This window comes from Ranitomeya imitator, chromosome 1 (assembly GCF_032444005.1).
Source record: "Ranitomeya imitator isolate aRanImi1 chromosome 1, aRanImi1.pri, whole genome shotgun sequence".
Classification (NCBI taxonomy): domain Eukaryota; kingdom Metazoa; phylum Chordata; class Amphibia; order Anura; family Dendrobatidae; genus Ranitomeya; species Ranitomeya imitator.
This window is the reverse complement of record NC_091282.1, coordinates 541,232,821-541,304,909: the sequence shown is the minus strand read 5'-3', so window position 1 is coordinate 541,304,909 and position 72,089 is coordinate 541,232,821. Positions and strand designations below refer to the sequence as shown.

General features: G+C 43.2%; 1 protein-coding gene and 1 long non-coding RNA gene across 2 annotated transcripts; one reads left to right on the top strand and one right to left on the bottom strand.

The window, feature by feature from the left end:
- Positions 1-37,248: 37,248 nt before the first annotated feature.
- On the bottom strand, positions 37,249-38,294 carry LOC138657923 (uncharacterized). The gene is made up of 3 exons (XR_011317256.1): positions 38,157-38,294; positions 37,841-37,960; positions 37,249-37,659 (listed from the first exon to the last, which is right to left on the bottom strand). It is a non-coding gene; the product is annotated as an uncharacterized lncRNA (long non-coding RNA).
- A 1,883-nt stretch (positions 38,295-40,177) lies between these two features.
- On the top strand, positions 40,178-41,845 carry LOC138657922 (uncharacterized). Its single transcript, XM_069745521.1, has 3 exons — positions 40,178-40,511; positions 40,708-40,827; positions 41,009-41,845. Exons 1-3 carry the CDS (start codon positions 40,361-40,363, stop codon positions 41,689-41,691), a joined length of 954 nt encoding a protein of 317 aa, XP_069601622.1. The 5' UTR covers positions 40,178-40,360; the 3' UTR covers positions 41,692-41,845.
- Positions 41,846-72,089: the final 30,244 nt, after the last annotated feature.

The following is a 72,089-nucleotide window of genomic DNA, read 5'->3' as shown; positions in this document are numbered from 1 at the left end:
GCAATAAAAAGCATCTTTTAGTGTGTGACAACTGCCAATCATAAAAATCCGCTTAAAAAACCTGCTATAAAAGTTAATCAAACTGCCCATCATCACCCCCTTAGTTAGGGAAAAATAATAAAATTTTAAAAAATGTATTTATTTCCATTTTCCCATTAAGGTTAGGGTTGGGGCTAAAGTTACGGTTAGGGCTAAAGTTAGGATTAGGGTTGAGTCTAAAGTTAGGGTTAGGGTTGGGGCTAAAGTCAGGGTTAGGGCTACAGTTAGAATTGGGGTTAGGGTTAGGGTTGGGGTTTGGGTTGGGGTTAGGGATGGGGCTAAAGTTAGGGTTGGGGTTGGGGCTAAAGTTAGGGTTGGGGCTAAAGTTAGGGTTAGGCTTGGGGCTAAAGTTAGGGTTAGGATTGGGGCTAAAGTTAGGGTTTGGATTACATATACGGTTGGGATTAGGGTTGGGATTAGGGTTAGGGGTGTGGTTAGGGTTGAAATTAGGATTATGGGTGTGTTTGGGTTAAGGTTTCAGTTACAATTGGGGGGTTTCCACTGTTTGGGCACATCAGGGGCTCTCCAAACACGAAATGGCGTCCAATTTCAATTCCAGCCAATTCTGCGTTGTAAAAGTATAACAGTGCTCCTTCCTTCTGAGCTCTCCCATGCGCCCAAACAGGGGTTTATCCCAGCATATGGGGTATCAGCGTACTCAGAAAAAATTGGCCAACAACTTTTGTGGTCCAATTTCTCCTGTTACTATTGGGAAAATACAAAACCAGGGGCTTAAAAATAATTTATGTGGAAAAAAAAGGATTTTTTATTTCTACGGCTCTTTGTTATAAACTGTAGTGAAACACTTGGGGGTTCAAAGTTCTTACAACACATCTAGATAAGTTCCTCGGGGGGTCTAGTTTCCAATATGGGGTCACTTGTGGGGGGGTTTCTACTGTTTAGGCACATCAGGGGCTCTGCAAATGCAACGTGACGCCTACAGACCAATCCATCTAAGTCTGCATTTCAAACGGCGCTCCTTCTCTTCCGAGCTCTGCCATGCGCCCAAACAGTGGTTCACCCCACATATGGGGTATCAGCGTACTCTGGACAAATTGGACAACTTTTGGGGTCCAATTTCTTCTGTTACCCTTGGGAAAAAACCAAACTGGGAGCTAAAAAATAAATTGTGTGGAAAAAAATGATTTTTTTATTTTCACGGCTCTGCGTTATAAACTGTAGTGAAACATTTGGGGTTCAAAGTTTTCAGAACACATCTAGATAAGTTCCTTGGGGGGTCTAATTTCCAATATGGGGTCTCTTGTGGGGGGTTTCTACTGTTTAGGTACATCAGGGGCTCTGCAAACTCAATATGACGCCTGCAGACCATTCCATCTAAGACTGCATTCCAAACTGCGCTCCTTCCCTTCCGAGCTCTGCCATGCGCCCAAACAGTAGTTTTCTCCCACATATGGGGTATCAGCGTACTCAGGACAAATTGGACAACAACTTTTGGGGTCCAATTTCTCCTGTTACTCTTGGGAAAACTGGGGGCTAAAAAATAATTTTTGTGGAAATTTTTTTTTATTTTCACGGCTCTGCGTTAAACAGTAGTGAAACACTTGGGGGTTCAAAGTTCTCACCACACATCTAGATTAATTCCTTAGGGGTCTACTTTCCAAAATAGTGTCACTTCTGGGGGTTTTCAATGTTTAGGCACATCAGGGGCTCTCCAAATGTGACATGGCATCTCATCTCAATTCCAGTCAATTTTGCAATGGAAAGTCAAACGAGGCTCCTTCCCTTCCGATCTCTGCCTTGCTCCCAACATTGGTTTACCCCCACATATGGGGTATCAGCGTACTCAAGACAAATTGCACAACAAATTTTGAGGTCCAATTTCTTCTGTTACCTTTGGGAAAATAAAAAATTGGGGTAAAAAATATCATTTTTGTGAAAAAATATGATTTTTTATTTTTACGGCTCTATATTATAAACTTCTGTGAAGGACTTGGTGGGTCAAAGAGCTCACCACACATCTAGATAAGTTCCTTAGGGGGTCTACTTTCCAAAATGGGGTCACTTGTGTGGGTTTCAATGTTTAGGCACATCAGAGGCTCTCCAAACGCGTCCCATCTCAATTCCAGTCAATTTTGCATTGGAAAGTCAAATGGCGCTCCTTCCCTTCCGAGCTCTGCCATGCGCCCAAACAGTGGTTTACCCCCACATATGGGGTATCGGCGTACTCAGGACAAATTGCCCAACTAATTTTGGGGTCCAATTTCTTCTATTACCCTTTGGAAAATAAAGAATTGGGGGCGAAAAGATAATTTTTGTGAAAAAATATGATTTTTTATTTTTACAGCTCTACATTATAAACTTCTGTGAAGCACTTGGTGGGTCAAAGTGCTCACCACACATCTAGATAAGTTTCTTTGGGGTCTACTTTCCAAAATCGTGTCACTTGTGGGGGTTTCAATGTTTAGGCACATCAGGGGCTTTCCAAACTTAAATGACACTATCTAATGACCCAACTGTGTGTATCTAGTCCAATGCCCCAGTCCGGTTGCTATACAAAACCTGCTATCCACCTAACAAATGAAGAGACAGAGAAAGAGTGTGGTTCACCCGCTACTACCTCTTGCTCACATGGCTCTTTGCTGGACTTCCAGGTGTCCCATTTATGGGATCTGAGCACTGGCCTCCTTCTCTGTCTCTTCATTTGTTAGGTGGATAACAGGTTTTGTATAGCAACCGGACTTGGGCATTGGACCAGATACACACAGCTGGGTCATTAGATAGTGTCATTTAAGTTTTCTTTCAAGACCTTGTTTTACATCTTGGATACTATTATCCCCTTTTTGTCCAAGCATGGTCTTTATTGTGTGCTAAAAAAGCCTGCGTATATTTATTTGTGTCCATGTACGCTGATTTTTTTTTTTTGTACAGGACATATATGTATATACTGTATATACCCTTTCCCACCACTTATTAATATTTTTTCCTGTATTTAACATTTATTGTTGAGTCCATGTACACAGCATCGAGCATATTTTTGGTAGTTATGGTTTGTCCATGATCCATATTATTGGCCATGGCCTTTGTGGATTTTCAGAACTGTTTTAAATGTTTTTAAATTGTTGTGTTTGTAGTGTCATGTTTTTCCATAATAAATTGAGTGCTTAATTTGTTTAGGTGTTCCCTATGTATATGGGCATTCTTTTTCTTGTGTTTTGCATGTTATATACTCATACTGCCCATGGGTGAACCCCATTCTTTAAAAATCTTCTTCATTATGATATAAGTGGGGCCCTCCACATCTTCTCTAATTATTGCTTAAACCATCTCAATTCCAGTCAACTTTGCTTTGGAAAGTCAAATGGCGCTCCTTCCCTTCTGAGCTCTGCCATGCGCCTAAACAGTGGTTTACCCCCACATATGGGGTATCAGCGTACTCAGGACAAATTGCACAACATATTTTTGGGTCCAATTTCTTCGTTACCTCTTGAAAAATTAAAGATTGGGGCAAAAAAACAGTTTTGTGAAAAAATATGATTTTTCATTATTACAGCTCTACATTATCAACTTCTGTGAAGCACTTGGTTGGTCAAAGTGCTCACCCACACCTAGATAAGTTCCTTAGGGGGTCTACTTTCCAAAATGGTGTCACTTGTGGGGGGTTTCAATATATAGGCACATCAGGGGCTCTCCAAACGCGACATGGGGTCCTATCTCAATTCCAGTCAATTTTGCATTGAAAAGTCAAACGGCGCTCCTTCACTTCTGAGCTCTGCCATGCGCCCAAACAATGCCTTATCCCCACATATGGGGTATCAGCATACTCAGAACAAATTGTACAACAACCTTTGTGGTCCAATTGCTCCTGTTACTCTTGATAAAATAAAACAAATTAGAGCTAAAGTAAATTTTTTGTGCAAAAAATTTAAACGTTCATTTTTTTTAAACATTCCAAAAATTCCTGTGAAACACCTGAAGGGTTAATGAACTTCTTGAATGTGGTTTTGAGCACCTTGGGGGTGCAGTTTTTAGAATGTCACACTTGGGTATTTTCTATCATATAGACCCCTCAAAGTGACTTCAAATGTGATGTAGTCCATAAAATAAAATGGTGTTGCAAAAATGAGAAATTGCTGGTCAACTTTTAACCCTTATAACTCCCTAACAAAAAAAAGTTGCCTCCAAAATTGTGCTGATGTAAAGTAGACATGTGGGAAATGTTACTTAGTAAGTATTTTGTGTGACATAACTGTGATTTAAGGGCATAAAAATTAAAAGTTGGAAAATTGCAAAATTTTCACCAAATTTCCATTTTTTTCACAAATAAACACAGGTAACATCAAAGAAATGTTACCGCTAATATGAAGTGCAATATGTCATGAGAAAACATTGTCAAAATCACTGGGATCTGTTGAAGCATTCCAGAGATATAACCTCATAAAGGGACAGTGATTGGCCCGGTCATTAACATGCAAACCACACTTTGGGGTAAAGGGGTTAATATTCTTAATTTCACCATACTTACCATACTCGATCGCCTGCAAAAAAATTAAAAATAATTAGCCAACCTTATACTCACTTTCCGCCGTAGTCCAATTAATTACGAGTGTCCCACGATGATCTCCCCTATAAAACAGTGACATCGGTTGATGTCACTGCTCCATAGGCCTCCAGTGACACACTGACAGGAGACAATGGCTCCTGCAGTGCATCACTGAAGAGGTTACCTGAGTTCAGGGTCTCACTTTATGGCAAAGCTGCATGGGAATTTTCCCACACAGCAGTGCCACAAGTGAGAGCAGCGACTATTTCTCACAGGGGCGGAGCAATACATTGCGGAAGGTTACCTGCCATCATTGTATTCCTGGAGACCTTGGAGAGTGGTCGCATCAGCTGATGCTGCAGCTCTCCATGGGAGATCGTCGTGGGACACTCCTTTTAATTGGATATCTGCGGATCAGGGAGTATATTGTTTGTTTATTATGTTAACATTTTTACAGGTGACAATGGCTTTGGGGATCAATGTGATGGTGAGTATGTACTCTATGTTGTATGTTTATATGTACTGTATGTCTATATGTACTGTATGTGTTGTATGTACTTTATGTATGTACCGTATGTTGTATGTACTGTATGTACTGCTGTATATTGTATGTACTGTTGTATGTTGTATGTACTGTTATATATTTTATGTTGTATGTACTGTTGTATGTTGTATGTACTGTTGTATGTACTGTTGTATGTTGTATGTATTGTTGTATGTTGTATGTACTGTTGTATGTTCGTGTTTTTTTTTTACATTCAACACATTAGCCGGATGATGGGACTACTACTGTCCCATCATTGGCTAATGTGACAATCACTGTCACAGTAGCAGGCATAGCCGAATGGGACTTGAAGTCCCATCGGACGATGCCTGCATGCGCACACACCCCAAAGACCCCCCGATAGCCCCGCACAGACCCCCGACAGCCCCGGCAGACCACCAACAGCCCCGGCAGACCCACGCACAGCCCCGTGATCCCTGCACAGCCCCGCGATCCCCGCATACAGCCCCACAGACACACACAAACACCAGCACACAGACACACACATGTTGTATGTACTGTTGTATGTTGTATGTACTGTTGTATGTTCGTATTGTATGTTGTATGTACTGTTATAGGTTGTATGTACTGTTATATGTTGTATGTACTGTTTTATGTTCTGTTATGTTCTGTTATATGTTGTATGTACTGTTGTATGTACTGTTGTATATTCGTGTTTTTTTTTTTACATTCAACACATTAGCCGGATGATGGGACTACTACTGTCCCATCATTGGCTAATGTGTCAATCACTGTCACTGTCGCAAGCATAGCTGGATGGGACTTGCAGTCCCATCAGACAATGCCTGCATGCACACATACCCCCAAAAACCCCCCGGCAGCCCCGCACAGACCCCCAACAACCCCGCACAAACCCCCAATAGCCCCGCACAGACCCCCGGCAGCCCCGAACAGACCCCCACTCAGCCCCGCAATCTCCGCACAGCCTCGCGATCGCCGCACAGCCCATCGATCCCCGCACAGCCCCGCGATCCCCACACAGTCGCGCGATCCCCGCACAGCCCCGCGATCCTCACGCAGCCCTGAGATCCCTGCCCACAGCCCCGTGATCCCCTCACACAGCCCCGCAGACACACACGAACACCAGCACACAGACACGCACATCTCCGCACACACACAGTCTCCGCCCACACACACAGTCTCTTCCCACACACTTTTCCCCCTCCCGATCTGCAGTGTTTCTCGCACCCAACTCCGCAGCAAAACCGCAGATCTTTTTTACATCTGCGGTTTGCTGCGGATGTGCCCGACTCAATGCAAATCAATGGGTGCAGAAACCCTGCAAATTCACACAAATAAATGACATGCTCCTTCTTTTAATCTGTAGCGTTTTCAGTGCGGAGTTTTCCGCACCATTAGCACAGCATTTTTTTTCCCATTGATTTACATTGTACTGTAAATCACTTGCGGATCTGCAGCGTTTCTGCGCGGAAAGAAATGCTACGGATCCGCAGGAAATCTGCAATATGTGCACATGTTTTAAGGAGGTTGGACAAATGTAAAAGTGGAGGTTGGACAAGAAATGACATCACAAATCTTTTTTTTCAATAATAGATCTTTATTTAGCTTTCAAAAACGCATACAAATCCGCATGGAAAAAGCGCATAAAAAATGCATAAAAAAGCAGCAAAAATGCAAAAAAATACACCTGCGTTTTCTGACAAGAGAGGGAAGAATCTGCACAGGAAATTCCACAGGCAAATCTGCAACGTGTGCACATACCCTTAATGTGATTTTTGTTGCACAGGGAAAAATGGCATGAATCTCCGAAAAAAATGTTTACAGCTGGGAACTGGGAGTCAGGAATGCTTCCAGGGGCTATCCCCATGATGTTCCTGTGTCATTTGAGCAGTGTTTCCATCATTTTCAGATGTTTTTAGATCTTAAAAGGACCTCCGGGGTGATCATGGTAAAAATACTTGGGTCTCCCATAGACTTACATTGGGCTCGTTGTTCTGGCCGAGTACCCGAGTATTCCAATCTGCTCAACCCAAGCATTAATTTTTATCTATATCATTATATCTTACTACTTAGGTTTTTTATTATACATTTAAAAGATTCTTGCTTTGTTCTGGATGGATCACATGACTTGCTCCGATCATGCGACCTAGTAGGACCATGTGATCGGTAGCTTAGAATTCTTTTATTCACATGCGCCATGTTTATGATGCAAAGCAAATTTTAGCAATGCTATATTGCTGTGTCTATAGCTGATAGTGGTGGGTGTGTACTGTCTCAATCATGTGACTATCAGTCATGTCATTGGAATGCCACTATGATGTCAGCCTAAGAATCAGGAGGCACCTATGCAAATTGGTCATGGCGTTAAGAACAGGAAGTGTGTGGCATACAGATATCAGACACATGGGGTTTTACCTGTTCTTCTTTGCTATCTGATAGAGCTACTTTAAATAGCTCTCTCCAGTGCTATACCCTCGGGATGAAGCTTTTTTTGGTGAAACGTACGTTGGCTGTGTTGGGCTCCTGGATAGTTAAATATGTGCTCCAGTTACTGCAATGATTTATTTTCTGTTTTTTCATATGCATTTTGAATAGACTGTGCCTGATTTGTACTTTGCCCTATGCATATATTTATTGTTGCTTATAAATACAGGTGATACACTCTCATTATAAATACTTTGGTCCCTAATACTTAACTTACATATTGGGACACATAGTTGATACATTTTGATATGATCATATATTTTTATTTTTTACAAGCGAATGTACAGAAACAATTTTTAGCACATATATGGACTTATAGTACCTGATTATTATTGCTGCTGTGCAACTGAGCTATATGTACTTTATTTGGACATACATGACTCTTCTTATGTACTTGCATATTTAAGTTCTCAGCATGCCTGCAGACTTTTAATACTGTTTTCTGTTGTTTCACAATTGAAATATATGCTATCTATGTAGACACAAAGTTTTATTATGTACTAATTGTGTATTCATCTTGTGCTTCTAAATTTTTTTAGTGGGTCACTGTATTCATTACCCTACATACATCTTTACCTTTTTGTATATACTATTATCCATGTATACCCACCAATTGTTTTTTCTGTGTTTTTTCACTGTTTTTTATGTACATATTGATGTTTTTAGCACTCTAAGCTAAAAAAATATATATTTATATGTAATATATATTGTCTTTGTTCAAAGCTCTTCCTTCCTGGTGTATTTGAATCAGAATTATGCAAAACTGACATCCAATAGGAAATTCAATTGATAAAATAGAAGAAATATAATCTACACTTAGGCGATACAGAAGGAAATCCCTTTAGCCATAATGCATTTATCTTCACAGGCAGACATTGTGCTTTTACTGTTTGTACTGATTACATTTGTAGGTTGCAAATCCAGGCTTGTGAGAAAAATGTCTTTTATGTGGGATTAGTGAGAACTTCTTTATTGGTAACTATGTTATTCAATTGAAAATGGTATCCTGTGAAAAATCCAGGGCCTGGATTAATTATTCTGATTGTTATTTGGACTTTGCATATTTCAGTACTGTAGTTTAATAGCCTTTCAACATAAGATTAATAAAATTGTGTTAAGCATTTGATGGACAAGAAGACTTTCTACTTTAAAGGGAACCTGTCACCTGATTCATGCTGCCCAAACCCCAGGCAGCATAAATCAGATCTTGGCTGCACGATTGCGCACAAGTATATTTTTCTCTGAAACGATAGAGTAACCAATTGTACAGCTAGGATCTGATACATGTTCCCCATGGTTTGGGCAGCATGAATCAGAGGACAGATTCCTTATAAAGATAACATTTCCTAGCAGAACCCCCACTACTAAGATCTGTACACCATATTCTAAAACAACACATCAATTGCTCCTCTATGGGAGTAGTTTATTGCCTTGAGTGCCCCTGTGGCATGTATTAGAGAACACATCAATAGTATAATTATGAGAAAAATGAAAAGCTATGTAAAGAGCATAACAGAACATTTGCCCCTACACCTATAGTTAAGCACTTTTTAAATTCACCATAATTTTCTATGGGAAAAAAATTAAGGGTTGGGGTTTATGTCAAATTAAGTTTGACATTAGAGGAGGAGATAAACTCTGATCTATTGAAGAAAAGAAGTGAATGGATATTCCTTGTGAATTTTGTTTAACTAAAGAGTTTCAATAAAAATTACAATTTTGGCTGCATTCTATAATGGCTGTGACTTTATCCATATCTTAATTCGACATGTTGGTGATGTTGACCTTTAAATTTTTTTTAGTCAAGGCAATATTTTTTATAACATCACAAATGAATTGGTATAAATGTAACGCAGACTTAAAATCTGTGTGAATTTGTTCCATATCTAGCCTTTACCTACATATATTTGAATAAACTGATATTAGTGCGATTTACTTGATGTGACTCTTTGCTTCCATATACTGTTTTTATGAACTGATTGTGCAGTTTGACCTCCCTTAATTGTGGTCAAAATATCAGAACACAGCATAGAGCAAACCACTTCACCGAGCAAGGCTACAACTGTCAATGGTCTGACCATTGCTAACCAGCTAAGTAGCCAGGAAATCACCCTGAATGAGTGACAGCTGGAGGAAACTCCTCAAGTCCAGCCAGATTGGGGCATCTGAGGTGTCACTTACAACACTGACAGTCAAGCATGCTCCTGATCCTATAGGGTCACAATTTGAACTGTTTTGCAGTCAGAGTAGGGTTATCTATAAAATAATGCTGGGAGCGTCACTCTGTCTGAAGCCTTTATAGACTGCGCAAGCGCGACGCGCCTTTGCAGTCTGGACCCCACAGAGTGACGCAGCCCAGGAGATTGCGGTATGCGCAAGCACTGAACGCACAATCTCTTTGGCGCCCGCAGCTCTTCCTGTGTTCAGCGATCACATGGTACCGCTCATTAAAGTAATAAATATGGATGCATATTCATTACTTTAATGAGTGGTACCATGTGACCGTTCAGCACTGGAAGGCGCTGCTTGCCCGGGACGACTGAGAAGCAGGGACGTGCCAGGATTGGGTGAGTGTGACTGGGGAGGGTGAGCCATGCTATATTCACCTGTCTCCATTCCACTGCCGCGTTGTGTCTTCCGCGTCCTCTGGCTGTGAAGTTCAGGTCAGTGTTATGACCTGGTGGTTAGGACAATAATGGACCTGGTGGTTAAGAGCACACGGAAAGACCTGATAGTTACAATAATACAGGACAAGCTCAGGGACGTGGGAACTCTGCTGACCGCAATCCCTAATCCTATCACACACACTAGAAATAGCCGTGGATTGCTCCTAACGCTCCCTATGCAACTCGTCACAGCCTAAGGAACTAGCTAGCCCTAAAGATAGAAAAATAAATCCTACCTTGCCTCAGAGAAATTCCCCAAAGGAAAAGGCAGCCCCCCACATATAATGACTGTGAGTAAAGATGAAAATCACAAACACAGAGATGAAATAGATTTAGCAAAGAGAGGCCCGACTTACTGAACAGACAGAGGATAGGAAAGGTAACTTTGCGGTCAGCACAAAACTACAAAAAACCACACAGAGGCGCAAAAAGACCCTCCGCACCGACTCACGGTGCGGAGGCTCCCCTCTGCATCCCAGAGCTTCCAGCAACAAGACAAAAATCAAAATAGCAAGCTGGACAGAAAAATAGCAAACAAGAGAAAAACAAGCAGGAACTTAGCTTCAGCTGGAGAATACAGGTCACCAGAATGATCCAGGAGCGGACTAGACCAATACTAGAACATTGACAGGTGGCATGGAGCAATGATCTAAGTGGAGTTAAATAGAGCAGCCAGCTAACGAATTAACCTCGTCACCTGTGGAAGGAAACTCAGAAGCCGCAGCCCCACTCACAACCACCAGAGGAAGCCCATGGACAGAACCAGCCGAAGTACCATTCATGGCCACAGGAGGGAGCTCGACAACAGAATTCACAACAGGTCAGAGTGCGCAATGACATGGTTTGTGCGTGCCCTCTGACTGAACAGTCACAACAAGAGGACCTGAAAGACACAGCAGCGCGTGGTGGTGGAACGGGGACAGGTGAATATCGTGCCGGGGGCCTGAGCCAGCGGTGACTCCGGCACCTGACCCCCAAAGCGCCGGTGTCCCCTTGTGCTCAGGCCCCCGGCATCTCTCCCCCAGCGATGAGAGGTATGTCATTTTTCTTAATCACAACAGCATACAGGGCATATTATGCTATGGAGCATCTTAAGGGGCCACCAACCTGTATGGAGCAGCATGTGGGGCATATTATGCTATGGAGCATCTTATGGGGCCATCAACTTTTATGCAGCAGCATATGGGGCATATTATGCTATGCAACATCTTATGGGGCCATCAACCTTTATGGAGCATAATATGGTGCATAATATGCTATGGAGCATCTTATGGGGCCATCAACATTTATGGAGCAGCATGTGGGGCATATTATTCTATGGAGCATCTTATGGGGCCATCAATCTTTATGGAGCAGCATGTGGGGCATAATTTTCTATGGAGCATCTTATGGGGCCATCAACCTTTATAGAGCAGCATGTGGGGTATACTACGCTATGGAGCATCTTATGGGGCCATCATACACCTTTGTGCAGCATTATATGGGGCATATTTTATTATGGAGCATCTTATGGGGCCTATCATGAAGTTTATGGAGCATTATATGGAGCGTATTTTGTATGGAGCATCTAATGGGGCACATCATGAACTATATGGAGCATTATATTTGGCATATTTTGTATGGAGCAACTTATGAGGCCCATCATGAACTATGGAGCATTGTATGGGGATTCTGATTCAATATGGATATTGTGGTGCGGTGACCCATGTTGCAGCCAGGGGGTGCTGTGTGTGTGCTTCAGGATGCGCTTGGAGGCATAGTTATGGTGATGAGACAAAGTCCGGCAGGATTGTAAATGGCCGGTATGTGTCGCAGAGGTGCTGTGCGCTGTAAGCCCAAAATAATATCATTATGCTGGGACTTATAGTTCCACATGAGTTTGTTGTGTTAACTTATAAGGGCGGGCTTTTATGGTTAGCTGGTGAGCTGGGTGGGACTGGCTAACCACACACACTCCCATCTAGGGGAGTGGTTACAGCCATATAATGTGACTGAGGTCTGATCACATGGTCAGAGTGTATGGATCATCTGTTTAGTCCATGTGAAGGTCCTGGACGGTCGGTGTTGGAGTCTCCTGTGAGTGGAGATATCCTGGAAGCACCTAGAGAGACTGTGGATCTGAATGCTCAGGGTGTTGGATTGTCCTGGGATGGACTGGAGTCCTGCAAGCACCTGGTGAGAGTGTGAGTCCCTGAATGGTCAGGGTGTTGGATTGTCCTGGGATGGACTGGAGTCCTGCAAGCACCTGGTGAGACCATGGACTGATGGCCTGTGTGTTGGAAGTGCCTGTGATTGGACTTTATGGAAGCACATGGAGAGGATGCATATACGGAGCCTGAGACGGTTTCTGTGTCGGGGAAGCTACAGTTCCTATTGTGGGTCTGGACTATCCGAGGTGCCCTGGTCACAAGGATGGTGATCCTAGTGAGGCAGCTTTTCCCTGTGAACCAGCACTGGCAGGAGTCAATGTGTGGAGCCAGAGCTCCTGAAAGGTAACTCCAGGTAACAAGGGGTTACGGGCAGACACGGATCTGCCATTGGAACAGACTGTCGATGGTAAATGTGTTCCGTTGATCTATGTAATGAAATAGACTGTTTGTCATATGGTTTATGATGTTTAATAAACCGGATTAGACTGTTTAAGTGGAGAAATTGTGCCTGAGTGCTTCCCTAACCCACTCAGGTAGCATTTCACCACAATATTCAAAAACATTTAACCTATTGATGTCTCAGTGAATTTCACTTTTATTGGTATCTGTTTTTACATTTCAAATTTACCAGTAGCTGCTGCATTTCCCATCCTAGGCTTATAGTCGAGTCAATAAGTTTTCCCAGTTTTTGTGGCAAAATTAGGGGTCTCGGCTAGGGTTGAGCGAAACGGGTCGAACATTTTCAAAAGTCGCCGACTTTTGGCTAAGTCGGGGTTTCATGAAACCCGATCCGACCCCTGTGCGGGGTCGGCCATGCGGTACGCGACTTTCGCGCCAAAGTCGCGTTTCAATGACGCGAAAAGCGCCATTTCTCAGCCAATGAAGGTAAACGCAGAGTGTGGGCAGCGTGATGACATAGGTCCTGGTCCCCACCATCTTAGAGAAGGGCATTGCAGTGATTGGCTTGCTGTCTGCGACGTCACAGGGGCTATAAAGAGGCGTTCCCGCCGACCGCCATCTTACTGCTGCTGATCTGAGCTTAGGGAGAGGTTGCTGCCGCTTTGTCAGAAGCAGGGATAGCGTTAGGCAGGGTCCATTAACCACAAAACCGCTTGTGCTGCAGCGATTTGCACTGTCCAACACCACCCTCGGTGTGCAGGGACAGTGGAAGTTTTTTTTTTTTTTTTTCCCCTCAGCGCTGTAGCTCATTGGGCTGCCCTAGAAGGCTCCCTGATAGCTGCATTGCTGTGTGTACGCCGCTGTGCAAACCAACTGCTTTTTTCAAAGCACAAATCCTCTTGTTCCTTCCTTTCTGCACAGCTATCTTTTTTGTTTGTCCACACTTTTTATTTCATTTGTGCATCAGTCCACTCCTTATTGCTGCCTGCCATACCTGGCTGAGATTACTGCAGGCAGGGAGATAGTAGCTGCCTGCCATACCTGGCTGAGATTACTGCAGGCAGGGAGATAGTAATTGTAGGACATTCCCTGTTTTTTTTTTTTTTTTTTTTTTTTTGGTGGGAGATTAAGATTGGCAATTTGGCATTTCTGCTAGAGTGCCATCCCTGTGTGTGCCATCTCTCTCACATAGTGGGCCATAGAAAGCCTTTTCATTTTTCTGTATTTTTTTTTGTTGGGTGTATAAATTCTCCCTGATAAAAATACAGTGGGAGATTAATATTGGCCTTTGGGCTTGTGTGCCAGTCCTGAGTGTGCCATCTCTCTCACAAATAGTGGGCCATAGAAAGCCTATTTTATTTTTTTTTGGGTTTTATAAATTCTCCCTGAAAAAAAGGGAGATTAATATTGGCCTCTGGGCTTGTGTGCCAGTCCTGAGCGTGCCATCTGTGCCAGCCCTGAGCGTGCCATCTCTCTCACAAATAGTGGGCCATAGAAAGCCTATTTAATTTTTTTTTTGGTTTTATAAATTTTCCCTGAAAAAAGGGAGATTAATATTGGCCTCTGGGCTTGTGTGCCAGTTGTGAGCGTGCCATCTGTGCCAGCCCTGAGCGTGCCATCTCTCTCACAAATAGTGGGCCATAGAAAGCCTATTTAATTTTTTTTTTTGGTTTTATAAATTCTCCCTGAAAAAAAGGGAGATTAATATTGGCCTCTGGGGTTGTGTGCCAGTTGTGAGCGTGCCATCTGTGCCAGTCCTGAGCGTGCCATCTCTCTCACAAATAGTGGGCCATAGAAAGCCTATTTAAATATTTTTTTGGTTTTATAAATTCTCCCAGAAAAAAAGGGAGATTAATATTGGCCTCTGGGCTTCTGTGCCAGTCCTGAGCGTGCCATCTGTGCCAGTCCTGAGCGTCCCATCTCTCTCACAAATAGTGGGCCATAGAAAGCCTATTTTTTTTTTTTTTTTGGGTTTTAGAAATTCTCCCTGAAAAAAAAAGGGAGATTAATATTGCCCTTTGGGCTTGTGTGCCAGTACTAAGCGTGCCATCTCTCTCTCTCTCTCAGTCAGTGGGCCATAGAACGCCTATTTTTGGCTTTATTTGTTTTCTAAATTCTCCCTGAAAAAATCATTTTATTTTATTTGGTTTCTAAATTCTTCCTGATAAAATCATATTTTTTTTATTATTTTTTTTTCTAAAGTCTCCCTGAAAAAAAAAAAAAAAAAACAGTGGGAGATTAATATTGGCCTTTCTGCTTGTGTGCCAGTCTTGACTCCTGGGTGTGCCATCTCTCTCTCTCTCTCTCTCTCTCTCTCTCTCTCTCTCTCTCCAATTGTGGTCCATAGAAAGCCTATATTTTTTTTCCTTGATTTGGGTTCCAAAATCTACCAGAGAAAATAACTACATCAATCATTGGTAGAAAAATATTGGCCTCTGGGCTTGTGTGCCACTCCTGACTCCTGTGTGCGTCATCTCTCAGTCAGTGGGCCATAGAACGCCTATTTTTGTTTTTATTTGTTTTATAAATTCTCCCTGAAAAAATCATTTTATTTTATTTGGTTTCTAAATTCTTCCTGATAAAATCATATTTTTTTTATTATTTTTTTTTCTAAAGTCTCCCTGAAAAAAAAAAAAAAAAACAGTGGGAGATTAATATTGGCCTTTCTGCTTGTGTGCCAGTCTTGACTCCTGGGTGCGTCATCTCTCAGTCAGTGGGCCATAGAACGCCTATTTTTGTTTTTATTTGTTTTATAAATTCTCCCTGAAAAAATCATTTTATTTTATTTGGTTTCTAAATTCTTCCTGATAAAATCATATTTTTTTTATTATTTTTTTTTCTAAAGTCTCCCTGAAAAAAAAAAAAAAAAAACAAACAAAAAAAACAGTGGGAGATTAATATTGGCCTTTCTGCTTGTGTGCCAGTCTTGACTCCTGGGTGTGCCATCTCTCTCTCTCTCTCTCTCTCTCTCTCTCTCCAATTGTGGTCCATAGAAAGCCTATATTTTTTTTCCTTGATTTGGGTTCCAAAATCTACCAGAGAAAATAACTCCATCAATCATTGGTAGAAAAATATTGGCCTCTGGGCTTGTGTGCCACTCCTGATTCCTGTGTGCGTCATCTCTCACTCAGTGGCCCATAGAAAGCATATAGTTTGTTACATTTGTTTTCTAAATTCTCCCTGCAAAAATCTATTTTTTTTTTTTTTTGGGGTTTCTAAAGTGTTCCTGAAAAAAAAAAAAAAAAAAAAAAAAATAATAGTGTGACATTAATATTAACATTTGTGCTTCAGTGACAATCCTGCGTGTGGGGCATCTCTCTAATTTGCAGCCACCAAAAAAAGAGTGTGTAACATTGGGCCTCATTTTCGCTGTGGTCTCACCAACCTGTAAAGGGGTAGCTGAATCATACTGAAGTTATAGCTCACCGTGTAAGTTGTGTGACTGCAACAAATAACGTTAGTTTGGTTACGTTTTTAAAACAATGAGGAAGTCTAGTGGAAGAGGTCGTGGCCGGGGGCGTTCATTGTCAGCTGGTAATGAGGGTAGTGGTAGTGGTGGAGCATCAGGTGGTCGTGGGGAAAAAAATATTGCACCTAAGTCTGGAGCTGTGGAGCCAGGTTCGTCGTCCGGCTACACAAGGCCTCGAACGCTCTCTTTTCTGGGATTAGGAAAACCGCTTTTAAAGCCGGAGCAGCAAGAGCAAGTTTTGGCTTATCTTGCTGACTCAGCCTCTAGCTCTTTTGCCTCCTCTCGTGAAACTGGTAAAAGTAAAAGCAGCGCGTCGTTAGTGGATGTTCACGGTCAGGGACAAGTCACTTCCTTGTCCTCTTCAGCAAAAAAAACAACAGAGAAGAATGCAGCAGGCGACACAACGGGTTACTCCATGGAGCTCTTTACACATACCGTCCCTGGCTTAGAAAGTGAAGCAGTTAACAGTCCATGCCCATTACAAGTTGAATCTGACATGGAGTGCACTGACGCACAGCCACAGCCAGACTACTATGCTGGTCCTTTGACTCAGACCACAACATTGCCCTCGCAGGGTGCTGATCAAGAATCAGACCCTGATGAGACTATGTTGCCCCATCACGAACGCTATACCACCGAACGACACGGTGACACAGACGAAGTTGCGCAGGAGGTACAAGAAGAGTTATTAGATGACCCAGTTCTTGACCCCGATTGGCAGCCATTGGGGGAACAGGGTGCAGGCGGCAGCAGTTCTGAAGCAGAGGAGGAGGAGGGGCCGCAGCAGGCATCAACATCGCCACAGGTTCCATCTGCCAGGCCCGTATCTTGCCCAAAACGCGTGGCAAAGCCAAAACCTGGTGGAGGACAGCGTGGCCATCCGGTTAAAGCTCAGTCTGCAATGCCTGAAAAGGTATCCGATGCTAGAAAGAGTGCAGTCTGGCATTTTTTTAAACAACATCCAATTGATCAGCGCAAAGTCATCTGTCAAAAATGTTCTACTTCCTTAAGCAGAGGTCAGAATCTGAAAAGTCTCAATACTAGTTGCATGCATAGACATTTAACCACCATGCATTTGAAAGCTTGGACTAACTACCAAACGTCCCTTAAGGTTGTTGCACCCTCGGCCAATGAAGCTAGTCATCAACGCAACATCCCTTCCGGCAGTGTAGGACCACCATTTAGCGCACCACCTGCTGTATCTGTGCAGGTATCTTTGCCAGGCCAAAGCAGTCAGGGTCAGGGAATCACCAGTTTCGTAGTAGGAAACACTGCATCTAGGGCACCGGCGGCAACAATACCATCTCCCACCGTCTCTCAGTCTGCCATGTCCACCGGCACCCCCGCTAGTTCCACGATCTCCAGCTCTCCAGTCCAGCTCACCCTACATGAGACTATGGTTAGAAAAAGGAAATACTTAGCCTCGCATCCGCGTACACAGGGTTTGAACGCCCACATAGCTAGACTAATCTCAGTAGAGATGATGCCCTACCGGTTAGTTGAAAGCGAAGCTTTCAAAGACCTGATGGACTACGCTGTACCACGCTACGAGCTACCCAGTCGACACTTTTTTTCCAGAAAAGCCATCCCAGCCCTCCACCAGCATGTTAAAGAGCGCATCGTCCATGCACTCAGGCAATCTGTGAGCACAAAGGTGCACCTGACAACAGATGCATGGACCAGTAGGCATGGCCAGGGACGTTACGTGTCCATCACGGCACACTGGGTAAATGTGGTGGATTCAGGGTCCACAGGGGACAGCAAGTTTGGGACAGTTCTGCCTAGCCCACGGTCTAGTAAACAGTTGTCTGTAGCCGTTCGCACCCCCTCCTCCTCCTCCTCCTCGTCCTCCTGCAGAAGCAAGAGCTCGTCCACAGACCGCAGTCGCACAAACACTCCATCCGCACCTGCCACTGTTGCACACCAGGTCTCCCATTATGGGGCAGCTACTGGCAAACGTCAGCAGGCTGTATTGGCTATGAAGTGTTTGGGCGACAATAGACACACCGCGGAAGTTCTGTCCGAGTTCTTGCAGCAAGAAACGCAGTCGTGGCTGGGCACTGTAGATCTTGAGGCAGGCAAGGTAGTGAGTGATAACGGAAGGAATTTCATGGCTGCCATCTCCCTTTACCAACTGAAACACATTCCTTGCCTGGCTCACACCTTAAACCTGGTGGTGCAGTGCTTCCTGAAAAGTTATCCGGGGTTATCCGACCTGCTCCTCAAAGTGCGTGGACTTTGCGCACATATCCGCCGTTCGCCTGTACACTCCAGCCGTATGCAGACCTATCAGCGTTCTTTGAACCTTCCCCAGCATCGCCTAATCATAGACGTTGCAACAAGGTGGAACTCAACACTGCACATGCTTCAGAGACTGTGCAAACAGAGGCGGGCTGTTATGTTTTTGTGGGAGGATACACATACACGGGCAGGCAGTAGGATGGCAGACATGGAGTTGTCAGGTGTGTAGTGGTCGAAGATTCAAGACATGTGTCAAGTCCTTCAGTGTTTTGAGGAATGCACACGGCTGGTTAGTGCAGACAACGCCATAATAAGCATGAGCATCCCCCTAATGCGTCTGCTGATGCAAAGTTTGACGCACATAAAGGATCAGGCGTCTGCACCAGAGGAAGAGGAAAGCCTTGATGACAGTCAGCGATTGTCTGGTCAGGGCAGTGTACATGACGAGGTACCGGGCGAAGAGGAGGTGGAGGATGAGGAGGATGATGGGGATGAGTATATTTTTAATGAGGAAGCTTTCCCGGGGGCACGGGAAATTGGTGGCGTGGCAAGGCCGGGTTCTGGTTTTTTGAGGGACACAAGTGACGTAGATTTGCCTGCAACTGCCCCTCAACCAAGCACAACCGCAGATTTGACAACGGGAACTTTGGCCCACATGGCGGATTATGCCTTGCGTATCCTCAAAAGGGACACACGCATTACAAAAATGATGAACGATGACGATTACTGGTTGGCCTGCCTCCTTGATCCTCGCTATAAAGGCAAATTGCAAAATATTATGCCACATGAGAACTTGGAACTAATATTAGCAACAAAACAATCAACTCTTGTTGACCGTTTGCTTCTGGCATTCCCTGCACACAGCGCCCGTGATCGTTCTCACACGAGCTCCAGGGGCCAGCAGACCAGAGGTGTTAGAGGGGCAGAAATCAGAAGTGGCGTTGGCCAGAGGGGTTTTCTGACCAGGTTGTGGAGTGATTTTTCTATGACCGCAGATAGGACAGGTACTGCAGCATCAATTCAAAGTGACAGGAGACAACATTTGTCCAGTATGGTTACAAACTATTTTTCATCCCTTATCGACGTTCTCCCTCAACCGTCATTCCCATTTGATTACTGGGCATCCAAATTAGACACCTGGCCAGAATTGGCAGAATATGCATTGCAGGAGCTTGCTTGCCCGGCAGCTAGTGTCCTATCAGAAAGAGTATTCAGTGCTGCAGGTTCAATACTAACAGAAAAAAGGACTCGTCTGGCTACCCAAAATGTAGATGATCTAACCTTCATTAAAATGAACCACAACTGGATTTCAAAATCTTTTGCCCCACCCTGCCCGGCTGACACCTAGCTTTCCTATGAAAAGGTCTTGCTTGTGGACTATTCTGAATGACTTTTCCAATCTCGTAATTTTCTTCACCTGATTGTCCAGCATACGACATATTTCCACCTCACGAAATGGCCAAACTCCCCACACGGGGCCGTGCTATCGCCACTTTGCGCTTGGACCCTTGAGAGTGCTGTTTGTCTGAAGAGGTGGGTGTGGCCGCTTTTGGTCGACGGCACTGCCACTGGGTCCCTCATAGTACAATAAAGTGTCTCTGGCGGTGGTGGTGCGCACCCAACGTCAGACACACCGTTGTAATATGAGGGGCCCTGTGCCTGTACCGCCGGCCACAAGACAGTTCCCCCCCCCAGCTCAAACAGTGCTCTACCACTAGCAAAATTATCTCTCACAGCTTCACCAATGTGTAGTCTAGGCGCTGACATCCTTCAATGCCTGGCACTGACAATACCATTGTTTTGACATTTTTGTTATGTTAGGCCTTCGAAGCCTGTCTGCGGTCCCTTCTTTCTACAACTACTACACTGACCAGGCCACTGCTGGCCGTGTTACCCTGGAACCAATTTAAAAGTGCCTACAGCCAGCCCAAGTTTGTAATGTTAGGCCTTGGAAGCCTGTCTGCGGTCACTCCTTCCACTAGACTTCCACTGACCAGACCACTGCTGCCCGTGTACCCCTGGAACCAATTTAAAAGTGCCTACAGCCAGCCCAAGTTTGTAATGTTAGGCCTTGGAAGCCTGTCTGCGGTCACTCCTTCCACTAGACTTCCACTGACCAGACCACTGCTGCCCGTGTACCCCTGGAACCAATTTAAAAGTGCCTACAGCCAGCCCAAGTTTGTTATGTTAGGCCTTCGAAGCCTGTCTGCGGTCACTCCTTCCACTAGACTTCCACAGACCAGACCACTGCTGCCCGTGTACCCCTGGAACCAATTTAAAAGTGCCTACAGCCAGCCCAATTTTGTTATGTTAGGCCTTCGAAGCCTGTCTGCGGTCACTCCTTCCACTAGACTTCCACAGACCAGACCACTGCTGCCCGTGTACCCCTGGAACCAATTTAAAAGTGCCTACAGCCAGCCCAAGTTTATTATGTTAGGCCTTCGAAGCCTGTCTGCGGTCACTCCTTCCACTAGACTTCCACAGACCAGACCACTGCTGCCCGTGTACCCCTGGAACCAATTTAAAAGTGCCTACAGCCAGCCCAAGTTAGTTATGTTAGGCCTTGGAAGCCTGTCTGCGGTCACTCCTTCCACTAGACTTCCACTGACCAGACCACTGCTGCCCGTGTACCCCTGGAACCAATTTAAAAGTGCCTACAGCCAGCCCAAGTTTGTTATGTTAGGCCTTGGAAGCCTGTCTGCGGTCACTCCTTCCACTAGACTTCCACTGACCAGACCACTGCTGCCCGTGTACCCCTGGAACCAATTTAAAAGTGCCTACAGCCAGCCCAAGTTTGTTATGTTAGGCCTTGGAAGCCTGTCTGCGGTCACTCCTTCCACTAGACTTCCACTGACCATACACTGCTGCCCATGTACCCCTGGAACAAATTTAAAAGTGCCTACAGCCAGCCCAAGTTTGTTATGTTAGGCCTTCGAAGCCTGTCTGCGTCCCGTTCTTTCAACTACAACTACACTGACCAGGCCACTGATGGCCGTGTTCCCCTGGAACCAATTTTAACTTGCCTACAGCCAGCCCAATGTTAGGCCTTTGATGCCTGTCTGCCGTCACTCCTTCCACTAGGCCTCCACTGACCTGTCTATTGCTGCCCGTGTACCCCTTGAACCAACATCATTAAATATAAAAAAAATTAATTTGATTATAAAAAATAATATCGTGTTGAGATCTCAAATGCAGACATTTTAACAATCAAAACAAACACACAACAAATATCTGGAACTGTACTACAAAGGTCCAACAGCTACAATTTCTTTCTCCTGCAAGAAGTTAACTGAAAGTTTTTTGGAGTTGTTAACACAGATATGGCATCCACCGAGTGTTGTCCTGTCGCGTCTCCTTTAAATTATTTCCAATAAGATGTTAAACTATTAATTTAATAAAATCAATAATTAAAAAAATAATTGAGTAAGTCAAAAGCACATTGCAAATAAACATTAATTACAAATCAAGAAGCATGGCGCGTCCGAGGGTGAGTAGATACCGAATAAGAATATAATCACCCTCGGACGCGCAATGCTTATTTAAAACAGCCTTCCTTCCTAAGAATCAGCCCTTCCGTGGTGTAGAGAGAGGTTGTGTTACACTCCAAGGTGTTCCCCAGGTTGCCTTTCCTGAGCTTCGATCTTCCGGCTCTCGTTTAGTAGCTGTTGGAAACTACGCTGCATTAGGCCTACTAATTGTGTATGGGTGAAACAGTGGCGCATCTGCGGTCCCTCCTTCCACTAGGCCTCCACTGACCTGTCTACTGCGGCCCGTGTACCCCTTGAACCAACCTAATAAAATATTTAAAAAATTAATTTGATTATAAAAAATAAGATCGTGTTGAGATCTCAAATGCAGACATTTTAACAATCAAAACAAACACACAACAAATATCTGGAACTGTACTACAAAGGTCCAACAGCTACAATTTCTTTCTCCTGCAAGAAGTTAACTGAAAGTTTTTTGGAGTTGTTAACACAGATATGGCATCCACCGAGTGTTGTCCTGTCGCGTCTCCTTTAAATTATTTCCAATAAGATGTTAAACTATTAATTTAATAAAATCAATAATTAAAAAAATAATTGAGTAAGTCAAAAGCACATTGCAAATAAACATTAATTACAAATCAAGAAGCATGGCGCGTCCGAGGGTGAGTAGATACCGAATAAGAATATAATCACCCTCGGACGCGCAATGCTTATTTACAACAGCCTTCCTTCCTAAGAATCAGCCCTTTCGTGGTGTAGAGAGAGGTTGTGTTACACTCCAAGGTGTTCCCCGGGTTGCCTTTCATGAGCTTCGATCTTCCGGCTCTCGTTTAGTAGTTGGTGGAAACTACGCTGCATTAGGCCTACAAATTTGGTATGGGGTGTAGAGACAGGTTGTGTTACACTCCAAGGTTTTCACCAGGTTGCCTTTCCTGAGCTTCGATCTTCATGCTCTCGTTTAGTAGTTGTAGAAAAGTACGCTGCATTAGGCCTACAAAATGGGTATGGGGTGGAGAGAGATGGTGTGTTACACTCCAAGGTGTTCCCCAGGTTGCCTTTCCTGAGCTTCGATCTTCATGCTCTCGTTTAGTAGGTGTCGGAAAGTAGGCTGCATTAGGCCTAAAAAATGGGGAATGGGGTGGAGAGAGATGGTGTGTTACACTCCAAGGTGTTCCCCAGGTTGCCTTTCCTGAGCTTCTATCTTCAGGCTCTCATTAAATTGTGGTTAAATGGAACAACTGCATTTGGCGTACTAGTTGGTTTGGGGCCTACTATCGGTGTCTGCCACTCCTTGCTGTTCTCCTGGTTTCCTGTCCTGAAATTCCATTTTCAGCCTCTCGTTAAGTAGTTGTTAATGTTAGACTGCATTTGGCCTACTAGTTGGGTTGGGGCCTACTATCGGTGTCTGCCACTTCTTGCTGTTCTCCTCCACTGAACAAAGCTGTGCCGCCTGTTTACTACGGTTGCCAATTTTGAACTGCATTTCGACTACTTACTGATTTGGCCCTACTCTCTGTGTCAGCCTCTCATTCCAGTTGTCCTCCACTGCAATGCCCCCTGGTTATTCCTGTGTTACCAATTTTGAACTGCATTTAGCCCACTTTCTTCTTTGGGCCTATATCTGTGTTTCCACTTCATCGTGCCCATTGCCCAGCCAGTGATAGATGAGTCTGCTGGTACATTGACCCATAACGCAACATTCCCCGTGCACGCTACACAACAACATTGTGACCCTGCTGAAAGTCAGGTTGCTCTTCCCGCATACCATACCACCTTACACGGGGACAAAGAGGAAGGTGCAGATGAAAGTGCAGGTTCCTTCATCAGGTGGGGGGAGGAATACTAGTTGGCGACGTCACTGGCACAGGGCCTCTCATAGTACGCAAAAGTGTTGCTGCCGGTGGGAGGCGCCCCCGCCGTGCAAACACACCGCTGTACTTTGAGGGGCCCTGTGCCAGTGCCAATGCCAACGAGTGGGCCCCCCCTGCTTGCTCAGGTTCACAGCACTTGCAAAGTTGAAATACTTACCTCTCCCTGCTCCACTGCCGTGACGTGGTCCAGATTTCCTGGGCCCACTAATTACTTGAACCAGCCCTACCCCCCACAACTTTAGCCAAATGACCCCCAATTTCAAATGCCTTCCAATTATTATAAGGTAAATTACGCTTGACAAGCTTCATTAAGAAGAATGGATGGTTTTGACATTAAAATGGGTACTCTAGGTGTTTTCCTGGCCCCCACTCACTGCCGACTATGCTGCCCCATTGACTTGCATTGGGTTTCGTGTTTCGGTCGATCCCGACTTTACGTCATAATCGGCCGATTTCACTCGACCCGACTTTGGACATAGTCGGGTTTCGCAAAACCCGGCTCGACTCTAAAAAGGTCAAGGTCGCTCAACTCTAGTCTCGGCTTATACTCGGGTCATCTTATACTCGAGTATATACGGAACCTATCCGGTATTGCCGTGGGGTCTCTTCAGGCCAGAGGTAGGGACTTTAAACCTCCATCGGAAATGGCGCATGCGTATAGCACACTTCAGGCGCCATTTTGTAAGTTACGCATCCGGGGATGAGGTTTGTGGCCAAGGAGGGTTGTGGCGCCAGAATTGGCATGAGCGCAGTCTGCGCTTTCCGGCGCCATTTTAATATACTTAATCTATACACAAAATACGTCAGCGGAGCAATCCAGCCACTTTCTACTCAATAAATTAAGAAAATACGTCAGCGCAGCAAGCTATTGACTTTTTACAGCACATGACAGAATGGGGGCTCAGGATGGGAGCAGCACATGACAGAATGGGGGCGCAGGATGATAGCACCACATGACAGGATAAGGGCACAGGATGGGAGCAGCACATGACAGAAAGGGGGTGCAAGATGGGAGCAGCACATGACAGAATGGGGGCGCAGGATGGGAGTAGAACATGACAGAATGGGGGTGCAGGATGGGAGTAGAACATGACAGAATGGGGGCCCAGGATTGGAGCATCACATGACAGAATGGAGGCACAGGATGGGAGCAGCACATTACAGAATGATTGTGCGGGATGGGAGCAGCATGACAGGATGCGGACGCAGGATGAGAGCACCAAATGACAGGATGGGGTGCAGAGGGAAGCAGCACATTACAGAATGGAGGTGCTGGATGGGAGAAGCATGACATGATGGGGATGTAGGATGAGAGCACCACATGACAGGATGAGGGTGCAGGATGGAAGCACCGCATGACAGGATGGGGGTGCAGGATGGGAGCAGCACATTACAGAATGGGGGCTCCGGATAGGAGCAGCACATTGCAGAATGGGGGTGCAGGATGGGAGCAGCACATGACAGAATGGGGGTGCAGAATGGGAGCAGCACGTGATGGGATGGGGGCGTAGGATGGGAGCAACACATGACAGGATGTGAGCACCACATGACAGGATGGGGACGCAGGATGAGAGCACCACATAACAGGATGGGGGTGCAGAATTGGAGTAGCACATAGCAGGATGGGGGCAGCACATACCAGAATGGAGGCTGTTATGATCGGGTGGCCTAGGAGCAGCATGAGACAGACTCTGGAGAAGGTGGTCCCTGTACTGACCGCAAACCCTGAACCTAACAGCTCAACTAGAAGTAGCCGTGGGGGGTACCTAACACTCCCTAGACCTCTCGGCACAGCCTAAGATCTAACTACCCCTATAGACAGAAACAGGAAACCTATCTTGCATCAGAGAAAATCCCCAAAGGATAGATAGCCCCCCACAAACATTGACCGTGAGAGGAGAGGGAAATAACATACGCAGATATGAAATCAGATTTTAGCATAGGAGGCCATACTAGCTAAAAAGAAAGAAAAGAACAGAGTACTATGCGGTCAGTATAAAAACACTAGAAAATATCCACCGCAGAAAATACGGATCACCACATCTGACTAAAGACATGGGGGGTATATCTGCATCTCCAGAGAAATAGCTAGGCTGCAAAAAATCCTTCACAGACTAAGCTGGACAAGACAAAAACATGAAAAAGCACAGAACTATAAGGTCCACTGCAGGTGGACAGCAAAAACAAAGGCAGGACTTATCTTTGTAGAAAAGCACAGCAAACTGGAGAGACCAGCAGGGAAGTGAATCCTTCCAGAACAATGGACAACTGGCACTGACTAAAGGATCCTGCAAAGCTATATACCCCAGTCAGTTTTGCAATTAGTAGATACACCTGTCCACTCCTGCAGTCCAGGCACAACTGCATTACCCTCTACAATCACCGGAGGGAGCCCAAAAGCTGAATTCACAACAGGAGGCGCAGAAAGGGAGGAGCACATGACAGCATGGGGATGAAGGATGGGAGCAGCACATGACAAGATGAGGGTGCAGGATGGGAGCAGCACATGACAGTATGTCAGCAACACATGACAGGATGGGGACGTAGGTTGAGAGCACCACATGACAGGATTAGGGCGCAGAATTGGAGTAGCAAATACCAAGATTGGGCATCACATACCAGAATGGGGGCACAGGATGAGAGCAGCACATGACAGGACTGGGGCGCAGGATGGGAGCAGCATATGACAGGATGTAAGCACCGCATGACAGGATGGGGACTCAGGATGGGGACTCAGGATGAGAGCACCACATGACAGGATGGGGGCGCAGAATTGGAGTAGCACATGCCAAAATTGGGGCAGCACATATCAGAATGGGGGCACAGGATTGGAGAAGCACAAGACAGCATGGGAGCACATGACAAGATTGGGGTGCAGGGTGGGAGCACATAACAGGATGAGGGCACAGGAAGAGAGTAGCACATGACAAGATGGTGGCGCATAAAACAGGATGAGGGTGCAGAATGGGGGCTGCACATGACAGGAAGGGGGCGCAGGATGGGAGCAGCATATGACAGGATGGAGGCGCAAGATGGTAACAGCACATGACAAGTATATATGGTACATATCAGGTATTGCTGCGGGCTCTCTTCGGGCCGGAGGCTGTGACATGAATTCTCCGTTGGAAATGGCGCATGTGTATAGCGCACTTCAGGTGCCATTTTGTAAGTTACGCATCTGGGGATGAGGATTGTGGCCCAGAAGGGTTTTGGCTCCGGAATCGGCACCTGCGCAGTCCACGTTTTCTGGCACCATTTTTATATACTGAATCTATATATAAAATACGTCATGGAAGCAATCCAGCCACTTTCTAATGTATATATATATAGAAAATACATCAGTGCAGCAAGTCAGTGACTTTTTACTGCACATGATTGGAGCAGCACATGACAGAATGGTGGAGCAGCATGGGAGCAGCACATGACAGAATGGGGGTGCAGCAAGTGAGCTGCACATGACAGGATGTGAGCACCACATGTCAGGATGGGGACGTAGGATCAGAGCACCACATGACAGGATGGGGATGCAGTATGAGAGCACCACCTGATAGGATGGGGCACAGAATTGGAGTAGCACATAAGAGGATGGGAGAAGCACATGACAGAATGGGGGTGCAGGATGGGAGCACCACATGACAGGATGGGGGCGCAGGATGGGAGCACATGACAGGATGAGGGTACAATTGAAGATCTAAGGGGTGCTCACTGCAAAAAGAATTTGGTGCTCAGAAGAAAAAAACAAAATATACAAAAATGAGAAAATCTTCGGCACTCAAAAAGTAACAGTTTATTATTATCCAACGTCTGTATGAGAACAAAAAAGGCAAATCATCCACCACTTATGCAAAATATAAAACACTGGTATGTACAGATATCCTTCCGCTGTGACGTTTCGGCAATCACATGCTTTTCTCAAGCCAAATCTATTTTGAAGTGAATCTTTGGTTTATGAAATGTGCATGACGTCTCTGCCTGAGAACAAGCGCCTGTGCATGAGGGCAAGCGGCCAGTGTCAGTGTGAGGATGAGGGCACTGGAAGAGAGTAGCACATGACAAGATGGAGGTGCACAAAACAGGATGATGAGGGTGCAGGATGTGGGCTGCACATGACAGGAAGGGGGCGCAGGATGGGAGCAGCATATGACAGGATAGGGGCGAAAGATGGTAGCACCACATGACAGGATTAGGGCGCTGCAGTTTTTTACTTGGAACCAGAGGTGACTCAAGGTCACCAATAAGCTTCAACCTTAGAAGAACTCCTCTGATGACATCCAGGAGAAGTAAGAATCTTCAGGACATATTTGTCCATAGTCACTATGTTAGCAAACCCCAAAAAATGTTTGGCGCAGGCAAACAAAGATGGGGCTTCTTTACATGTGCCGACTGCCTGGCGTGCAGTAATACGACGAGATCTACAAACTTTTTTTCATCTGACCGCAATAGGGAATATAATATCACACAGCTTATCTCGTGCAGTACTGACTACGTCATATACTATGCAACATGTACTTGTGATCTGGTGTATATAGGCCTCACATTGCGTGAATTAGTATACATTTCTGCGAGCACGTCAGAGAAATCATGGCAGCTCGGGAAACATCTGACATTACAACATTAAAAACGATCCCACGCCACTTTAAGATATACCATCATTGTAATCCTGCAGAGTTTAAAGTGAGGGGGATAGATAGGAGTAGGGGAGGAATTTGAGGAGGAGACCTGAAGAAAAAATTGGCGCAATTAGGTCGGCATCACACTCAGCGTATAAAAATATGGTTCGTAATTTACGGCCGTAATACGCAGAAAAGTCCCCAAAATAGTGGTCCGTATCTCCTCCGTAGGCAGGGTGTGTCAGTGTATTTTGCGCATGGCATCCTCCGTATGTAATCCGTATGGCATCCGTACTGCGACATTTTCTAGCAGGCTTGCAAAACCGACATACGGACATACAATGGATCCATGTGCTCCTAAAAACATAAAAACATATGTACTGTCTATATATATATATATATATATATATATATATATATATATATATATATATATATCAGTGTATATATGTATATATGACCTCGAGCGTGGGAACCTTTCTGAAAATTTCCCAGCCTCGAGTTCATAAGAGGACATCCAGCAGAGGGCGCCTCACCGCGAATGAAGGTAACTACAGGTCATTGACCAACTTTCCATTCATTCGCTGGGGTTTTACAGGCAGGAGCGCAGCTGCATTATAGCAGAGCTCCTTCCTGTAAAATAATTTAACCCCTTCAGATGGATTTACATCGTGGGACATATCGACGGAAGGTATGAGATATTGTTGGTTTATTATTTTTAATTTGTTACAGGTCGAGGGTCTTCAGGTGGATTGAGAGTGGAATAAAATATTACAACAACTTGTGTGTTTATTTCATTAAAATACTTTGCAATATTGTGTGTGTGTGTTTTTAACCATTTCATGCTATTGGATTAATAATGGATAGGTGTCATAATTGACGCCTCTCCATTATTAATCTGGCTTAATGTCACCTTACAATAGCAAGGTGACATTAACCCTGCATTACCCCATATCCCACCGCTACACGGGAATGGGAAGAGAGTGGCCAAGTGCCAGAATAGGCGCATCTTCCAGATGTTTTTAGCTGGGGGGGGCAATAACTATGGACCCTCTCCAGGCTATTAATATCTGCCCTCAGTCACTGGCCTTACTACTCTGGGGGAGAAAATTGCGCGGGAGCCCACGCCAATTTTTTCCGCCATTTAACACTTTAATTTAATAGCTAGACAGCCCAAATTTTACACATACACACTACTAACATTAGTAGTGTGGATTATGCAAAAAAATGGGGATATGACATGGTTTATTGTATGTAAACCATGTCTCATATCATGTCGGGTTTAGGAAGGAGATAGCAAAAGCTGGCAATTGAATTACCGGCTTTTAAGCTATCTCGCGCTGGATGAAATATTTATATATATAGATATGTGTGTCTCAATGACATATATATATATGCATATATACCTATTCTATGTGTACACATTTATCTTAGCTATTCTATTGTAAGCTGTCAGTGTGATTTTACTGTACACCGCACTGAATTGCCGGCTTTTCTATAGAACACCGCTGTGTATTTCTCGCAAGTCACACTGCTGGTCTGTGTGTAATCCGTATTTTTCTCGCCCCCATAGACTTTCATTTGCGTATTTTTTGCGCAATACGGTGACAAACGCAGCATGCTGCGATTTTCTACGGCCGTAGAACACCGTATAATGCGGATCAGTAAAATACGGCTGATAGGAGCTGGAGCATAGAGAAGCATTATACCATATGCAATCCGTATTTTCAGCACCTCTCTTATGTCCATAAAACACGGTAGTGTGACGCCGGCCTTAGAGTGCCGTTGGATCACCCTACTTGGAACTATGACACCAGCAGGTTTAAATGAACAACTGAGCTTTTCCATTTTTTTTTGTAATATTTATCCCTGTGTCGCTTGTGAGTTTTTCATTGCCTCGACCTTATTTTAATTGTGTGATTTTTGGTTTATTGTTCTTCTTTTAGTTTTTAGCATTTAATCTTTTGGAGCATTTATCTACCAGCAAATGAAAATGTGGGGCTATAATTCTGCACCTCTCCATATAAGAATCGGATCAATATTGAACACGGATCTCATTGTTCACTTTTGGACTAATATTATATCCATGAATATGGATTTCATTTATCACTTCTGCATCTACTTGAGTCATCAGTTATGTATGCTATTCGGACTGATGCCTTAGATTTATTCATGCATCCTAACTTTTATGTGTTTATGAAACTGTGTTTTCATTTATTATCTTTTGTAATTGTCATTGTAATCGCACTGTCACTTTAATGCACTTATTTCATCACTCCACCAATATTGTTATACTTTATTACAATATGTGGTCCAGTAATGCTCATTTGCGCTGTTACATTCGTTATTGGGATACCAAGCTGCTTTGTGTTCTCTGTTATGGAGTCCGGGTCAGGCGCATGCGCATTGCGGTCATATGCCTGTTGGCGTGGTGAAAGGCGCTCGGCCATGGCTCTTGCGGGATCTGACTTCACTGAGGGATTTCCCCTACCCGCAGCGTCACTACGAATGCCAGGAGCGGCACCGACTTTGGCGGTGATTCCCAGTGCGCACGCGCCGACTCCCCACCCGCTCCAGTAAGTTACACCTGAAGTTAATATGGGAATTAATATGTTCCTATATATTGTTGGCATAGCACACAAGGAGTCATGTCCCCTCAAGGAAGCACACGCGAAACACACGTTGGGGCTGGTTCCACTGCATGACCACATACAGGTTACAATGGGTGAGACACTTTTTTGGTTACCTATTCCTGCCATGGTCTGATTCTATTATGTAAACATCTTTGGATTTGTCTCTTTCCTCAACACATGTCATGGTGTAATTTTGTGATTATGTAGATATTCCCTAGTTTAATATACAAATGAGTTTGACCTTTTGACCTTTGGCAGCTTATTAATATACATTGTCTGTTCTGTCACATGAAATACTATTGTAAAGAGTGTATGTTACCCTCACGTCTCTTATCCCATGCCTGATACTTTTATCTGTGTAGTTGTGTAATGGAATTTTTTTGACACTGTGCGCCATTTTTCCATCGCCTTTCTTATTAACCCCTTCCCGGCGTCAGTGTTTGGTGACGTCTGATCTTGTTGTAGGGAAAAAGAATCATACAGAGTAGTTTTATAGGTTGTGTATTAGGAATAGTCGGCGTCAGTGTTTGGTGACGTCCGATCTTGTTGTAGGGAAAAAAAATCGTACAGAGTATTTTTATAGGTAGTGTATTAGGTATAGTCGGTGTCAGTGTTTGGTGACGTTCGATCTTGTTAAAGGGAAAAAAAATCATACAGAGTAGTTTTATAGCTAGTGTATTAGGTACAGTCAGCGTCAGTGTTTGGTGACGTTCGATCTTGTTAAAGGGAAAAAAAATTGTACAGAGTAGTTTTATAGGTAGTGTATTAGGTATAGTCGGTGTCAGTGTTTGGTGACGTCCGATCTTGTTGTAGGGAAAAAAAATCATACAGAGTAGTTTTATAGGTAGTGTATTAGGTATAGTCGGCGTCAGTGTTTGGTGACGTTCGATCTTGTTGTAGGGAAAAAGAATCATACAGAGTAGTTTTATAGGTTGTGTATTAGGAATAGTCGGCGTCAGTGTTTGGTGACGTCCGATCTTGTTGTAGGGAAAAAAAATCGCACAGAGTAGTTTTATAGCTAGTGTATTAGGAATAGTTGGCGTCAGTGTTTGGTGACGTCCGATCTTGTTGTAGGGAAAAAAAATCGTACAGAGTAGTTTTATAGGTAGTGTGTTAGGTATAGTCGGCGTCAGTGTTTGGTGACGTTCGATCTTGTTGTAGGGAAAAAAAATCGTACAGAGTAGTTTTATAGGTAGTGTATTAGGTATAGTTGGCGTCAGTGTTTGGTGACGTTCGATCTTGTTAAAGGGAAAAAAAAATCGTACAGAGTAGTTTTATAGGTAGTGTATTAGGTATAATCGGCGTCAGTGTTTGGTGAAGTCCGATCTTGTTGCAGGGAAAAAAAATCGTACAGAGTAGTTTTATACGTTGTGTATTAGGTATAGTCGGCGTCAGTGTTTGGTGATGTCCGATCTTGTTGTAGGGAAAAAAAATCGTACAGAGTAGTTTTATAGCTAGTGTATTAGGTATAGTTGGCGTCAGTGTTTGGTGATGTCCGATCTTGTTGTAGGGAAAAAAAATCGTACAGAGTAGTTTTATAGGTAGTATATTAAGTATAGTCGGCGTCAGTGTTTGGTGACGTCCAATCTTGCTTTAGGGAAAAAAATCGTACAGAGTAGTTTTATAGGTAGTGTGTTAGGTAAAGTTGGCGTCGGTGTTTGGTGACGTCCGATCTTGTTGTAGGGAAAAAAAAATCGTACAGAGTAGTTTTATAGGTAGTGTGTTAGGTATAGTCGGCGTCAGTGTTTGGTGATGTCCAATCTTGCTTTAGGGAAAAAAAATCGTACAGAGTAGTTTTATAGGTAGTGTGTTAGGTATAGTTGGCGTCGGTGTTTGGTGACGTCCGATCTTGTTGTAGGGAAAAAAAATCATACAGAGTAGCTTTATAGGTAGTGTGTTAGGTTTTGCCGGTGTCAGTGTTTGTTGCTATCGTCGGGTAATTTCTAGTGTATTAGGGGAGCGTATGTCACATTGCTTGTGATGTCCGTTTTTCTTTTATAATAAATAATTAGCTGCACCAAATACATTTTTAGCTAGTGCATTAAGGGAGCGTTGGTCACATTGTTGCTGACGTCCATTTTTCTTTTGTAAAAAAGCAATTATTTGCGGCGGGTAAATTTATAGGGATGGCATTAGTGTAGTGAACAACTAATTTTTTTAAAAAACTTTTTTTTTTTTACATCTGGTATATCTTTTCATTTTTTTATTTTCTACATTTTATCTCTCTACTTTTTTTTCTCTCTGTTTTGTTTTAATAAAGAGGACCCTATTACAAAGCCCCACACATTACATGTGTAAAAGCACCACTTACACACACATCTCCAGGGTTTGGGAAAAAAATAAAAATGGCCCATTCGTCAACAAGGCGCTATTCACCAGAGGAGGCTTACACCATCAGTAGTGTATAATTCAGATTATTCGTCAAACTCAATCTGACAGGTGCCCCGCCCCCTATCAAAGTGTATCAAAGTGTGTAACCCCTCCCCTCCCCTTGTCTGACGGCTGGTATCCAGCTGTCCCTCCTTGTTTGATTCCCCCTTTTGATATCGTTTAATATAGTTTAATTTGTTGTAGTTTTGATATTATTCCCGTATTTTGTGGAATAACACATGTTTATAATTATAGCCTAGTCGTGTATTTATTTTACACGTGGTTTATAACACCTTTCTCATTTGTTTTATATTAGATTTTATACGTAGCCCCGAGTTTGATTCTGTAAGCTTTGTTTTATTCACAGTGTATTCATATAGTCCAGAACTTAAAGCTGTTTATATGTGTCTCTACTGAACACTAGTACTAAATGGTGAACATTAACTAAATGTTTATTTTCACAAACAGAGAATCTGCTGCGGTTCAGAGGTTTATAACACCTAGGTCAATTGCTGGTACCCAATAAATGTTTATTTTCACAAGCAGAAGAGGCAACTTTTCTGTTTGTACATGTATTGTACCTGAAGGTTATTGCAGGTCATGTGCCCAGGCATTGGTTTTTATAACGCAGAATGTTTGATATTTGCTTTCTCTTTTTTTGTGTCCTGAAGATGGCATCTGAGAAGTTATTTGTACCTCTACTACGCATTAACTAAATTGGGGTCAGCTGTGTTATCTGAGGGTCATATTTTTTTGTACAAAGCAATGCTGTTTTGGTGATCTTTGTGCATGTAGGTGTTATCTGAGGGTCATCTGTGTTTTCTGAGGGTCATATTTTTGTACAAATTCATGCTGTTTGCTGATCTTTGTGAAGCAGAACTTTGTTTTATAACACATTTGTGCCTGTAGATGTTATCTGTGGGCCAGCGGTGTTATCTGCGGGTCAGCTGCTTGGAGGTGTTATGGTATATAATTATATCCTAGGATCTGCACGACTACATACAGCGTGTTATGTTCATTAAAATGTTTTATTGTCAGAACTAATTGGAAATAAAGAATACATTTTAAGCTAACCGCACTCACTTTACACAAACAGAAAAAAGGAAACACACTTTAAGTTAACTAACAGCATAATGCTGACAAATGCATCTTTGCGGAATCTGATAACGACACGATGAACAAAGGACTGCGTCTGAAAATCTTGATGTCACAAAACCTGATACGGTTCGATAACAGAAAATTGTATTCACAGTGTAGCAGATGTTCTCCTTGTGGATGCCTTATATACACAATATATATATATATATATATATATATATATATATATATATAATATGCCACAATGTTACAACACAAGCAAGTAAGAAGCCGTGTGTTTTATACGAATATAAATTTTATTTCTCACAATAAAACAGCATCTCAAATTTTAAGTTAGCTAACAGCATGATGCTGACAAATGCATCTTTGCGGTATCTGATAACGACACGATGAACATTAATTCTGCATTATTTTATCACATGATGAAAATAGCCATTTTATATTGAATTACTGCAGATCGCCGGCATGACTGAGTGTAATATTGCACTCAATACTGTGCAAAGGGTCTGAATACTTATGTCCGTGTGATATTTCAGTTTTTCTTTTTAATAAATTCGCAAAAATATCTACATTTCTGTTTTGTTCAGGCATGATGGCGTGCAGAGTGTACATTAATATATATATCTCAGAATGCAACTGAATAGTAATGCTAATTAGTCCATATAAATAGAAAATTATGTAGAAACCCAAAGTTTTGATAAGTGTATGAAAATACACCAATATTAACTATTTTCGCCCGCATTTTATATAAAATCTGCATAAAAAAATCTTCTTGGCTGCACCAAAACACGTAAGAAACAAATGTACAACTTTTAGCGCTGCCGCATCCGCAGATATTATTCCAGCGTTCTTTAATTCTACATTATTTTATCACACATTAATTTCACAACTTTTATATGATATTTATAACACATTCTCATTTATAAGGGGTTTATAACACAATATTGTAAAATCATTTATTGGTTCGCGGCCTTACTAATATCCTTTGAAAATAAATTCAGCATTATTATTCCATGCTGTGACATTTTTATTCTGCAGCAACCTGTTTAGTAAAAATTCAGCATTCTTTTTATATCTTTGGTTTATATTATATTAGCTTTTTGTCATAGGTCAGGGATTTTTTGCACTTTATTAATATGCGGTTATTAGTCATTTAGGACTTATGTTATCATGTTTTTGCACTTTATTAATATGCTGACCACATAGATCAGGCACGAACACACACACACAACACAGAACTCACACACAACAAACACACATAACATACAAAACACACACAACACATACAACACACACGACAAACATACACACACAACATACAGAACACATACAACACATGCGACACACACACACAAACAACACACACACAACAAATACACATGATTTTTTTTGCACTTTATTAATATGCGGGCCACATAGGTCAGTGATTTTTGCACTTCATAGGTCAGGGATTTTTTTGCACTTTATTAATATGCGGTTATTAGTCATTTAGGACTTATGTTATCATGTTTTTGCACTTTATTAATATGCTGACCACATAGGTCAGGGATTTTTTGCAGTTTATTAATATGCGGTTATTAGTCATTTAGGACTTATGTTATCATGTTTTTGCACTTTATTAATATGCTAACCACATAGGTCAGGGATTTTTGCACTTTATTAATATGCGGTCCACATAGGTCAGTGATTTTTCCACTTTATTAATATGCTGTACACATATAGTATTTTTGATATCCCAAAAGGGTGTGACACATTCCCATATATTATTCCAGCTTTCTTTAATTCTACATTATTTTAGCACATATTAATTTTACAGGGGCCTGTGATGTCTATAATTTGACTCCTTTTTATTCAAAGACATCTAACATATACAGACTTTTAATGTTTTTGTGTAAAATCGCGGGCAGACAGGCACGAACACACACACACACACACACACATAAACCCACACACACAACACATACAACACACACAAGAAATAGACATTTAGGACTTATTTATGATTAATATGCGATTATTAGTCATTTAGGACTTATGTTATCATGTTTTTGCACTTTATTAATATGCGGTTATTAGTCATTTAGGACTTATGTTATCATGTTTTTGCACTTTATTAATATGCTGACCACATAGGTCAGGGATTTTTTGTACTTTATTAATATGCGTGCCACAAACACTTCTGCACCCACGGGCGCTTCTCAGACAACCATGCATCCGGTACTCATCAGGCACTGTGAAATAATGCAAAAATACATCTGTGTGCGGCTGTCGGCATCAACATTTTGCTATTATAAGTTTATGGTTCTGTAAAGAACACGCAACACATACAGAACTCACACACACACACACAAATACACACAACACACAACACGCACATATTATGAAAAATGACAATCATTGTATGTGATTTAAAAGACTTTAGTTAGATTTATCAGGGGTGATTTAGTTTGAAAGCACGCAGCTCCTCGGTAATGTCTGGTGTTGGACATGCATTTAACAGTCTTTCATATGTATCGCAGAAAGATTTTAGTTCCATCTGTGCGAGTTTGCTTTGAGCGTACTGCGCAGACATGTCAGTAAACATTTTGACATGGTCAGCATCCCACGAAGGACGACCTGTGTAAGGTGTATGTACAGCAACTTTTTGCTTTCTACCTACACGGCGCCGGGATATGGCGCGTTTCTTTAGATGTAATACAGGGGCAAAAACGCTAGAAGAGCCTGCAAGAGCAGTATCTGCAGATTGCACAGTCTGGCACACAGGTATATTGAGGGGCTCTATGGGTGACCACATACCCTCGGAGAGCTGTTCAATTTCTCTGTTTTCAGGAGTAACTTGTGGTATGGCGTCTGTGCTATTGGCGGGCCGAGTTATGCGGGGCCTAGCGTTCTGCGCTGCACGTTTCTCTCTTGAAACGTTCGTATATTTCTGATGTGAAATCTTGGGGCTTGGATTCCCGGGTTGTTTTGGTGCCGCGTAGCATTCATCACGATCCACAACACAGATGGGCGAAAGAGATATTGTTCGCACCGCCGTATTAGCTCTTTGTGGTTGATTCTCTTCAGCGCCGTAATTACGCCGGTGCAAAACTCGTTGCTGAAGAGGCGACGTATCTAAAAGAAAAGATACAAGTGGCGGTTAGCCGCGAAACGGCGCAAAATTGGAAAAGCTAAACGGCGACGCATAGCTATGATCATGCGTAATATTTGAAAAGTTAATGGGGACAGGTACCCATGAAATCATTGTAACAATATTTACATAAACCTGTATAGAGCAGTCCAGATATATACTTACAAGTATGAAGCGGGAATTGTCCCACAACAGCTCCTGGTTTAACGGGCGGCGCGATGCTCAAACTCGCAGAGGCGGGAATATTCTCTTTTTCAAGCTGTATTTTCCGGGCAACTAGATTAGCTGGTGTAAGTAAAAATATAACGATTAGCGAACACAGAATTGATTTTCTACACAAAACTGCAGCGTTGAGACGGATATATATATATATATATATATATATTCAAAAATGAATTTTCTGACAGTTAGCTAGCAGCTGTAAGTAAATATGAGTATTACACAAAAGTGAGAATCGACTGTATTTCAAGTGAACAGATACCTTTTCTATTCTTGAAACACCGGCGTAACGAGCTGCCGCGTCTTTTAGGCGCATCGGGTTTCGCTGAAGTTGCAGGGTTCTTGACATCTATGATCTCCACGTCTGAACCCAGCGTATCGCGTGGTTCGGGAACACACCAGTTTTCAGGCATATAGTCAGATGTCTCCGTGTCAGTATCTGTATGAGAAATTGCGCGTAGTTCGTGTTTACATACAAAGGATTAAAGCAACTGATATAGTATAATATAGTTTTACGGTATAAACATATTTGCGGTGTAAATTAATATAGCAAGACTTATGCCGCTATATATTAATAATTCAGTATTATATTGGTGGCTACCGCTATTATTTGTTTTATTAATTTAATCATATATTTATTATGACATAATTTGTGTAATACAATAGTTAATAGATGCTATAGTTTTATGCCATAAACAGTATATATTAACATAGATAATATATATATATATATATATTTAGCTTTCTTACATGTGATACATGAACGATAAATATCTTTGTACCGTGTTACAATGACATTTTTCCCTATCTAAAAGCAAAAAGGTGCTCCTAATTACCCATGATGAGGTGAAGAGCAGGCCCATTATCGGCTAGCGGCTCCACGGCTTCAATGCGCTCATAATTCTGCGTTATGAAATTATTGCGCCAATCGGGCGACATACACGGCTCTTAAATAAGAAAGAATGCATGAATATATAATTAATATAATTTACTTATAATATAATGACACAATCAGAATGAGTCAATACTCTGTACATTATACGCGTATAATACCTAATTGTGTGCTTGCAAGAAGGGGGCTGCATTGCTCGCGAGGGTATTGGGCTTCCATCTTAAATAAATAGGGGATAAGTTTTATCTATAACTGCTCCGCCAATAAATACAGTTTAAAACTACGTTACAAAAATATGCGTTACAGGCATTGATAATATTAGACCGCAAATAAAACAGTAAACACTTACTTTTCAGAGAGTAGCGCAACTGTTCAGAGAGAAATTACCACCCACCGTGAACACACCTACAGGAAAACCGCATTATACGGCACCCGTGACTAATTGCTAGCACATGTCAGATAACAATGGTGGTTATGGCCCAGCCATAAGCCTTTCTATATTAATTATGTCCCACAAATATGGCTTATTCAGTAAAAACTATATTATACATCGCTACTAAATATGCAGTTAGCTTCCAGTATAACACTAACTTATTAAACAAATAACATCCTTAATTATGGTTTAGAGATGCATAGTTAAATATAATTAAGCATTTGCGAATAATAAGACAAGTGTATTATATACTTACATTTAGAATAGTCCTTCTTTTAGCCTTGTCTGGCTTCTGGTGGATGTCTGTTGTACTGTAGTGGGACAGTCAGCTGTATTTATCCTGAGTGTCAGAAAGCAGCTCAGCTGTTAACACCCAGAAACACACCCAGTTACGCCACATCACACGCCTTCTGTTAACACCCAGAACACAGTCATACATGCAATTAATGCATGTATTAACTCAGTATTATACGCGTATAATGTACAGAGTATTGACTCATTCTGATTGTGTCATTATATTATAAGTAAATTATATTAATTATATATTCATGCATTCTTTCTTATTTAAGAGCCGTGTATGTCGCCCGATTGGCGCAATAATTTCATAACGCAGAATTATGAGCGCATTGAAGCCGTGGAGCCGCTAGCCGATAATGGCCCTGCTCTTCACCTCATCATGGGTAATTAGGAGCACCTTTTTGCTTTTAGATAGGGAAAAATGTCATTGTAACACGGTACAAAGATATTTATCGTTCATGTATCACATGTAAGAAAGCTAAATATATATATATATATATATATATATATATATATATATATATATATATATATATATATTATCTATGTTAATATATACTGTTTATGGCATAAAACTATAGCATCTATTAACTATTGTATTACACAAATTATGTCATAATAAATATATGATTAAATTAATAAAACAAATAATAGCGGTAGCCACCAATATAATACTGAATTATTAATATATAGCGGCATAAGTCTTGCTATATTAATTTACACCGCAAATATGTTTATACCGTAAAACTATATTATACTATATCAGTTGCTTTAATCCTTTGTATGTAAACACGAACTACGCGCAATTTCTCATACAGATACTGACACGGAGACATCTGACGATATGCCTGAAAACTGGTGTGTTCCCGAACCACGCGATACGCTGGGTTCAGACGTGGAGATCATAGATGTCAAGAACCCTGCAACTTCAGCGAAACCCGATGCGCCTAAAAGACGCGGCAGCTCGTTACGCCGGTGTTTCAAGAATAGAAAAGGTATCTGTTCACTTGAAATACAGTCGATTCTCACTTTTGTGTAATACTCATATTTACTTACAGCTGCTAGCTAACTGTCAGAAAATTCATTTTTGAATATATATATATATATATATATATATCCGTCTCAACGCTGCAGTTTTGTGTAGAAAATCAATTCTGTGTTCGCTAATCGTTATATTTTTACTTACACCAGCTAATCTAGTTGCCCGGAAAATACAGCTTGAAAAAGAGAATATTCCCGCCTCTGCGAGTTTGAGCATCGCGCCGCCCGTTAAACCAGGAGCTGTTGTGGGACAATTCCCGCTTCATACTTGTAAGTATATATCTGGACTGCTCTATACAGGTTTATGTAAATATTGTTACAATGTTTTCATGGGTACCTGTCCCCATTAACTTTTCAAATATTACGCATGATCATAGCTATGCGTCGCCGTTTAGCTTTTCCAATTTTGCGCCGTTTCGCGGCTAACCGCCACTTGTATCTTTTCTTTTAGATACGTCGCCTCTTCAGCAACGAGTTTTGCACCGGCGTAATTACGGCGCTGAAGAGAATCAACCACAAAGAGCTAATACGGCGGTGCGAACAATATCTCTTTCGCCCATCTGTGTTGTGGATCGTGATGAATGCTACGCGGCACCAAAACAACCCGGGAATCCAAGCCCCAAGATTTCACATCAGAAATATACGAACGTTTCAAGAGAGAAACGTGCAGCGCAGAACGCTAGGCCCCGCATAACTCGGCCCGCCAATAGCACAGACGCCATACCACAAGTTACTCCTGAAAACAGAGAAATTGAACAGCTCTCCGAGGGTATGTGGTCACCCATAGAGCCCCTCAATATACCTGTGTGCCAGACTGTGCAATCTGCAGATACTGCTCTTGCAGGCTCTTCTAGCGTTTTTGCCCCTGTATTACCTCTAAAGAAACGCGCCATATCCCGGCGCCGTGTAGGTAGAAAGCAAAAAGTTGCTGTACATACACCTTACACAGGTCGTCCTTCGTGGGATGCTGACCATGTCAAAATGTTTACTGACATGTCTGCGCAGTACGCTCAAAGCAAACTCGCACAGATGGAACTAAAATCTTTCTGCGATACATATGAAAGACTGTTAAATGCATGTCCAACACCAGACATTACCGAGGAGCTGCGTGCTTTCAAACTAAATCACCCCTGATAAATCTAACTAAAGTCTTTTAAATCACATACAATGATTGTCATTTTTCATAATATGTGCGTGTTGTGTGTTGTGTGTATTTGTGTGTGTGTGTGTGAGTTCTGTATGTGTTGCGTGTTCTTTACAGAACCATAAACTTATAATAGCAAAATGTTGATGCCGACAGCCGCACACAGATGTATTTTTGCATTATTTCACAGTGCCTGATGAGTACCGGATGCATGGTTGTCTGAGAAGCGCCCGTGGGTGCAGAAGTGTTTGTGGCACGCATATTAATAAAGTACAAAAAATCCCTGACCTATGTGGTCAGCATATTAATAAAGTGCAAAAACATGATAACATAAGTCCTAAATGACTAATAACCGCATATTAATAAAGTGCAAAAACATGATAACATAAGTCCTAAATGACTAATAATCGCATATTAATCATAAATAAGTCCTAAATGTCTATTTCTTGTGTGTGTTGTATGTGTTGTGTGTGTGGGTTTATGTGTGTGTGTGTGTGTGTGTTCGTGCCTGTCTGCCCGCGATTTTACACAAAAACATTAAAAGTCTGTATATGTTAGATGTCTTTGAATAAAAAGGAGTCAAATTATAGACATCACAGGCCCCTGTAAAATTAATATGTGCTAAAATAATGTAGAATTAAAGAAAGCTGGAATAATATATGGGAATGTGTCACACCCTTTTGGGATATCAAAAATACTATATGTGTACAGCATATTAATAAAGTGGAAAAATCACTGACCTATGTGGACCGCATATTAATAAAGTGCAAAAATCCCTGACCTATGTGGTTAGCATATTAATAAAGTGCAAAAACATGATAACATAAGTCCTAAATGACTAATAACCGCATATTAATAAACTGCAAAAAATCCCTGACCTATGTGGTCAGCATATTAATAAAGTGCAAAAACATGATAGCATAAGTCCTAAATGACTAATAACCGCATATTAATAAAGTGCAAAAAAATCCCTGACCTATGAAGTGCAAAAATCACTGACCTATGTGGCCCGCATATTAATAAAGTGCAAAAAAAATCATGTGTATTTGTTGTGTGTGTGTGTGTTGTTTGTGTGTGTGTGTCGCATGTGTTGTATGTGTTCTGTATGTTGTGTGTGTATGTTTGTCGTGTGTGTTGTATGTGTTGTGTGTGTTTTGTATGTTATGTGTGTTTGTTGTGTGTGAGTTCTGTGTTGTGTGTGTGTGTTCGTGCCTGATCTATGTGGTCAGCATATTAATAAAGTGCAAAAACATGATAACATAAGTCCTAAATGACTAATAACCGCATATTAATAAAGTGCAAAAAATCCCTGACCTATGACAAAAAGCTAATATAATATAAACCAAAGATATAAAAAGAATGCTGAATTTTTACTAAACAGGTTGCTGCAGAATAAAAATGTCACAGCATGGAATAATAATGCTGAATTTATTTTCAAAGGATATTAGTAAGGCCGCGAACCAATAAATGATTTTACAATATTGTGTTATAAATCCCTTATAAATGAGAATGTGTTATAAATATCATATAAAAGTTGTGAAATTAATGTGTGATAAAATAATGTAGAATTAAAGAACGCTGGAATAATATCTGCGGATGCGGCAGCGCTAAAAGTTGTACATTTGTTTCTTACGTGTTTTGGTGCAGCCAAGAAGATTTTTTTATGCAGATTTTATATAAAATGCGGGCGAAAATAGTTAATATTGGTGTATTTTCATACACTTATCAAAACTTTGGGTTTCTACATAATTTTCTATTTATATGGACTAATTAGCATTACTATTCAGTTGCATTCTGAGATATATATATTAATGTACACTCTGCACGCCATCATGCCTGAACAAAACAGAAATGTAGATTTTTTTGCGAATTTATTAAAAAGAAAAACTGAAATATCACACGGACATAAGTATTCAGACCCTTTGCACAGTATTGAGTGCAATATTACACTCAGTCATGCCGGCGATCTGCAGTAATTCAATATAAAATGGCTATTTTCATCATGTGATAAAATAATGCAGAATTAATGTTCATCGTGTCGTTATCAGATACCGCAAAGATGCATTTGTCAGCATCATGCTGTTAGCTAACTTAAAATTTGAGATGCTGTTTTATTGTGAGAAATAAAATTTATATTCGTATAAAACACACAGCTTCTTACTTGCTTGTGTTGTAACATTGGGGAGCCAAATTTACGCCTAAAATAGCACAAATAGTTAATATTGGTGTATTTTCATACACTTATCAAAACTTTGGGTTTCTACATAATTTTCTATTTATATGGACTAATTAGCATTACTATTCAGTTGCATTCTGAGATATATATATTAATGTACACTCTGCATGCCATCATGCCTGAACAAAACAGAAATGTAGATATTTTTGCGAATTTATTAAAAAGAAAAACTGAAATATCACACGGACATAAGTATTCAGACCCTTTGCACAGTATTGAGTGCAATATTACACTCAGTCATGCCGGCGATCTGCAGTAATTCAATATAAAATGGCTATTTTCATCATGTGATAAAATAATGCAGAATTAATGTTCATCGTGTCGTTATCAGATACCGCAAAGATGCATTTGTCAGCATCATGCTGTTAGCTAACTTAAAATTTGAGATGCTGTTTTATTGTGAGAAATAAAATTTATATTCGTATAAAACACACGGCTTCTTACTTGCTTGTGTTGTAACATTGTGGCATATTATATATATATATATATATATATATATATATATATATATATATATATATATATATATATATTGTGTATATAAGGCATCCACAAGGAGAACATCTGCTACACTGTGAATACAATTTTCTGTTATCGAACCGTATCAGGTTTTGTGACATCAAGATTTTCAGACGCAGTCCTTTGTTCATCGTGTCGTTATCAGATTCCGCAAAGATGCATTTGTCAGCATTATGCTGTTAGTTAACTTAAAGTGTGTTTCCTTTTTTCTGTTTGTGTAAAGTGAGTGCGGTTAGCTTAAAATGTATTCTTTATTTCCAATTAGTTCTGACAATAAAACATTTTAATGAACATAACACGCTGTATGTAGTCGTGCAGATCCTAGGATATAATTATATACCATAACACCTCCAAGCAGCTGACCCGCAGATAACACCGCTGGCCCACAGATAACATCTACAGGCACAAATGTGTTATAAAACAAAGTTCTGCTTCACAAAGATCAGCAAACAGCATGAATTTGTACAAAAATATGACCCTCAGAAAACACAGATGACCCTCAGATAACACCTACATGCACAAAGATCACCAAAACAGCATTGCTTTGTACAAAAAAATATGACCCTCAGATAACACAGCTGACCCCAATTTAGTTAATGCGTAGTAGAGGTACAAATAACTTCTCAGATGCCATCTTCAGGACACAAAAAAAGAGAAAGCAAATATCAAACATTCTGCGTTATAAAAACCAATGCCTGGGCACATGACCCGCAATAACCTTCAGGTACAATACATGTACAAACAGAAAAGTTGCCTCTTCTGCTTGTGAAAATAAACATTTATTGGGTACCAGCAATTGACCTAGGTGTTATAAACCTCTGAACCGCAGCAGATTCTCTGTTTGTGAAAATAAACATTTAGTTAATGTTCACCATTTAGTACTAGTGTTCAGTAGAGACACATATAAACAGCTTTAAGTTCTGGACTATATGAATACACTGTGAATAAAACAAAGCTTACAGAATCAAACTCGGGGCTACGTATAAAATCTAATATAAAACAAATGAGAAAGGTGTTATAAACCACGTGTAAAATAAATACACGACTAGGCTATAATTATAAACATGTGTTATTCCACAAAATACGGGAATAATATCAAAACTACAACAAATTAAACTATATTAAACGATATCAAAAGGGGGAATCAAACAAGGAGGGACAGCTGGATACCAGCCGTCAGACAAGGGGAGGGATTACACACTTTGATACACTTTGATAGGGGGCGGGGCACCTGTCAGATTGAGTTTGACGAATAATCTGAATTATACACTACTACCATCCTTTCGTCTGACACGGATTCAGCCAGTGAGGAAGATCCCACATTCCTCTATTCCTCCTCCTCCTCATCTGGTGAAGAAGGACCCCAGCAAGGCGCCCTAGGACCCAGGCAAATCCTGCAGCAATCGATCCCGTATGGATTGCACCCCCTGAAAATTTTCAGCGCGTCATTCTGGATTTCTGCAGCAGCTCAGGAATCCAGTTTGACACCACTGGCCTCACTGAAATTAACGTCTTCAAATTCTTTTTCAGTGATGAAATAATAAATTTTATGGTTCCCAGATGAACCTGTATGCCCAACAATTTTTCAACCAAAATCCCACGTCATCATTCGCCAGATGGACCCCAGTAAATGCAGCAGAGATGATGACATTTTGGGGAATTTTGTTGCATATGGGCATAATAAAAAATACAGAGATTCGTCAGTATGGAAGTATTGATATTCTCTACAGTACACCGGTATTCCACACGGCCATGACAAGGAAACACCTTGAAGGGATCCATAAATTTTTCCATTATAATGATAATGCTCAGTGTCCTCCCCGAGACGATCTTAACTTTGATCGTCTATATAAAATTCGGCCAGTGGTTGAACACTTCATCAGAAAATTTGCTGAGGTGTACACACCCCAGAGGGACATCGCTATTGATGAATCTCTCATTCACTTCAAAGGGAGGCTAAAATTCCGACAATACCTGCCCAGTAAGAGGGCCAGGTACAGAATAAATCTGTACAAACTGTGCGAGAGTGCTTCAGGGTACACCCACAGATTTAGGGTCTATGAGGGGAAGAACACCCAAATTAACCCCCCTGAATGCCCCCCTGTCCTGAGGGTGAGTGGGAAAATTGTGTGGGAATTGCTGCACCCTCTGCTGGATTTGAGTTATCACCTCTACATTGATAACTTTTACACGAGTATCCCACTTTTCAAGGCCCTCTCTGCCAGAGGTACAGTGGCATGTGGCACCGTGCGAAAAAATCAGTAAGGCCTACCTAAGCCGCTAATTGGGCAAACACTGAGAAAAGAGGAAAGCAGAGCCCAATGCAGCGACAACATGCTGGTGGTCAAGTTTAAGGACAAAAGGGATGTCCTTATCCTGACCACCATACACCTTGACAACAGCACCCTTGTCAGTGTTCATGGCACCACTACACAAGTCTCAAAGCCAGATTGTATCTTGGATTACAATTGGTACATGGGGGGTGGATCTCTCAGATCAGGTCCTCCAACCATACAGTGCCATGCGAAAAGCCAAAGTATGGTACAAAAAATTGGCAGTGCACATTGTACAGATGGCAATGTACAATGCTTTTGTGCTGTTCCGATCTACAGGCAATACGGGGGGACCTTCCTTCAGTTTCAGTCATCAAGGCCCTAATGTTTGGCACTCAGGGAGGTGAGGGTCCCAGTACTTCTGAATCTGACAGTGCCCGTATTGTCCCAGGTCAACATTTTCCAGGACAGGTTCCCCAAACAGCGAGGACAGGACGATCACAAAAACGGTGCAGAGTATGCTCCAAGAGGGGAATCCAAAAGGACACAATTTACAATTGTGAAACCTGCCCTGAGAAACCTGGCCTTTGCATTAAGGATTGCTTCAAAGCATACCACACATCCACAAATTAATAAAATTTGTTTATACCCTGTTGACACAACACATTTTTATAAATCTGATGTACCCCGCACATCTTACATATAACACCACATTATAAATTCATACACCAGAAAAAAAGCATTATAATAATACTATAGAACTATGCCTCTAGATAAATTCCTTCAGTAGTGTAGAGTTCAAAGTGGGGTCACTTGTGGGGGGTTTCCACTGTTTAGGCACATCAGGGGCTCTGCAAATGCAACATGACGCCCGGAGACAATTCTATCAAAATCTGCAATCCGAAACGTCACTCTTTCCCTTCCGAGCCCTGCCATGCGCCCAAACAGTGGTTTTTCCCAACATATTTGGTATCAGCATACTCATGAGAAATTGCACAACAACTTTTGTGGTCCAGCAAAAAATTGTTGCTAAAAAAAAAGTTTTTGTGGAAAAAATTTGATTGTTTTTTATTTTCACGGCTCTAGGTTCTAAAACTTCTGTGAAGCACCTGGCAGTTCAAAGTGCTAACCACACAGCTAGATAAGTTCCTTGAAGGGTCTAGTTTCCAAAATGGGGTCACTTGTGAGGGGTTTCCACTGTTTAGGCACAACAGGGGCTCTTCAAATGGCGTCCGCTATCAATTCCAACCAAATTTGCATTCAACAAGTCAAACAGTGCTCCTTCCATTCCGCCCCCCTGCCATGCGTCCAAACAGTGGTTTTCCCCCACATATGGGGTATCAACGTGCTCAAGAGAAATTGCACAACAACTTCCGTGGTCCATTTTCTCCTTTTACACTTGTGAAAGTAAAAAAATTGTTGCTGAAAAATAATTTTTGTCGAAAAAATGTGATTTTTTTATTTTCATGGCTTTACGTTTTAAACTTCTGTGAAGCACTTGGGGGTTCAAAGTGCTTACCACACAGCTAGATAAGTTCCTTGAAGGGTCTAGTTTCCAAAATGCGGTCACTTGTGAGGGTTTTCCAATGTTTAGGCACATCAGGGGCTCTTCAAACACCACATGGTGTCCGCTATCAATTCCAACCAATTTTGCGTTCAAAAATTCAAAAGGTGCTCCTTCCCTTCCAAGCCCCTGCCGTGCGCCCAAACAGTGGTTTTCCCCCAGCTGAAGTCGTAAACAGGTAAAGTTTTACTTTTATTCTGCTTCCACATATGTAGCAAATATTTTATATGTACCTTCCTGAAATCGGCTGGGCAAGGAGTTTGGCAAGCTGGAAAGCCCCCAAGGCAAATGTTATGATTTGTTTCAGCTTTGTGGTATTGTGCTTTGGGGTAGTGTGGTGCCACCTGCAGGACATTTTTCCTTACTTCAGTTTTATGAAAATGAATGTTTAAAATGTATTTTGTGATCACATTGTGAAGGTGTGGTTTGTTTACCTATTTTCTCGCTGAAGGTTACCTTTCAAATGGTGTATCATTTGTGTGTGTTTGGGTGCAGTATGAACAGAGATACAAAGTGATCACTGAAAAAGAGTGTTTTGAAATAATATAGAAGGATTTCATTGTATTCAATTCTATTCTCCTGCCATGTAATGGATGCTTTATACCTCAATTTTTACGATATCCACATCATACATTGTGTGACTATGATCCTGAGGTTATGAAGAACCTGTTTCAACATGTGATCCTGCTGATTTGTGAAGAAGAGTATAAGAATGGATTTAATCACATATTTGTATTGTTATTAATAAATATATATTGGATGTATTACAGATATTACTAAATCAATTCACACTGGCAGAGTTTCTCATACCTGTACTCTATGCATATATCTTTTCAGGCTGCTTGGTGTTGGTGCTCATGTGCCCGCTTGTCATCTGCTGCTGCCTCTTCTCATCCGGCAGCACAGCGTCCCAGGTGCTCAACTGGGGGTCATAGCAATGGCCAGGCTCTTGCTCGTGTGTGTGGGATGCCTGCCGGGTCACATTGTGTTAGGTGTTGAGTTCCCACCGCTGCTCTGGGGAAATCTCGAACCATGTCCTCTGCGATCTCTCCTTTTTTCCACAGCTGCAGTGGAGCCTGCTCAGCAGCGACGTTGGTCCCAGCATCTGACTCAAGCTGATACTGTGCGGCTGGTTACGGCTGCTGCCCCAGGTTCAGCCTTTGTAACCAGCATTAATCAGTGGCAAGCAGACGTTCCAGGGACTAAGTCCTGATTTTCAATTACTGTGCATGCCCATGGGATGACCTCTCATTGGAGGTCGGAGGTCACATGCTCAGGTTCTGTAGCAGCTCTGATTGGACCACTAAGAAGGTCCCAGAAGGCTACATCTATAAAAGGATCGCATGGCCGCTCGGCCATTCACTAGTATTAACCTGTAATCATTTGTGTGTGGTTGTATGCCTGTTCTGGTGATTGCTCCTTAATCATTCCCATTCCTAGAGTTGTTAAATGTTCGCGAATGTCGGAGCTACCTAGCGCCTGACAGTGCTATCCTTAACACAAGAGCACGATCCTTACTGCGCCAACCAGCAGCGACCGCCAGTTCAGCGTCATGCGCAATTAGAGTGCTTTCCTAACCCTTGTAAGGGTGGTTAGTGGCGTCCGCCTGTGCGGCGCTGTACCCACTCTGTGCGGTAATCTTTGTTTAGTCCTGACAACCGGTCAGTGTAGGGTGGGAACTCCTGCTTGATCTCAGCATCTGACTCAGGGCGTCTTGAGGCGTGGGCTCAAAAGCCACCAAGGGTCAGAGCGGGATCAATCACCAGCATAGTGGGGGTGAATTTCAGGAATCCCACTAGGGTCCATCTGCTGCACCCTGTGACTGCTAACATGGCACACTGTTTCCTTAGTTTTCCTGCAACTCTGTGAAGCAGCAGAGTTCGCATCAGTTTATACCGGGTGACGGAACCCGAGTTTAGTCCGGCGTAGTACCACCATATAGTGCCGCCATTACCTAGCAGCTGGTTCCATCTCTGCACGGTGGACCCCGGGCTGTGAATGCACCTTTTATTGTCTTTACATTTATTTGGTGCATTCCACCAGCCCTAACACGTGGGTGCGACGTGGTCTGGCCGCAGATGCATGTGCCGTACACACACTACAGGCAGAGGCCGGTCACGTGTATATCACGTTAATATGGAGATATAAGGTCCAGCAGAAGACCAAAAACACACCTCCCCTTGAGAAAGCATGGTCAACAGACAGCAAAATGCGCATTGGGGTTCTCAGCTTTGGTAAGGTTATTTTTAGATCAAATATTATACAAGCCTATATAGGGGCTTTTCATTTATTAGAATGAAAGACTGGACTTGGGCTTTAGTTGCTATCCATGTACTCCAGCGCATTTGTGGAGATACAGTAATGAGATAATGATTAGTGGCACCTCTTGTTTATAGCAGGGGGCATGGCTTTGTAAATTTTTGAGCCCAACATAACAAAGCATAGCCTGGCCACTTTGAAGGATGTTTACACATGAACTGTGATTTTTTTTTTAATCAATTTGTACTGTGTACTGAGTGCCACCATTTCTTTGTTGTCTCTTATAGCACATTGTTTTACCTGTTTGTCTGTATGATTCTAATTGTGTTAATAAAGACATTTTGTACATATGTTTATACTAAAAAGTTCAAATAGTCCTCCTTTCTCTAAATATGATGTATTTTTTGGAGTAATACTGTATGTAAGTAGCTGAGTGATGTAGACTTGGTGTAATATAAAAATGTGAGTCGGTTTTGTTGTATTGAACTTTTAACATCATATACCTAATAGGGAGGATCATATGATATGAAGGACAGAGTAGTGCAACAAAATTGCGGTAGATACCGCACTAAATTCATGGCAATCAGCATTTAGCACTCAACCTATCAAGAGGTAAAGCATATACGTAGCTGAGCTATGTGTTTTTAATAATTCGGTCTTTCCATTATTAACTTTAATGCATGAATTAAAAGCTATGTTTTAAATACTGTCATCAGTTAGGGTATTTTTTGCCTAGGCAAAGTGGTAATATATGATCCTATAGGGCGGCTGAGCTGTCACTCACAGAGTCCTTAGGACACAATGAGTATTGGAATCATGACAAAAGTGTTATAAAAATGAGGTGGGGCAATATCGGAATAAAAGAAAGACAAAGAGAAAACCAATGTCCTAACATTAAATTGATGCAAAGACTACATCAACAATACACAATGTTCAGTGCCATTCTTGATGAAGGATTTCCAAGATCCTAAAGGAAATCAAAAGGACCATGGATATTTTATTTTATCTAGAGATGTGATATTGAATTTTGTTAAAGGGACACTGTCACCTGAATTTGGAGGGAACAATCTTCAGCCATGGAGGCGGGGTTTTTGGGTGTTTGATTCACCCTTTCCTTACCCGCTGGCTGCATGCTGGCTACAATATTGGATTGAAGTTCATTCTCTGTCCTCCGTAGTACATGCCTGCACAAGGCAATCTTGCACAAAATATAATCAATACATTATTGCAATGTGCTACCAAAATCCCTGCCAGGCTGCAAGTCACATCCATTGGGTGACCAAATATAGGGCTCATGAGAGAGTATCATGAAATCATTCTTTATCTTTTGTATTCCTTCAAAGCTGGCGATCTCATGCACACATATTGGGATACATTGAGCTGAGAGGAAAACATATCTGTAGCATTTTGTCCACTTTTTTTCAGTGAAGATTTTTGGAGTGCTGTCTTTTTAGTATTAAGGATGCTGAGTCTGGATCCTGGGGATATTTTGGACTAATGTGGCCTTCATTAGCCCATAAAAGTGCAATTTTTCTGTTCACTGTACTGAGATCTATCAATAGTTTCACATCATTTTTTTTCATTGGATATATCTGGAGTGCTGCCTATTTTTTGATTTTGTATTCAAGGTCGATAGGTTTTCCTCCTATATTGGTTTTGGGGTAGAGATGAGTGAATATATTCAAGTGGAATTCAATTCTACTCGAATGTTACAATAATCCACATTAGTCAAAATGCAGATTTTTTTTTTTTGTAATTCGCTTTTGGATTCATCAAAGTGGCAGCCACTAGTCGCCCCTTTTCTGAACAGCAAAGAGCCATGAAAAGGTTAAAAAATTAAATAAATACTTATACTCATCTTACCCTATAGCCACATCACCAGCCTTGCTTCTTCTCATCACCGAAACAAGCACTGATATCTCTGGGCTTTTCATGCTAGAATGGGACAGTTCTGTACAAGCAACGTCATGGCGCATGTCATAACGTCCTGACCTTACGCACGTTCACAGAAGAATTCAGGACCTCATTAAAGCTAAAGGTTGTGGCCTAGTGTTTAATTCCTAGGGATTTCAGTGCTCATGGTGGTGATAAAATGCAACAAGGACCAGATGGGTGAGGGATTTTAGTACTCACGCGGTAGTGATAAAATGCAACAAGGACCAGATGGGTCAGGGTGAGGAGCAGAGGGGCTGGAGAGGTGAGCAGTAGGGTAAGTATAATTTTTTTTTACATTTGTTATATTTTTGAGTGGGCGAGATATAAAAAAACTCATGGAGAATAACTTCTCTGAAAACGTCATTTACTGATAAAATCTACGCAAACAGGAGAATTTTAAGTCCGCTCATCATCAATATCTCATTCAGCAAATAAACAGTCAGTCCTTAGTTGACCTGCTGGAAACAGGTAAAATGGGCAGTTTTATAGCTCCAGTTGAGAAACTAAATAATTCAATAAGAGCATCTCCAAAACATCTGGTCTTGTGAGGTGTCCCCAATATGCAGTGCTCAGTACCTACCGAAAGTTAAAACAACCTGAAAATGATCTGATCCGACAGAAGAGTGGAAGTTGCACAAATTGATGACAAAGTTATTGCTGGCTATGATAGACAGGTGTCACAACACATTGTAAGTCCAAACTTGATGCTTATTGGGCAGAACATAGACTGTTCATCCTGGTCCACTGCTGCAAGCTCTTATTATGGGCATGTCATCTTCAGATATGAGACTTAAAAAAAAATAGAGGAAGGAAAAGGTAAAAGCATGTCTGAGAAATGTTATTCAGACAAAATAAATGTTTTGTTCTTTATGTATGCTGGCTATTTCTTGAATTTTGTATGAGTTTTGACATGTAGCCCACAGGTTCACTGCTTCCATTCTTTAGCGTTCTGTAACTTTATTTCAAAGTGATTTCCAGCAGTTTCTTTTATTCTCTTCTAACATAGAACAAAATTGTTTCACTTCATGTAATATTTCTAAATAACTATTTTTATATACTTTAACTTAAATTAGCTTAAATAGGTTTAAACATGTCTTCACATAGGTAATGCTATTAAAGAAAGACATAACTCTAAAGTGGTATCAATATTTATTTAACAACTAATGGTACCATCACACTGAACGATATCGCTAGCGATCCGTGATGTTGCAGCGTCCTGGCTAGCGATATCGTCCAGTGTGACAGGCAGCAGCGATCAGGATCCTGCTGTGATGTCGTTGGTCGCTGCAGAAAGTCCAGCACTTTATTTCGTCACTGGAATCCCTGCAGACATCGCTGAATCGGCGTGTGTGACACCGATTCAGCGATGTCTTCACTGGTAACCAGGGTAAACATCGGGTTATTAAGTGCAGGGCCGCGCTTAGTAACCCGATGTTTACCCTGGTTACCAGCGTAAAAGTTAAAAAAAAAAAACACTACATACTTACCTACCGCTGTCTGTCCCCGGCGCTGTGCTTCTCTGCACTGATGTCACCGCTCTGCTTTCCGGCCGCTGTGCTCACAGTCAGTGCAGAGAAACAGAGCGCCGGGGACAGACAGCGAAGGTAAGTATGTAGTGTTTGTTTTTTTTACTTTTACGATGGTAACCAGGGTAAACATCGGGTTACTAAGCGCAGCCCTGCGCTTAGTAACCCGATGTTTACCCTGGTTACTGGCATCTTTGGTCGCTGGAGAACTGTCTGTGTGACAGCTCTTCAGCGACCAAACAGCGATACTGCAGCGATCGACATCGTTGTCGGTATCGCTGCAGCGTCGCTTTATGTGAAGGTACCTTTAGCAATGTAGCCATGGAAAAGACACAAGGCGGTCCATACCGGACAGCATCAGCAAAGTCCACAGTGGCTTTATACTTTGACGACAGCTGTTTCGTGCTATGCAGCACTTCGACAGGTCCGATGACGAGGGGGGAGGAAGCCCGGCCTTTTGAAATACAAGAGTCTCTGGCCCCTCCTCACTCCTTTCTCGTCATGGTGGATAATTAGCCACAGTCCGGAACAAAGGTGAGTGTAAACAGTGAAATGACATTTAAAAGATTAAAAACAATAACATATAGGAACAATATGACCACAAGAAGTATGAATCGCATTTAAACAAGGACTTTTTTACAAAAAGACAGACATATCTATTTTTTCGTTGAACCCTATTGGTCCGGATGCGTCTGCACGCAAAATCCACCTAGCCTCATTACGCAGCAGCATACGATGTAAGTCACCGCCGTCTTGCGGCAAGGAGACTTTTTCTATTCCTGCAAACCGTAGTGCCTGATCATTACCATCGTGGTGCTCTTTTATATGTTTTATTAATCGAGGGACGCCTTTTCCTGTGCGTATTGAATTTAGATGCTCTCTGAAACGCACAAACAGTGGTCGAATTGTCTTACCAATATAAAAGAACCCGCATGGGCAATATAAAATGTACACCACATGTGTTGTTCTGCACGAGATAAAATCAGGCAAAAGAAGAAAACGTTAATAAAAAGCAAAGGATAAAAAAAGATAAAAAATTCGTCTTCTGTTTCAAATATGGTCCAATGGACACGCAAATTAGAACTGCAATTAGAAAAAATTGGCAGATTCTTTGTCAGGACCCTGCCCTAAAAGAAATGACAGAAAGAGGTCCTCTGTTTGCCTGTCGCCGTAGTAGAAATATAGGAGACTCCTTAGTCCGTAATCGGGTGGTCTCCCCTCGGAATAATTGGTTACAAACTGCGGCCCCCAAAGGCAACTTTAGATGTGGACACTGTAACTTCTGTTGTTATCACCTAACAGGTACCTCTTTAAAAATCGGCCCAATAATGCACACAGTACGAGATTTTATCTCGTGCAGAACAATCTCGTGCTGCTGCGTAATGAGGCTAGGTGGATTTTGCGTGCAGACGCATCCGGACCAATAGGGTTCAACGAAAAAATAGATATGTCTGTCTTTTTGTAAAAAAGTCCTTGTTTAAATGCGATTCATACTTCTTGTGGTCATATTGTTCCTATATGTTATTGTTTTTAATCTTTTAAATGTCATTTCACTGTTTACACTCACCTTTGTTCCGGACTGTGGCTAATTATCCACCGTGACGAGGAAGGAGTGAGGAGGGGCCAGAGACTCTTGTATTTCAAAAGGCCGGGCTTCCTCCCCCCTCGTCATCGGACCTGTCGAAGTGCTGCATAGCACGAAACAGCTGTCGTCCTGTATGCGTTCACTACCCTCCCTGCATCACGTAACTATGTGTTAATAAATCGCTGAAGTTCACCACCGGTGAGTGCGCTTTCATTTTTCTTTCTTTTGGACACTTCTATATGAACTGTTTTTTCTTGGAAGCGGCACCCAGGTGGAATGCCCATGGCGATTGATGTTTTATTTTGACAAAAGGCATATACGGTACATTGCATATACCCCTGAGTCACAAGGGTCTAACTAATTACGCAGTGCGGGTGTCATATCTCTTCAGTTTGGATTTGGCTTTATACTTTGGGTTCCCTTGGGGCCAGAACTGAATTTTCATCTCATTGTTAATGGAAAATATGGCACTCCTGGAATTTTTTTTTTTTTTTTTTAGTGGATAGGATCACACCCCGTATGTAACAATCTAAAGGAAACCGTCTCTCATAGGTGAAATATTTTTTATTTGCATTATTCATTGTAAAGTAAAAATAATATTTCAAACAATTAAGCCTTTAACTCTTTCACACTGAAGCCTATTTTCACCTTCCTGACCAGGTCAAATTTTACAATTCTGACCACTGTTAATTTATGTGGCGATAACTCTGGAACGCTTCAATAAATCCCACTGATTCTGAGAATGTTCTTTCATTACACATTGTAGTTTATGTTAGTGGTAAATTTAGGCTGTTTTTTGTGCTTATTTGTCAAAATTGCTGAATTTTGGTGAACATTTAGAAAATCTGCAATTTTCAAACTTCCAATTTTTATATTGTTAAATAAATTAGTGATGCTGTGCAAAATAATTTGTAAATAACATTTCCCACGTGTCTGCTTTACATTTGCATAATTTTTTAACAAAATATTTTTTGTTAGGGTTAAACGTTTTTCAGCAAGTTCTCATGTTTCCAACAAAATTTACAAAACCGTAAAGGAACCGTTTAGGAACCACATCATGTTTGAAGTGACTTTGAGGGGCTTGCATGACATAAAATACCCAAACATGACACCATTTCAAGAACTTCACCTCTCAATGTTCTCAAAAAGACATTTACAAAGTTTATTAACCCTTTAGGTGCTTCATAAGAATTAAAGCAATTTGAAAGGAAAAAAATTAACCTTTTAATTTTACCCACAAAAATGTTTATTTAGCCCCAAATGTTTCATTTTTTTCAGGGGTAAAATGAACCATACAATTTGTTGTGCAATTTCTCCTACTCTGATACTCCATATGTGGAGGAAAACTACTGTTTGTGTGCACAATAAGGTTCTGAAGGGAAGAAGTGGCATTTGACTGAGTACAAATTTGGCTGGAATAAAGGACACGTGATGTGCCTAAGCCCCAAATATTTCATTTTCACAAGGGTAACAGGAAATATTAATCATGCTATTTGTTGTGAAATTTTTCCTGAGCACTCTGATACCCCGTATGTGGTCAAAAACTACTGTTTGGGTGCCCAGCAGGGCTCGGAAGGGAAAGAGAGACAACTGCATTCTGGAGCACAAAATTGGCTGGAACAGATTGCAGATGCCATGTAATATTTGAAGAGACACAGAGATGCCAAAAATAGCAGAAACCTTCACAAGTGACCCCATTATGTAAACTACACCTCTTAAGAAATTCATCTAGTGGTATAGTGATCATTTTTAACCCACAGGTGATTCACAGAATTGTATAACATTGGGCTGAGTCAATATAACATTATCAATTTTCCCACTAAAATGTTACTTTGGCCCAAAGTTTTCAATTTTCAAAAGAGAAAACAGGAAAAAATGGACAACCAAATGTGTTACACAATTTCTACTTAGTATGTTAAATACCTCATATATGATTGAAAACTACTTTTGAGGCAAAGTGTAAAGCTCAGAAGGGAAAGAGCACCATAATGTAGTGCACATTTTGTTGGAATGGTTTAAGGCTGCCATGTCACACTGGTAGAGCCCCTGAGGTGCCAGAACAGCAGACCCACCATGAGTGACCTGATTTTACAAACTACACCTCTCAATTAATTTATCTAGGAGTTTAGTGATTATATTGACACCACAATTGTGTCGCTGAAATATATACCATTGGGTAGTAAAGACAGAAAAATTTCATTTTAGCCCCAGATTTTACATTACCACAAGGCAAAATGGGTAAACATGGCACCACAATTTGTCACACAATTTCTGCTGAATGAGGCAATGTACCCATATGTGTCTATACAGTACTGCTTAGCCATATAGTGAGACTTGGGAAGCAAGGAGTGCTACTTGACTCTTGGAGAGCAAATTATTGTGGACTAGTTTGTGGACTCGATATACAGAGCTCTCAAGTGCCAGAAGAGCAGAATTCCTCCTTAAGTGATCCTACTTTGCAAATTGCACACTTCTGGGAATTTATCTAAGGGTGCAGTGATAATTTTGACTCCGTGATTGTTTGCAGAAACAAGCAGCAGTGAATGTTGAGTGAAAAGTGAAAAACCTGTGATAGATCTATTCAATATAATGAGGCAGCAGAGTTACCCTGGACTCCGTCTGGCCTCTGTTCAGTGGCATCCTTCTTTTCAGATGTGCACAAAACTTTTGCTGATCGCACAGCTGGATCATTGTCCAGACAGTCTCCACAGTGTCTCCATTTGCCTCTTCTTGTGTCTTCATGAATCTTCCACTGGGAGTTCTGTCTAAATCACGTATTTCAGAGATTTACATGAAAACCCCAATGTAAGCTCTCAATGCAGAGCATAGGGTAAATGTGAGCCAAACCTTACTGTTATATTCGAGAGGCAGAATAAAAAAATCAACAGCAAGTAAAGAATTGGTTTTATTTTTTACGCCGTTACTGGTGCGGTGATTATACAACTTTACACTTCCGGTTTATGGAATTACAGCGATACCAGATTGATATAATTTGACACCCAATTTTGATTGCACCAGCTCTCGAGTGAGCCTGTGCTATCACTACGCCGTGCATGTATGGCAGTTTGAGGGAGCACACCTACCACAGCTCCGTATTTGTACAGGAAATGTCATGAAAGGGTTAAAAGATATACATGGAAACTAGATACGGCAGATACAAGGAGAATATGTGAAGTGTATTCCTGGAGTAATGCGACTACTGCCACTATAAAGTAGATGTCAACCTGTGCCAATTTTCTTCTCAGCAATCCTCAATTCTTATGTCTGTAGTTGTTTATTGATCCAATATTTGCTGATTTAAATTAAATGCGTCTTCAGCCCAAGCAACATCCTTGTCAAGCTAATTAATGCCCCATCCCTTAATCCCTGGCCTATAAATCAGTTTAAGGAGAATGCCATTGATTGCCACCCCTCTGTATTCACATAAAGAATGCTTTAAATTCAACATGTTTAAATTGTTTTACCTCATTATTCTAGACCTTCTGTTTGCTGAAGATTAATGATCTTCACATGAAATGGTCCAAAAAATATACTTTCTTTGTCTTCCTTATGCAGTCTTGAAATATTTCTATTCTAGTGACAATCTGTATTATTTTCCTTCAAGAATCGAATATTACATTTCTTTCTGAGACCTCTGCTCAAAATAATCGAAAAGATAGGTCACTAAAACGTAAAAATAATATGTATTCCTGGATGTTTTCAGTAAGAAATGATATTATTTTCTCCTTCATTAAAGACATAATCTATAATTAGGCTGTAATTCAATTTGGATATGTTTATTCCCTGTTATAACCATAAAGTTCCTGAAGACATACGAAGGCTCAAATCACAACTACTACACTCTTTGCTTCCTGTGCTGAGTGTAGCAATATGTTATATGTTCATGTGGCCTCTAGGGGTCTCACTACTTTTATGTGTGTTCTATATTCTTTGTTTGGAACTTGTTGGATGTTGTTGTACTAGGATTTTCATGTAATGGAGGTTGAGACATGATGTGAATAAAGAGCCTGGAGATACTCACAGAGTGTGATTTATGACAGGATTCATCAAACAGAACATGGTGGCAGCCGGGCACAGAACCTGCAAATTCTTAGAGCTTATATGAGGCTGGAACTGCACGGCTCACTGCAACTGTAAGTACAGATTCCCTGACAGTACAGAAAAATGGAGACTGGTCTGAAGCCCCCTCAGAGACTGGATGTCACTTCATGTAATCTGTCCCAGACTTGGAGACATTGGAAGGAAGAGTTTACACTGTATGTGGATCTGACTGTGGGCCCCACTGATGACAAACGGAAAGTAAAGCTGTTTTATTACCTAATTGGGGAAAATGGCAGAGAATTAGCCCACACCTTGCTCCCAGACACAGACAACCTCCTCCTAGCAGACATTTTGCAGGCATTTGATAAACACTGTGACCCAAAGAAGAATAAGACAGTGGAAAGATATGTTTTTCACAAGACATCAGGAGGATGGTGAAAATGTGGACAGATATCTGACAGACCTGAGGAGACTTGCAGAAACATGTGGCTTTGGAGAGATCAGGGACAGTCTAATCAAGGACAGAATGGTGTGTGGCATAAAGGACAGTCATCTGAAAGAAAGATTACTGAGAGAGGAAGGCATGACTTTAGAGAAATGTATGCAAATCTGCAGGGCTGCTGAGCTCACAAAGCACAGCCTGAAGATGATGGCAGGCACCAGTGAGAATGATGATGACAAGGTACATGCAGTATCTATGAAAGAAAAGACAGGACCAGACTACCCTATAAACACTGTCCACTGCAATTATTGTGGGAAAAGACATGAGAGAGACAAAACCAAGTGTCCAGCATATGGGGAAACCTGCAGGTCATGTGGCAAGAAGAATCATTCCTCTGCTGTCTGCAGGCAAGGAAGAGGCAAACAGTACAGACAGCTCCACACTGTGACACCAGACACTGACAGTGCAGAGGACATTACATGGCTACAAATGCAGTCTACAACAGAGAAAGTCAATGTAGTCGGGCAGTCAGTAGTGAAGGATGCCAAGCAGCTTTATGCAACATTCTTGTTGGATGAGAAGCCCATTAGATTTCAGCTGGATTGTGGAGCAAGCTGCAATGTAATTTCATTTGATCTGCTAAACAAACAGGTTTCTATTGAGCCAACTGACAAGGTACTGGTGATGTACAACAAAAGTGTTCTGAAACCAATGGGGACATGTAAGCTAAAAATACGAAACCCATGTAACAGAAGGAGTTATAGAGTTGAATTTACCGTGTTACGGGGTGGTAACCATGTACCATTACTGGGAGTAAAAGCAGTTCAGGCAATGGACTTAATAAAAGTACAGTCTCAGAACATTATGTCTGTTGAAGTTGCCCAGGATATACAAAATCCAAAACTAAATGCAGAGAACAACTTGGACATGCAGAAAATAAAAGCAGAGTATGCTGATGTATTTGAAGGTGATGGATGCTTTGAAGGTAAATATAGGCTAGAAATTGACAACACAGTGCAGCCCACCAGATTACCTACAAGAAGAGTGCCTGTAGCGTTAATGCAACTGCTGAAAGTAGAACTGCAAGATCCACAGAGAAGAGGCATGATAGCACCAATCCATAAGAGCACAGATTGGATCAGCAGTTTGGTCATAGTGCAGAAACCATCGGGCAAGTTAAGAATATGTATTGATCCTAAGCCACTCAACAAGGCGCTGAAACGAAATCATTACCCAATGCCAACATTAGATGATGTTCTACCAGATTTATCAAAGGCTAAAATATTTTCTGTATGTGATGTAAAAAATGGATTCTGGCATGTGGAACAGACTTGTTCACATGGAATGACAAAGAATACCTGATTACAGTGGACTATTTCTCTAACTTCTGGGAGGTTGATTTGGTGCAGGACACAAGGGCGAGAACAGTGATTAAAAAACTCAAGGCCCATTTTGCCAGGTATGGCATCCCAGATATCGTTTTCTCTGACAATGCGGCACAGTTTACGTCTGAAGAATTCAAAACTTTCAGTAAGAAATGGGAATTTGAACACCAGACGTCTTCTCCAAGATATCCTCAGAGTAATGGGAAAGCAGAGTCAGCAGTAAAAACGGCCAAAAGACTCATGCAGAAAGCAAACCAGGCGGGTGCTGATGTATATCTGTCTATACTGGATCATAGAAACACACCCACCCAAGGCCTAGACAGCAGTCCGGCACAGAGGCTCATGAGTAGGCGTACAAAGACACTAGTACCAACTGCGTGTCATCTGTTAGAGCCAAAGCTGCTGGGAAACATTGAAGCTAAATTACAGAAGAATCAAGCTAGACAAGCTTTCTATTACAATAAATCTGCAAAGGATCTGCCTGAGCTCCAGAGAAATGACAACATTCGGCTGCAGCCAAGCACCACATTTGACAAACACTGGCAAAAGGCAAAGGTTGTCCAGAAACTGGGACCTTGGTCTTACGAAATTCTAACAGACGACGGAAGAAGACTAAGGAGAAATCAAAGATATTTGAGGAAAACGCAAGAAAGAGATGATTCATGGCCTTTTGAACATTATCCAGACACCCAAGACAACGAGGCAGCAAGTACAAGTCAGGCACCAACAGTGACAGCTGACTATCAGGGTGAGGACTCTGGCCAGAGACAGACAATATCAGAAGAACTACCAGATGTACCAGATGTAGAAAGTGACACATCTTATATTACCAGAGCTGGCAGAATTAGCAAAAAGCCGGCACACCTCAAAGATTATATCTAACTGGACGTACTATGTTAATTTCTAACTTTGTCATAGTATACATTAGTTTAGTATCTTTTATTGTTCCTCTAGTTAAAAGAGAAAGGATGTAGCAATATGTTATATGTTCATGTGGCCTCTAGGGGTCTCACTACTTTTATGTGTGTTCTATATTCTTTGTTTGGAACTTGTTGGATGTTGTTGTACTAGGATTTTCATGTAATGGAGGTTGAGACATGATGTGAATAAAGAGCCTGGAGATACTCACAGAGTGTGATTTATGACAGGATTCATCAAACAGAACACTGAACACCAGATGCCTGTAAGCCCCTTGTCCTTCCTGGGGATGATTTTGTTGAGCTGGTGCCTGACTGCATTATTCTCCAGCCTGGGGTCCCTTACTGCTGTCTGCAGCTTTGCCCACACGGCCTGTCTTACTGTATTCGTCCTGCCCTTGGGCAGACTGCCTGGGTGTCTGATTCTAAACAGGATGTGCCTTTCCTATATCTCCTTGATCTGTGCTGCTCTGCTCTGTTCCCCTCCTATCTACTTAATTCCTTGCTGCCTGTGCCTAAATTAATACTATTATCTATCCTTGTCTCTATCTCTAATGTGCCCCCACTGTTCTAACCTATGCTAAAGGTACCTTCACACTGAGCGACTTTAGAACGATAACGATAGCGATCCGTGACGTTGCAGCGTCCTGGATAGCGATATCGTTGTGTTTGACACGCAGCAGCGATCAGGATCCTGCTGTGACATCGTTGGTCGGAGCTAGAAGGCCAGAACTTTATTTCGTCGCTGGATCACCCGCTGACATCGCTGAATCGGCATGTGTGATGCCGATTCAGCGATGTCTTCACTGGTAACCAGGGTAAACATCGGGTTACTAAGCGCAGGGCCACGCTTAGTAACCCGATGTTTACCCTGGTTAACAGTGTAAATGTAAAAAAAAACAAACACTACATACTTACATTCCGGTGTCTGTCGCGTCCCCCGGCGTTCTGCTTCCCTGCACTGTCAGTGCCGGCTGGCCGTAAAGCAGAGCACAGCGGTGACGTCACCACTCTGCTTTACGGCCGGCGCTTACACAGTGCAGGGAAGGTGACAGGCGAGGGACGTGACAGACACCAGAATGTAAGTTTGTAGTGTTTTTTTTTTTTTACATTTACAATGGTAACCAGGGTAAACATCGGGTTACTAAGCGCGGCCTTGCGCTAAGTAACCCAATGTTTACCCTGGTTACCAGGGGACTTCGGCATCGTTGGTCGCTGGAGAGCTGTCTGTGTGACAGCTCTCCAGCGACCACACAACGACGAAACAGCGATGCTGCAGCGATCGGCATCATTGCCTATATCGCTGCAGTATCGCTTAATGTGACGGCACCTTAACTTACTCTATGCTAACTTACTCTAGGCTAACTTCTATCCGTAATCCTAAACATATACACAATACATGGCAAATACATGACATCACAGTACATAAACATTACATTGCACACTAATAACAATGTGGTGTAGCATGTAATCGTGCAAACAGAATTCAAGAGAGAGTAGGTACATGAGGGTCCTCACCACCTCCTTACACTCCTCCCTCCTACAATATGGTTGTTCCTGACCATGGCGGCACCTATAAATATAAAACATCTGGTAAAATGTCAATAAAACCAACACCTTCTTTATTTAATACCACGATCAATGTGACCTCGGCTTAGTAAAAGTTCCTTTAATGTGGGTCCGTCTGACCCCGGTCCCTTTGCTCCTAGGACCCATATACAACAGCAACGGTTTAAGCCCTTGCACTAGTCCTTTTCTGCTCTCGGTATCCAAACACAGGAAATCCATGACATCAAAATTACTGGCCCCGTGGCCAACTTAATGACAGTTCATATAGTCCTGAGACAGCTCGCTCCCCCTCCCTCCTTTGAGTAGATCACGGGCCTTTAAACTTTGGTGGGCTGCTTGTAACAGGGGACAGTCCTGGTTAAAAGAAGGGGAAAGTTCAAGGCAAAAAAACAGTTCAGTTCTTTAAGCAGCCACCCAAATAATCAATAGTGATTAACCCTTATAGGGTTCCAGCCCCGTAATTCAGCAGGGGGTGCGCAACATCCGCAACAGAAACTGGGAAGAGGGGGAACGAACACAAACAAAATGTTCCTTACTTGTGACCACACTGGCCACCACTGACACCCAGTCCTGGTGTCACATAAGCCTCACTGCCTTTTCAGGGATGCAGAACAGTCCCTTTTATTCCTCGGGTGTAACTGGCACTACATTTTTCAAAACAGGGCCACATCAGTCTATACACAGCCACTGGATAGAATAGTGGGCAGTATTTGGGCCCTGCACCACGATATATATGTGAGACGAGAACTCGATGGAGGATGACTCACCACTGTTCGTCCGACTTCTCTCCTCCAGCAGCGGCCGAATTCTGGTACCTGGAGCCTCCTTTTCCCGTGACCTGACTGCAGTCACCGTTTCCTCTAAGGGCACCTCTGTCCTCTGGCTCACTGTCACGGCTGCAACTGTTACAGGCAGCCGCACACAATACTGCTCTTCTCATGCCTCTCTCTCCTCAATGCTAGAAACTATCTTTACTGCCACTGCACAGGGTCCTCGGGGACCTTGTTCTTTAATGAATGTCACTCGGCCTCACTCCTGTAAAGGACCATCAAAATTAATAGACCCAGCATTCATATACACTCAGTCCCCGGTGTTGAAGTCATAGCTAAATCCATACCCTCGAGTGGGATCAAAGCATTTGATGAGGCCGTGGCTGGACATACTTCCTCCCCTGGGGCGTCGCAGCTCCTGTAAGACTCGGCGCTCCCACCACTTCTTCTCCTCAATCACTCCCCTCACCCACTGGGCCTCTTCTGCTGTGGGCACCCGAGGATTGTCCAGATAGACGTCGCGGGAGGATACAGAGGCCGGGGAAGGTGACGAGGTAGGAGTCAGTGTGGGATCTGAGGTGGGCGAAGGCCTCTCACTCAACAGATCTGCAGTCGGCTGCGTTGGTCCTCCACTATGGCAGTGTGAACTTGGAATCATGGCCATGATGGTCCCTTTCTCCATGACTTCCTTATGGCGCCGCCTTCTCCGCATCTGTGGGGTCTGTGCTCTCAGCGATTTTCTTTTCCAGCCGACCAAAAGGGAACAACTTCTCCAATCTCCCTCGTCCACCAGTCCCCGGAACGCGGGCCCGTCTCCGTCTGGAGCACAAACCGCTCCCAGTCCTGGCATCTGATGCCGCCACGGAAGGACATGCTTGGCCTCTGCATGTTGTCAGGCAATGGCATCTCCTCTACAACACGCTGACTTGTCCTTCTGGGCTCCTCCCATTCATGGGAGGAGTCACTTCTGGCTGCTACCCCCATTTCCTCACATGCTGCTGGAAAGGCTGATGTCACGGTATTACCGCAACAGAGCAGAGCGAGAAGACTACAGCGTCTGATGGCTCCTGCTTCGCCGCTGAGAAGAAGCACTTCTCCGGTTTATTAAATGTGTTTGGTTTCTTTCAGCGGGACAGGGGTTAATCGGCCATGTGGAATTCCCTGCATTCAGCTGTGCTCGGTTAACCACTCCTCTCTCCAATAAAAGCTAAGCCTGCTCGGCAGGTCCTTGTCTGAGTTAGCACTTGCTACAGAGATCTGAAGAGGGAGAAGCTGGTGTTTGGAGAGCTGGAGGAGTTTATTGTGGGACTGTTGTTTGGTTGTTCACTTGGAAATTTCTAATCCTTATCTGCCTTATTTTCTTCCCCCCTTCTTACACACCCTGGTGAATACCTCTGTTATTTGTGTGAGGGGAGTTTTCTTTTACCCTTGTCTTGATTCCTCTGTTTGTTGGGTTGGTGTACTGCGGTACACGGTAGCGCCTCTATTCTCCGGGTGGGGAAAGGGATTATCGCAGGGCTGCTGCTAGGAGACAGGACAAGTGCATAGGCCCTGGTATCCTTGCCATCTGAGGTATCCCTGGGAACAGGGCGAGTTAGAGCGCCCCATAATGTTAGGGCCAGGAAAGGTGCCCCTGGTCCCAGTTTACTCTCCAGTCCTATCGTGACAGCTGAAGCTTCTTCTTCACCCGCACTCATTTTGGGCAGGCAGTACTATCAGTGAGATGTGGCCTCCGTCCTTTTGGCACCAATGTCTTTCTAGGACGCCCACGAAAGGCGGCACCGCCCTCCATTTTCACGCCACTGACAGCTGTCTCCTTGTCAGCATTCGGCGCCATCTTAAAGTCACTTTCAGCCACCATCTTAAACTCTTTAAAAGGTGTCACCTTCAAAGTTCTAGGAATCTTCTCTACTAGTTCTGTAGCTGCAGGGCTTCTGAATTTGATCCTGCCAACTACGCCAAATGTAACAAGGTGGCATGGGGTGGTAGACGTGGGCAAGTCTATTTAGCAGCAGTCAGTGAACACCCAGGAACCATGCACATGGATAGATGGGTGCAGTGTAGTAGTCACTTCTGCTGCTGGGATTCCCTCAGTCTTTGTAAATCCAGCCTCTGGCTCCCAGGTTCCATGGAGCACCACAAAGTCACAACACCACAAAGTCACAGTTCTTTTCCAACAGTTGAACTTTACAAAATGGCAAGGCATCATCACATCAGCAGCACAGTTCACAAAGGGAAACGTTTCCTGTACTTTCCCAGCCCTCTGGGCGGACTCTAGAATCTCTGTCATTTCTACTCTCAGCGTTCACGGCTGTACCTCTAGCCAGACTCTGTCCTGTATGTGCTTTACTTTCCTCTGCCGGTTGGGCAGTATCTCTGGACAGTTTGTGTCATCTGATTCTGTTGAGCTGGTGCATGACTGCACTATTCTCCAGCCTGGGGTCCCTTACTGCCATCTGCAGCTTTACCCTCATGGCCTGTAACTGTCTCACTGTATGCATCCTGCCCTTGTGCAGACTTCCCAGTCTTCTGATTCTAAACAGGAAGTGCCTTTCCTATATCTCCCTGCTCTGTGCTGCTCTGCTCTGTGTTCCTCCCATCTACTTAAATCCTTGCTGCCCGTGCCTAAACTAATACCATTATCTATCTCAGTCTCTATCTCTAGTGTGCTACCCTCTGTTCTAACCCTGCTATTATTCTATGCTAACTTCTATCCCTAATCCTAAACATATACACAATACATGGCAAACACATGACATCACAGTACATAAACATTATATTGCACATTAACAACAATGAGGTGCCACATGTAAATAGCGTTCAAGAGAGAGAAGGTACATGAGGGCCCCCACCATCACCTTACTGCTCCAAAGTCTGCTTTATATGATGTATAATAACTAGTGTTGAGCGATACCTTCCGATATCGGAAAGTATCGGTATCGGTTTGGATCGGCCGATATTCAAAAAATATCGGATATCGCCGATACCGATACCCGATCCCAATGCAAGTCAATGGGACCAAAATATCGGAATTAAAATAAACCCTTTCTTTCCTTGTAGGTTCATTCTACATGAAGGAAAACAACTAAGAATAATGTAGGATGTATGGGGGAGGTGGCGGAGACATTAAAGGCAATGAGGATTAGTCCAATCAAATAGAATAGCATGATTTTTTTTTTTTTAAAGACGTTCGGATTGAAAAAGATATTGACTATGTAAATTTTTTTTATTTTGTCAGATATTGATGTTTCACTATTCCACGACCTTCCCCTTCTTTTTTTTCCTTTTCCCACACTTTCATCTTCATCATCATCAGCATCTTTGACATCAACTTCTTCATCTTATTCATCTTCTTCTTCATCTTCTACCTATTTTTTTTTTTTTATTACATTCTTCATATTCATTTTCTTCAACTATTATTATTCTTCCTATTCTACATATTCTTTTTTATTCCACTGTTATTATTCTTCCTATTCTACTTCTTCATCATATTCTCATTTGTGACAGGCATTCCCGTAGTTGTTATCTATAAAAGTTGGAAGATTACACCTTCCGTTCTGCCAGTCACAAAAGTTACATTTGTCCGCGTTCAGTTTGGCCTGCAGCATCAGGCTTTATCCAGGGGCACCACGAGGAGGAACGGACTCACCCCCATACACTGCTTAGTCTTCTTCTGCATATAATTGAGATAATATCTTTTGCTCTGATATTAAGTCTTATGCTTAATGTTCTTCTGCTCTTTGTTCTGCAGCCTCTTGTTCTTCTGCTTCTCGGTCTTCCATGTTGTCGTCTCCAGGGTCGTCGTCTCCAGTGTCGTCATCTCCGCCGTCGTCGTCTCAGCCGTCGTCGTCTCCGCCGTCGTCGTCTCCACCGTCGTCGTCATCGGGGTGGTCTTCCGGGTCGTCGTCATCGGGGTGGTCTTCCGGGTCGTCGACGTTAGGGTCTTCAACTTGGAAATGTAGCAGAAGGTACAAGAAGGCTGAGAAAATGCCAAGAACCAGCTGATGGAACTGGAACTCGGATGGCTACACGAAGGTTCAAGAGCCTATGGAACTACCGAGGACCAGCTGACGTTACTGGAACCCGGTTACTAAGCAGGAGGTACCCGTGCTAAAAAGCACTACCAAGGACCGCCTGACGTTGGCGGAACTCGGATACCCAGAAGGAGGCACCTAAGCCAAAGGCTCTGCCCGGAACCAGCTGATGTTACTGGAACCAGGATGGGGAGCAGAAGGTACAAGAGCAAAAGACACTGCCGAGAACCAGCTGACGGTACTGGAACCCGGATGGGTAGCCGAAGGTCCAAGAGCCAATGGAACTACCAAGGACCAGCTGACGTTACTGGAACCCGGTTACTAAGCAGGAGGTACCCGTGCCTGAAAGCACTACCAAGGACCACCTGACGTTGGTGGAACTTGGATACCCAGAAGGAGGCACCTATGCCAAAGGCTCTGCCCGGAACCAGCTGACGGTACTGGAACCAGGATGGGGAGCAGAAGGTACAAGAGCAAAAGACACTGCCGAGAACCAGCTGACGGTGCTGGAACCAGGTGGTGGACCCCAAGGCCCACAGGAGAGGAGAGAACAGCTAGGCCGCGAGGCAGCCGCAGTTACCGAACCCCAACAGTCCTACAGGGGGAGCTGGGCCTACTGGCACTACAGAACCAGCCTTGACTACCAGTTCACGCAGCCCACATAGGAAGCTCCTAAACTGGAGGCACCCTGGAGTTGGCTAACTCGACCGCACCACGACGGGGCAAGCATAGGCGTCTCAGTGAAGTTGACACAACCCGGAAACAGCTGACGGTGCTGAAACCAGGCTTGGCACGAGGGAGTACCTGTGACAAGAATACTGCCGAGAACCAGCTGGCGGTGCTGGAACCCGGATGCGTTGCCCCAGTGTGCAAGAGCCAATGGCACAACCGAGGACTAGCTGACGGTGCTGGAACCCGGTTACTAAGCTGTAGGTGCCCGCGCTTAAAAGCACTACCAAGGACCGCCTGGCGTTGGCGGAACTCGGATACCCAGGAGGAGGCACCTAAGCCAAAGGCTCGGCCCGGAACCAGCTGACGGTGCTGGAACCAGGTGGTGGACCCCAAGGCCCACAGGAGAGGAGAGAACAGCTAGGCCGCGAGGCAGCCGCAGTTACCGAACCCCAACAGTCCTACAGGGGGAGCTGGGCCTACTGGCACTACAGAACCAGCCTTGACTACCAGTTCACGCAGCCCACATAGGAAGCTCCTAAACTGGAGGCACCCTGGAGTTGGCTAACTCGACCGCACCACGACGGGGCAAGCATAGGCGTCTCAGTGAAGTTGACACAACCCGGAAACAGCTGACGGTGCTGAAACCAGGCTTGGCACGAGGGAGTACCTGTGACAAGAACACTGCCGAGAACCAGCTGGCGGTGCTGGAACCCGGATGCGTTGCCCCAGTGTGCAAGAGCCAATGGCACGACCGAGGACTAGCTGACGGTGCTGGAACCCGGTTACTAAGCTGTAGGTGCCCGCGCTTAAAAGCACTACCAAGGACCGCCTGGCGTTGGCGGAACTCGGATACCCAGGAGGAGGCACCTAAGCCAAAGGCTCGGCCCGGAACCAGCTGACGGTGCTGGAACCAGGTGGTGGACCCCAAGGCCCACAGGAGAGGAGAGAACAGCTAGGCCGCGAGGCAGCCGCAGTTACCGAACCCCAACAGTCCTACAGGGGGAGCTGGGCCTACTGGCACTACAGAACCAGCCTTGACTACCAGTTCACGCAGCCCACATAGGAAGCTCCTAAACTGGAGGCACCCTGGAGTTGGCTAACTCGACCGCACCACGACGGGGCAAGCATAGGTGTCTCAGTGAAGTTGACACAACCCGGAAACAGCTGACGGTGCTGAAACCAGGCTTGGCACGAGGGAGTACCTGTGACAAGAACACTGCCGAGAACCAGCTGGCGGTGCTGGAACCCGGATGCGTTGCCCCAGTGTGCAAGAGCCAATGGCACGACCGAGGACTAGCTGACGGTGCTGGAACCCGGTTACTAAGCTGTAGGTGCCCGCGCTTAAAAGCACTACCAAGGACCGCCTGGCGTTGGCGGAACTCGGATACCCAGGAGGAGGCACCTAAGCCAAAGGCTCGGCCCGGAACCAGCTGACGGTGCTGGAACCAGGTGGTGGACCCCAAGGCCCACAGGAGAGGAGAGAACAGCTAGGCCGCGAGGCAGCCGCAGTTACCGAACCCCAACAGTCCTACAGGGGGAGCTGGGCCTACTGGCACTACAGAACCAGCCTTGACTACCAGTTCACGCAGCCCACATAGGAAGCTCCTAAACTGGAGGCACCCTGGAGTTGGCTAACCCGACCGCACCACGACGAGGCAAGCATAGGTGTCTCAGTGAGCTTGACACAACCCGGAAACAGCTGACGGTGCTGAAACCAGGCTTGGCACGAGGGAGTACCTGTGACAAGAACACTGCCGAGAACCAGCTGGCGGTGCTGGAACCCGGATGCGTTGCCCCAGTGTGCAAGAGCCAATGGCACGACCGAGGACTAGCTGACGGTGCTGGAACCCGGTTACTAAGCTGTAGGTGCCCGCGCTTAAAAGCACTACCAAGGACCGCCTGGCGTTGGCGGAACTCGGATACCCAGGAGGAGGCACCTAAGCCAAAGGCTCGGCCCGGAACCAGCTGACGGTGCTGGAACCAGGTGGTGGACCCCAAGGCCCACAGGAGAGGAGAGAACAGCTAGGCCGCGAGGCAGCCGCAGTTACCGAACCCCAACAGTCCTACAGGGGGAGCTGGGCCTACTGGCACTACAGAACCAGCCTTGACTACCAGTTCACGCAGCCCACATAGGAAGCTCCTAAACTGGAGGCACCCTGGAGTTGACTAACTCGACCGCACCACGACGGGGCAAGCATAGGCGTCTCAGTGAAGTTGACACAACCCGGAAACAGCTGACGGTGCTGAAACCAGGCTTGGCACGAGGGAGTACCTGTGACAAGAACACTGCCGAGAACCAGCTGGCGGTGCTGGAACCCGGATGCGTTGCCCCAGTGTGCAAGAGCCAATGGCACGACCGAGGACTAGCTGACGGTGCTGGAACCCGGTTACTAAGCTGTAGGTGCCCGCGCTTAAAAGCACTACCAAGGACCGCCTGGCGTTGGCGGAACTCGGATACCCAGGAGGAGGCACCTAAGCCAAAGGCTCGGCCCGGAACCAGCTGACGGTGCTGGAACCAGGTGGTGGACCCCAAGGCCCACAGGAGAGGAGAGATCAGCTAGGCCGCGAGGCAGCCGCAGTTACCGAACCCCAACAGTCCTACAGGGGGAGCTGGGCCTACTGGCACTACAGAACCAGCCTTGACTACCAGTTCACGCAGCC

What these genes read in the sequence shown, in the direction of transcription:
- LOC138657922 (XM_069745521.1), top strand. Translation starts at nt 40,361, where the DNA reads ATGCCTGAAAACTGGTGTGTTCCCGAACCACGCGATACGCTGGGTTCA. An exon ending in GTGTTTCAAGAATAGAAAAG is followed by an intron (nt 40,512 to 40,707) that starts GTATCTGTTCAC and finishes TACTTACACCAG; the next exon opens with CTAATCTAGTTGCCCGGAAA. An exon ending in ACAATTCCCGCTTCATACTT is followed by an intron (nt 40,828 to 41,008) that starts GTAAGTATATAT and finishes CTTTTCTTTTAG; the next exon opens with ATACGTCGCCTCTTCAGCAA.